A 71,139-nucleotide genomic window follows, 5' to 3' on the forward strand; every position below is an offset into this window, starting at 1 on the left:
TAGAAGACATATTATGATTATTGATTTCCATAAACAAGAGAAGACACTCATTTATAGTAGATTTAATGAAACCGTAGGACGTTAAATTTTACGGCGAAGAAGATGGACGAAAAACTATAAAACCACTTTTGAGTTTTGATTGTACAAAAAAAAAAAAAACAAAATCAAAGTGTGTGCCGCGTCTCGGCCGGTTCGATAGATGCGACGGGGGCAAAGTGAAAGAGTTATACTAGACGCCTGTTACCGTTACCCGGTCGACTGGAGAACGTGTCCGTGTGCACTGTGCTTCAGTAACTCGTCCGAAACCGTAGACGGTTAGACGTGCGTTCGGGTACTTGTTCTTGAAAGTAATAGATATAAATTTTGTTTTGTTTACAAACGTGTTTTGATTCGCCGGTAGAACGTTAAAAAAATTTAATTGTTTCGACTTTTCGGTAGTTTGCGGATAATACTAATATTGTACCTAAGCGGCCAAACACTTGTGCTTACCGATGGTCAAACGTTATCGGGCCGATACAGTCATGGCATTGTTCACGGCTGTTCTACAGTGAAGACTTACCGAAGAAGTAAGGAAATACTATACTATTTATTCACTTATAGACTTTAAAATATCCGCGCTGAGGTCGTCTGGTCAGTATGAAATATAATGGAGATGTCTATTTTCACGTCGGCATTTAAAACATACTTAACACAATAATATTTAACATGATACTGTGTATAAAAAAACTTAAATAATAATAACGGCGTACGACTTTAAAAAAAGTATCCATTAACTCGTCAGTGTTCGAGACGTTGTATTGACCTCTCCGGTCCGTTCATATGGTCACGAATAAAAACCATTAGGTAGTGAAGATATCATTTGTAGGAGTAAAATTTTATGACAGGTTTTTTTTTATCTTCTGACAATAATGCTTCTTCCTGTTCTAAACATTGCGGATACACGCTCCTCATCCTATTATGTATTATCCAACTAATTCGTGTGAATACGTTTTTTACTAAGAACAATAGAAATCTGATTTGAGCGGAAATTAAATCCTATAGTTTTATGTAGCTTCCTTTAATAAAACTACCTTATAGATTTGAGCTTTCTTTGACTATTTCCAGAGGGACATAGGGTGGTAAATTAAAACCCTTCCGAAATTAAAATTATTATTATTATTAATAGGATCCTTTTGTTGTACACTTGTCAGTGCAAAAATAGTTTGTCACTGTAGTGGTATTATGTCTCCCTTCTTCCTGAAGAATATTTATGGTTACGCTACAGTGCCACTATATTATGTATAAATTCCATTATACGTCAAAATATCAAACAATATTATAGGTGCCTGTCGTTTACTTTAACATAAATAAGTCTTAATTGTTTATTAAAATTCACATAACCATTTTATATATGACTATATAAATTAATGATAGACTATGAGTTATTATTGTTGGTTGAACTAACTGCTACAGGGGCGGGATTTATTTCCCCTGGTAGTACTAAGCGTATGTTAAGTGTAAACTACATAAGTGATCAATTTTTAAATTGCATTTTAAAATATTGATAAAAAGTAATAGGGTAGATTATTGTATAAGAAAATAAATAATAATTGACTTAATATATTATAATGGGTACGATTTTGGATACGTATGATTAACATACGTTAACGTACTTTACGTTTACGTACTTAACATTTCATAATTTAGTAATTGTTTTAAAAGAGTGTTAATTGATAATTATTTTGTAATCTTAGAAATTTATATGTATTACTAGTTACTTTTATTGTAAAAGTAAATGAACTAGGTATATATGTTTTTTTTTAATTTGAATGGTATTATAAAATAATAAATATTACAAGAATATGTTCGTAGCTCACATATAAGTATACATATTCTAGTTAGTTTAAGATAAATAAATATAAATCCACGATTTACTAACAATAATGAATTAGGTTTACAATATCTATCATAGACTGTAGACATTAAACGTTAACTAACCACATGCACTTATATTAACACAGTAAAGTGGTAAAGGGGGAGTAGAAAGTTTTTTTTTGTTTTGCACCTCAAATTATTAGGATTTACGGGTTTCTTCAATTAATAATATAGTATAATGCTATAGCTAATAAATGCAGGACTTTAAAAAAAGGTATGAACAAATATTCGTATGAATGTACCTAGTTGGTACATGATTTAGTTAATCATGCCGTACCTAGTTTTATTCTGCGTTCGCCGTGATAAGTTAAAAAGTTATCGTATTATTATTTCGAAACAATAAACATTGACCGTTTAAAATTAGTTTTGTGTGTAAAGTAAACGTTTTTGCTACCTTGATCAATACTTACAGCAACCTTACAAGTTGGGTCAATTGGAGAAACGTATTTCACGCACGCACTACAATAATAAATTATAAACCTCCGTACCTGTATATGTATCTTGCGCGCTAATTCTTGAATTTTTCCCTCTCCGAATGTTTATAATACTTATATAAATGCCGGTAAAACTCAACCCTAATCAGATTTCAGCGATTTCCCGATAGAAAGCGAGTAGGTAGGTACTTCTTACTAATATAGTTTTATTGAATTGGATAAATATGCTACAATCGATCATAAGCGTGAAATCGCAATGTAAATACAAATGGAAATCTAATATTGTATTATGTATACATACAAATCCGTTAATCTGAATGGCAATGGCCAATGGGCAACATAATTTAACGGATTAATAATTATCGCTCTACGGCGCGGCGTTTTGCTGTTTTTTACATGCAAATACATTTTCTCCTGGTACAATTCTAGGTCGAATGCAACTCTCCCTCGCCGTAGCTCTTCCACCTCGGGTTATACAGGTCTGTAAAGTGTTAACCTCGCCATCTGCACCACGTCTAACCTCGATTTTTCGCGCATTATTAATATTTCAATTGTGAAAAAAAGATACAGGACAAAAAAATGAAATCAACACCACATCATCATAAACATGTTAAACCGAGTTGTCACGGTTGTACATCAAGGAAAATGGATAAAGCGCATAATGGTCTTCATTTTTATATATTTTATTATTCAGTAGCACGTACAGCCTACAGATCATCATAATAATATTTTTATAGTTAGAAATAGGTAGCCCACACCGGATAAAGATCAGTGGCAGCGGCCGACCGGCATAGCCGTTTATTTTTTCGTTTTTTAATATTACCAATGTTAAAAGCCGAATATACGTACAATACATCACATTATTACCCTTTTGTTTTTACGTGTAACGATGCAACGACCGCGAAGGTCATGTTCGCGATACAATACTATATAGGTAGCCCACTAGACAGTAGTATATGTTATTATGTGTCAACTCGGTTTTCCTATTGTCTGATTTGTGTTTATACATTATATATATATCTACATACACATTCAAACATTAACGAAATACGTGAAATTGCAGAATTTATAACCGAAATGCATGTGATTGTGTACAATTATTTATTAGCTTGATAGAGGACAACTGTTAACCCGTGTTATAGTTGTGTCGCAATCCTATTCCGAGCTGGGCTGCGAATTGGTGGTTGGAGTACATGGTGTTTGTAAAGTATTTACCATAGGTATGCTATATCTATAAGGTGCAGAAATTGATACTAGAATACGATTTTGTATAAACTTTAATAATATAATAGCTCAAGTAACTTGAGCAACATTTTTAGGACGATTCGAGTGTGTTTCAGATGGTGCTGACAATATAAAATAAAGTTAATTATTATTGTTACTAAAACTATCATTAAAATATTACGCAATCAAGATTAATGTTTACTGTATCTATTTTATTTTATTTTATATCCGGTCCGAGTGATTTATAATTGTTTTTTTTTTTTAATCCTTTCGAAAATCTTTTTTTGCTGGACCTACTTATGTAACGTTTTACGAATTTATCTGATGAAGTAAACTGACGTTAATTGGTGGAAATAGCTTTCTGTGTTAACACCTTGACTTTCGAGCCTAATAGTTCCTATGACCTATAGTTCAACTACAAAAATCTTACTACTGTGTGTGACAAGTAAACTAACACTAAAATGTATTTATAGTACACGCGCTAAGAGATCGAGAATGGTTCATGTTTTTCTAACACTTAACTTACAGTCTTTCCAGCTTAATCAATAAAATGTTAGATATTTTTGGAGATAATAGCTTTGATCAGACCTTACACAATTAGTATTCGATCCATAAGTAACAATAATAAATGCATTTTAACAGATTGGCTCACCATGGTTCGTATAATATTAAAATTATAATAATTAACAATACAAACAACAAAAAAGTATTCGATTGCGAGTTCCTCGGTCATATCTTCTATAGAACATAATAGAATACCACACCTATAAGATTCACAATGACAAAGTTAGCAATAACGAGTTTTTAATAACATGATAATGATGATCAATTTTATTTTATTAACAAATTGTTTTCTTTGTTATAACTTATAGCTTACACTGTGATATACTTAGTCTTTATTAAAGTTATTAGTTGCCTAAATGAGTATTTATAGAAAATCTGAATTAATATTTTCAGTAATTACATACTTAAACCTCAACTCGAGTATCTTTTGTTCTCGTACGAAAAATGTGTTAAATAATGTAATTTAGAATAACATTTGTGCCACGTGTGTTATTAAAATTTTACAATATTTAAATTTAAATAAAATGTATTTTATCTTCTTACAACATCAGATATTGACTGTGACGTAAAATATCCCCCCAAAATCAGAAAACTTGCTCTACTGAAAACGTAGAAATTGGAAAAGGTTCGTTTCGCATTGAAGCCCTCAATTATTGTTCGTAATGTGTGTCTAGAAAAACCTATGTTTCACCACTGCCAATATTATCTAATGTATTACAAATTCGAAAATAATAATTATTTCTCTATAATAATATATAAATATAGTATTATTTATTTACATTTCTACACTATTATTATTCCTTTTTTGATCGTATATACATATGTAATGTAATATGCCAGTCATTAGTGCATTGACCATAGTATCTATATAGTATACACCTACTATATACTATTATGGTATTATATACCGTTCATTAAGAATAATATATATATATATATATATATTTAAGTTTGTTGATAATGATGATAATCATAACGGTGTGAAAATGAAAACCGTGTAGCTCGAAACAGTAACGGCTACACAGATCGTATTGTGAAGAGACCCAGATAACCTGGCCCGTAATTGGTCATTAGAGAGGCCGCGAGAAAGATCGTACCTCCAAAAATTGTAGAATAAAATATTCAAAAGAAAACGTTCTAAAACAACAGCGTCTATATACGACCGGTACGCGTTGATAAGCGTGCGACATTTCGGTGGCAGTCACTTTCTTTTCATTCAACTTGATTGAGGTTTTCGTTGGAATTTTGGTTGTGAATAAACGCCACATCTGCGAATTTAATTGATCATTTATAAATAAGTATATAGGTTAAATGCGATTAGAATCTATCAACTAGTCACTACGGTATCTACGCTTAATTAGACTGGAGAGGTGATCGGGGAAATGCTCTTTGTTAACAACCGAATACCGTCTATGCCAACGGACACACACATCTTACAGCCTCCAAAAGGAAACTACCTGAAAATGCAATTTTTAAAATGTCAAATACGCTCTTTGTTTGTATTTTTTGGCTCTCTTACTCTGGACGTTCCAGAGACAGTATAATATGGTGTATCTATCCGTCGGATGCCTGTATGATGCGATTCAATTTAATGATATTGTTCATTATTCGCCATTAGTTAGCATATTCTAAAAAGATATTATTTTTATTAACGCATTGATCAGTATAATATTGCATTTTCTAACGCACACTTTCGACGAAAATTTAAAATAATAAGTCGAAGAACGTATTATATTATATATAATACATATATATTAAGCATAATAGACATACATTTATGTATTGTTATCGAGCGAAACGAACTCCGGCTTCGAATAACTGTTTAATTATTTTGGAGTTTTTATTTCATAGTTTTGTATTTTCCAACGCTGGTAGCTAACCGAATTAAAGCAAAAATATAATGTTCATCTTGTCCTAGAGCTCGTTGATTACCTACTACTCCAAGGATTTACCTGTAAAATGAATAGGTAACCTTAATTGTACACTACATACGTATCGGACAATGAACAAAAAAAGAACTAGCTATTAAATTGTTCATGTACTACCTCAACAAACCAGCTTTCCGTTATCGTAAGATCTTACTTTCAAAATGGCAAACTGTGTGTATGAAAAAATAATTTGGTGTTTTTTTTTTTGTTTGGGAATAAATATTATAAAATTGACAACTTGCAGTATGCCTTGAACGCCGTTTAATAATTTAAACCTAATGATCTATTTACAATGTTTCCATCGTTAAATTGTACACCATCTGGGTCGCTGTGCACTCAAGATTTGTATACAGACGAATAATTAACGACAATGACAATATTATTACAGTAGCAGGTAATTAACATGTATTTTAAACGACGTGTACAGTGTATTTTAGTTTTTCGGATGTGGCCAACCTTATATTAATTTAGGATAATCATAATTGTATTTGTAATTATGTTCTTATGCAAATTGATACGCCAGTGCATTGTCCTGCCTTTCGTGGTCTGCCAAGAGGCCAATACGCCTCTGGATACGACGGGGTCCACGCCCGTTTATTATAACCAAAACCATACATTTCAGCAAACTCCTACGCCCGCTCCACCTCCTGCGCAGAACCGAACTTGACCTCCGATTAAGCACTTGTTAGTTGTTACCGCACGCATAATAATAACTGCCCAACCATTCATTGACCACGTTGTACAAAACCACACTAAACACTGCTGAGTGCTGATGCTAATGGAAATATGAACCCGAGACCTTGGACAAGAATTCATTAAAAACTTAATCTTTATACTTCGCTTATATCATATTATAATAATGACCTCTGTCATAGCCATAAGTTTTATATACTTTTATTTATTAAAGCAACTCACGTTCAAGACCCGCCGTATCGAAACCCCTAATCGGAGGTCAAAGAGAGAACCATAATTCGCATAATATGTGTTATTCCCACGCAAACAATAACCTTATTTTTAAAAAAAAAGTAATAATAAGAACTTTAATTGTATGTATATTTTTTATGAGTATATCCGTAATTACTAATTGGTCGGACCCGATGCAGAGTCTATCTTCGGCTCGGTTATGTGTTTCATCTAAGCTCTCTCGAACAAGGGTGATCCAATGAATTGCTGTCGGCTTTTTTCGATCAGTTGTCGTTTTAAGGAATAATAACAATCCATTAAATTAAGTAGAGTATAGACATTAAAACAAAAATAAGGTGGAACCCATCTATTGACGGTACGTTTTCGACCCATACACTCATGATATTCAAGTTGTATACACATACTAATATAAGGCCTACATGAACAAGTAGTATAGCGTAACCTAATGCACAATAATAGGTACCTTACATAATATGATATAATTTAAGTTACCGTTTTTTTTTTTTAACAGAGTGCAGATAAAATATACATTGTCATAATTACTCTTAACATTTAAACATTTAGATATTATACGTGAAACTTAGTTTGGCATTGAATATGAAATCGAATGCATTATTTTTTGAAGACTGGTACATCACTTTTCTACTAGAATTGAGTTTTACAATGTTTTGTTAAGATATTACGTTAGGAGTAGCATTCGCCTTTGTTGTGGGAACAAAACTGTTGTACTATGGGCGTATAGTAGTAAAAAGTATTATAATATAGTTAGCTATCTAATCTTGTCCGGTGTCCCACTATTTCGTACACGATTTGCCCTCAAACTGTCATAGCGATTGTTCAACGAGACCCGTAATATGCGGTTCCCTTAACTTTGGCTAATACTGAATACACGCTTGTATTGCACACAGTATATTGTACGTCTATCACATATTTTATTTTTTGTACAATACTAATTATGCCTGTACTTGCACGATGCCGTTCAGACGTTTTAATACTTCAATTATTATTATAAAACGCGCACCGCTTATGCACTGCATTCCGAAGAACGCGCTTAGAATAATAAAATAATATTTAATAATACTGAAAGTCAAATAAAATAGTTACGTAAAATAAATCAGAATTATGCATTTAAAACGAAAGTATGTGATTAAAAATAAAATCATTCCCGTGTGTTTTCTATTCGGAGAGTGTTGTAGCTGCAATTTCACTAAGTCCACCTCGAGCATAATAAATTATGCTTTGATATAAACATTCGTCTAAAAAAAAACCTTATTCAAAACTAACATAACACATTAGATAGAAACGAACATAGCCCGAGATAGAATTATAATAATTTAAAAAATTAAATATAGGAAAACTTTAACAACATTTGTGTGGTAAAGAATTAAAATAATGAAATATTTAAATAAACCTTCAATCACAAAAATAAATAATGTACAATACTTACATACTTTAGCTTCTATGCGATCGCTGAGAAGGTATAAATTCTACAATGCTGCGTTTTTTATTGTGTCTGAAAACACGATAACTTTTTTCCTGTGGGCCTATTTTTTATTCGCAGATTTAGGTACTTACTTTTATTTTCCATTTACCCTACTTGTCTTTTTTGGGTGAAAATCATACATCCGTATGAAAAAAAACTCCAGTTATTAATCGCGGTAAGATGGTAAGATAATTATTCTGATAACACGTGAAAACTAAAATTATTCACACATATCATAATATGATATATTTTATACGATGTGCATCGCGGATGGTAAATTGTCAATATAATACAATAATATTATTTTCTTTAAAACGAATTTTAACGACTGGAGAAAAAGGAACAAATTTTCCGGTGTTTTATGATAATTTATAATAAGTGCAGTGCTTCAAGGACGAATGTTTTCCGTCCACTGCACGAGACGAAAACGATTGTCGGTGCATTTTGGTGAGTTCTTCTTAGTGTCTTTTCACACCCACCGGTAGTCCTGGGGTATTTTATAATATAGGTAAAACAGCAATTTCGAAAATCAATCGCCAGCAAATCGCGTATCTGCGCGGCGGAGACCAAGTGCGTAACAAGTAACAACTGCTGTCGGATGTTCGCGTTTAACTCAAGACGACAATATTAAAAAATGTCTTATGTCTATTATTCAACTTCCCGCAGTGTCGTGTCTCAAACGAAGCTGCCGGACAATTGCCGAAAACTGCCGCATCGAATCGGTTTGCGGTAAAAATGCGCGTGTAGTCCATGTTAATAAAAAAAAAAAATGTTTAGAAAAATCTTAAAGGAGACGAGAAACGAAATATTATTTTGCGTTTCCGGGACATTAACCTGATGAATACGACTATCGCGGTTTTTCATTTTAATTAATATGATATTGTACCCGCAACCCGTAAAGTGCAGGATTTATTGTCGATCACGCGGTTTCAATACATTAAATAATAATATAATTTATATTATCAAACGCGAAACAAGCGGAACGCCGATATTACAACCGATCCGGGCTATAAATTATAAAAAAAAATCTAAACGTTTTTTGTACTGTCAAATTATGTTTTACAACTATATTAATTGCGTCTAATATTATTATTTTAACAACTTTATATTATGTATCTTATAAAGGTGTATTTGTAACTAATCGCCGACGATAATACGACAGCAGCTATTTTATATAAATTCAATTTAAATTTAAATTGTCTCTCCAAAATCTTTAATTCTTTAAAGTTTTCAGCGTGTTATCTATGCTGTCTTCTAAAATTTTCCCAGTAATAAAACGTTAATTAATTTTTTCTGTCAAACTGGATATGTTGTTTAATAGTACTTACTTATTATCACTTACTTATTTATGTAAACGTCGAGAGTCTCAATTTTGTAAAAGACACATATTTAAGTATTAAGTACTTAAGTATTTAAGTACTGGCTCACATTGAAATGAGCCGGTCAAATTGTATTCTGTACCTGAAACTTATGTCTGTGCACGCCTATGGTTGCGACTAATTGTAATTACAATGTTCTAATAAAAAACAATTAATTTTAAGTATCATTTAAATTTCCAAATAAGTGTACTTGTTTAATAAAAATATTTTTTTATTACACCAGATTATATAATAAAATAAGCATTTAGTAAATATCAACTTAAGAGTCTGACGTATTCAATTAAAACGTAGCATTTTCTTTTTGTCACCATAAATTTCCGAATATTTCCAAATTTATAAGTAACATTTATTTTAACAATATATGACAGCAAAGTCCTAATATTGATAGGTATTTGATTATTAGTAGAATTAAAACGAGTAAAACCAATGCTAAAAAACAAGAAAAAATAATTAGTTACACAAGTTATTAGGTATTCAAACTGTTATAAGTTTTGATAACAAAACAATATTTTTTTTTAGTCGATTAAGTTGAAATGTTGCAGCTATATCATTTTTTCATTTAATAATGCTAATTTTCTTAACTATTATGTCTATATAACAAGCCATTGACTATATTTACTAATAAAACTACACTAGTTAATCAAAATATATCCAGTCACTGCCACAGGCGCTCACCCTGACATCGTATACCGTGTATATTTTATTTCTAATCTCTACAAAATGAAGTAGCTTTGTTCTAGTTTCAAACTTTCTTAAAATGTATAGCTATTTGTTTGTTTGTCTTGCACAAACGAACAGCTCTAATTATTATCGGCGAGCCGCGAGAAGGGGGCAGTTTGTCATAATACTTCCCTCCCCCCCCCCAAAAAAAACGGATTTCAACTATAAAACAGCGAAAAAGTAAACGATAAATTCGTGTGCGATATGGAGATTAAACAAATATCACTATTTCAAATAAACATCAAAATAGGTCGTTGACTGGATAGTTACAAAAATAATGTAATTTTCAAACGTGTCTCTATGCTACAGTTTTACTGGCGAACCACGGTCTTGTATTTCCATTCATCGTCATAGCTTGTTACCTTCTATTATATTATTATTGTTGTTGTTGAAATTCATACAGATATAATATATATGTAGGTATGTATGTACAAGTATATTGGTATTTGCTATATATATATATATATATATATATATGTATATGATTTAATATTTATATTCGGTATACTATTTTTGAGAACGTGAGCACATGTTTTCGTGCTATATTTTTCCATTCCATGATCTCTGCAAGCTCTTTGGTGCCTATAGAAAAACCTATAGACGTATATTAAAACGTCTCTTTTTCTCGTAACTGTATCGCCGCTGCCGTGAACTCGTTAGTTGCAATATCTAGCCATTCAAGGTCTTTTTTTTACAGACAGCTATGAAATGAGAAATGAAACCTAAATACCCTGCTTCGACATTCGATCGTGGACTGTGGTCTCGAACCATGTTTTTACAAAAACTGTAGTCGGCGTTCAGCAAAATCATTTTTACATTCTTAGGTCAACTAAAACGGTGTATTGCACGCAATACGTTAGTTGGTCGTTATAACTAAGTAAAATAAAAACAATACGATTGGTTTGTATCGTGTATTTTTTATGATAAAATCTCATATGCTGAACCGATATAACCCATCGAGCAACAGACAATAGACGTGTATTTCATATTTTGTTCATTACTCGGATTGTACTCGTTTTACCTTTATAGCATAAATCATAATGTTAGTATTGTGCGTGTCTTGGATGATGGATCACGGATAGCTGCTATCGTTGTGCATTTGGTCACGGTCGATAATTCTAGTGACCGGATTAACACTTTGTAACTCTGTATATTTATATTTACTTAATAATAATTTATGAATTTAGTTAGCACAAAAATAACGGCTGTAGAAGTGGACCGGATAAATGTAATTATTGCGTAGGTGGGGAAGTCGTGTAGGACTTTCGACCGAAACCGTGGAAGTCGAAGAAACTGCATGCCGACTTGTGAGTAAAGTGGTCTGTTTGGAAAGTTTTTACACCGTAGGGAAAAACAATGATACATTTAAATTTACGCGTAATAATAAATATTAAAATATATGTACATAATATATTACATACATGTATGATTATATAGGTCAAGCGACGTTAGCTGAAACGGATTCACTTTCAATGTAAAACAAAATACTTGGATGGAAAAATATAATTTTGCTTAGAATCCAAAACATTAGTAGTTATAGCAATACTGCTAATTCCTTGTGTATTTCAATTACTACTGTATGTTGTATTAAGTTCAGTTGTATGCTACCTGCTCGTACGGGTAATTAAAAAAAAAAACACTGCCGTGGATCTATTGTTTGTATGGTAGACGGTTTTTTCTTATGTCGACTCGTTTAACCGTGTACTGTGTAGGTTAAGCCGACGACACGATAGCGGTCACCGCCCACTAACAAATCCGTTGGCGGAAGCCATTCTCTTGTGGACCGTTAAGTTAAAGCAATAAGAAGTATATGTTCTATGTATGCTTATATACAAAACAGCGAAACGCTAGCCATTATTGGTATTTTTTACGAACCTCAGACTTTTTTTTTCCAACTGATTTTGTAGGGCGATTGTACTGCAGTTGCTTTTCAACTGCGTAAAACAATGGTTTTTTGTATTTTTAAACGACTAACGGATGAATATATTTTATTGATTTGAAAAAAGACTTTCGCACGCAGTTTACTACTTTCCGCCGTGGCTCGCTCTATTACAATTGGTGTGTTTTAATTATGCACTTCTTTTCAACGGCTTTGGGCTCATTACCTTGGGAAAAACGTTTTGTTTCGTCATGATTATATCTTAAATGGTGTCTGAGAAAAACTCGTCTACGTTATCGCTGTATATGTTTAATTTTAATAAAAAAAATACTTTCAAAACAAAAACAAAAAAAGTATAATTATTGTTCGTAAAAGAAACAACCAATTTAAAACGTGCTTGACTGCTTGCAAACCATACCTTGAATAGTCATGGTTGACGCCAATGCAATACACTAATTAATTTTAAGCCAAGCTATAAACACGTTATAGTAACAAACAGCAAAATATCAAAACTTTTAAGCTCATTCGACATGTCGGTACATTAGTCCTTGCACTAACCCAAATCAGATCTGATTCTCCCGGTTATATCTTCAGGAATGAAAAAATCGTAACCGTAAGTAAGTCAACGGTAATGCTTTTATGAACGTAGCCACAATATTAGTTTAACATGAAATTATTATTATTTGTTATACAACTCGGGTAATACTTTTTTTTTTTTTTATTTATTACAAAAACAATCTATACAAATATGTATGTACAATAAGTTTTTTTTTTATCTAAACTATAACAGGGCATGTATATCTTGAAAAGGAAGCTACCCATTGGTAACACCTCTATAGTAAGTTGGGTTAGGTTATAAGTTGTTTATTTTATGTTAGTAAGTCTCTACTCCAGTTACGCTTTAGTCTGCGTGGAGGGTCGTCAGGGACATTGGCCGTGTGCATGCGTTTTATTAGGGGGTTTGAGTTTGAATTCGGGTAATACTTAAACGGGTAAATTGAAACAGACACGACATTAATGCAAGTACAACCAAAATACATATTATTATAATTTGATATTGGTGAAAAAGTGTCTCGTGCCAATTAAAATTATGCAATTTAAAAACAACTTTCTCATTTTAACGCATATTATTAATACGTAGATATTATAAACTTCGCCGACGTCAAAACCAGGTATCGTATGAACTTGTTTTCCGGAACTTACATTCCAAGCACCAGACATCGTGTATTATTATGTTCAGATCATCGACGCGCGTGTGTGTTCTAATTAGTTGCGTAATTCAAATTTCACTCTATGCACACACAATATTATAATAATGGCTTGTATCAATACAAATTGGTGCTGAGAGGCGATTTCTATACAGGCATTATACTAGGTAAACATTAACCTTATCTAATGCGCAAAGTGATTTTTTTTCTACAGAAAGAAAATCCATAACAAGCAACAGCGTTGCCGTTACTGTTAAAAATTTGTGTATCCAGCCGCTTTTCTTCGGATAACGTCACAACGATGTCGCAATTACTGAAAATCGTAAAATTGAAATTTATATTAATTTTATCAAGTAAAAAATGTAATGATTCGATAACTTTTTGTAAAAAAAAAAAAACACATTGCCGTAACATAGTAATGATATTATTGTGCAAGTACAAGAAATCACATCTAATCATTACTTATAATATAATATTATATTGTACCATCTTGTTGGATATGCGTGTACCCAGGTAAAAGAAACACAATAAATAATAATGTACTAAATATGGTTATTTAAAAATGTTAAAAATACATCTAGAAAACATTTTTTGTCGATTCAAGTAGAAATGACCTACAATTACTATTATGATACTTCACAGTTTCCGTACTCTATTTCGATTTAGAAAATATAACAATTGTAGATTTGGACAGAGCCGAGATGAGGTTTATTTCCGTCATTTTCATACGTTTCCCATTTTTGTTGCAATTATAATCAGACATAATAATGATGTTATTATATTATTACTATTAGGTCCATCAAATTAGTTGTCTATGTACCCCTACGTCACGCAATTTTATCTACCTACTTTCAAACGATATTGTTTCAGATAGTTCATCTATAGGATTCAACTATGCTGCAATATTTAACAATTTTTCTCAAAACTTAATCATATACCTTTTACTTTTCTTAGATAATATTTTGTTAAACTTTTTGTCAAATACTATAACAATTTTATAATAGCAATTCCAGAAAAACAAAACATACGAGTATTTGTCACTAGGTACAACAGTATATTTAATATGCACGTAATTCGATGATATGTTATATTGATCAATTTTCTTTTCTTGAAATTAGTAGGAAAACAGCTTCGCTATGATCGTCCTCGACTTCGGTCGGCAATAGTTTTTTCACTTTGACGATATGCTGAGAAGGTATTTTAATTTTACTTCAGTTGTCAACCTCTATTACTCCACATCCATCGGGAATCACTGAACTATTTCGCTGTAAAGATAAAAAGAATTCTTTGCAAAATACCTAATAAAAGATAGTACACGCAGCTACCGCGTGCGGCCGACGTCAAAGCGACGATTTTATTCTTTTAACGAAATTATACCTACCTATCGGGTTACTCTTAATGAACATCTACGTGAAGCCGTTGACCTGTTTTTTCCCTACATGCAACACCTAATGACCGCCGTTAATGTTTGTAGCCAATTTTTGATTTTCAATGAAATAAAAAAATCGTCACGTGCAATTAGATGCCAGATGTGTGCGTAGGTGAGTATATGAACACGTGCCTGTGTAATAATGTGCATAGTGATCGGGCCTGTGAAAGCGGCGTGTCTCGTACAACAGTGTCACGCGAATCCCAAATAATTGTTACTTACATATTATACTGATACACACTATTATGTCGTTACTGTGCGGCTTAGGCCTCAGAATAATCGATCGGGCGTTACGAATGTGTCTGATCGGTAATCATATTTTACACAGGCAACGGCATAAAGAACTGAGTAAAACTGTAAAAAAAAAAAAAAACCTAACGGGGTTGCCCAATTTAACCTTGTACTACATTGATCAGTTATTTTTTTACCAACGCATCGCAGAGCGACACGTACGTTGTACATATTGAAATACTATGCTTTTGGACAGCTTGTATAAGAGAAAAATTAAAGCGTATGTAGCTGATCGGTTTCGTGAAAAATAGAGATATTCCGAAGAGCAAAATACCAATGGTGGTCGCTAATAAGTTTTAGCGTATAACTTGCCCGTAAAGGTTCCGTAGGTGATATTTTTGCAAAGACAACCGGAACTTTGAGAATCCGGCTTGAACGACATTCGACCATAATATAATGAGAACGCGCTCGTTTATGTACAGACAATACGATTACTATTTGAATAGAGCACGCGCCCGTTACGCACGAGTGTTGCTATAGCTGTCGGTGGTAAGATAGAGGTGACCCCACACTAGAGTCCTTTCTTCGAGGAAACATAATATTATACCTGGGAAACCGCAATCCCGGTGAAAGCGCACCTCCGAGTCGTCGATCTGGCCGATCATGACTGGTAAATTAATACAGAAGTAAGTAGCAATGGTAAGTAGACCCTAATGCGGTGTGCGGAAAAAAATCAAGCTCACACGGTCGGGACGACACCGACAGACAGGACATAACAATATAACTATACAATCCTAGTTCCTACCTACCGAACGTCGGCGAGGACTACAGTAAAGAAAGTGTACCGCGGTTAAGTACTTAAATTTGTGATTTCGTCGTTTGTTTAGTGTAATACTAGTATAATTATTGTTGTCGAATATAACGACGTGTGAACACAACACAACATAATTATACATAATAGTATCATTGTTTATACGTGCCGGGTGTATGTATTACAGACACCCCGAATTATCGCAATAGCCATTATCATTATTCATTATCTAAATTAGATGGTATAGTCCGATCCGTGCGTGACCGCCAAGAAACAAAGCGTGAGACGGATAGGTAAAAAAAAATTAAACAAACCCTCGGTATAATTCGATTAGCGCGATAAATTATCGCCGATAATGATATTATTATAACACAGTGTCGGTGTATAGTAATAATATTTGAAGTAATTTTTATAAAGGAGCTACAAGAAAGTATAGCTGTTATTGAATGTACCGTGTACGTACACTTGCTTATGCGCACAAGACGATTGCAAAACGACGGCTGTGTTAATGGCAGCACCCCGCAAAAAAAATCCTGCCAGACAATAATTGTATTATGATCATAATATTGTTATTATATTTGTGTAATGTGTACATAACGTAAATTATCCAATCGCATTATCGACATTCGACCGAGTAATAATTGTATTATATATTATTATTATTATTATTTATTACACTGCAGTTCGTGAGTTAACATTCAACAGCGTCGCCGTCGTCGGATGTGTGCAAATCCACATGGCGTAACTCTTATTAATTATATTATCATTGTATACTTATAATAATACATTCTGTATGCCCCGGATAACTGTCAATTAATCATAATTGTAGGTACTTAAATTTAATAAGTATCCAGTGAAGCTTGCTCCGCGTCACTCGCGCTGCGTGTGGAAATGGCACCAATAGCATTGGAACGGACAATAGATATTACCCAGTACATTGATGCATTGCCTCCCTTAAAAGTCAATTATAATATATATATTATAAATACCGCATAGGATACATGTATGTTATAATTATACGTTACGTCCTATTCGCATTAATAAGAGAGTGTACCATTTTTTTCCAAGTGGTAACCCGAGCTTAAAATAATTACTGCTTAAAAAAAATTATAATAGAATCGATGACCGTAAACTCTGCTTGGTGTCCTTGTCGGATTGAAACCGGATAATGACGTGACATCTTGTTTATTCATCCGTATTGGTAAATTATACATTTTTACCTTTCCCGATATAATATAAAATTACTATTCTATATCCAGGAAGCTACAATGCTTCAGTGCGGACATTTCATAGACCAGTAGCCAGAAAAAGAATACAAAAAAATATATATATATTGCACTTTTTTACATGTTTTTTGTAGTCTACCCAGCCTAGCCAGGTTTAGACTGTTTGCAAGCTTAGTGCGCTTTTTACTGACTACTATTATCAATATTAATTATCGTACAGTGTTTATTTAAAAAATAAAACCTATATATACTTTATTCAAATTGACAATTATTGAAGTTAAACTACATAATTATGTCTACATTTCATATTACCTAAAAACACAACCAAAAATCGCATTACCATAATTAAAAGTGCTAAATGCTGTAAGCTCAACAACGACAAAAACTATATGTATCATCAGTGGTATATCAGAGAATCTATAATAAGTCAATAGACCCAAAACTCAACAATACGGCGCGTTCAATAGACAACCATGCTAACCGCTACGGTCTGAAGACGCGTATATATAGTGTATACGATAGAAGTATTGTTATTATTTTATTTCGGACGTTGTCCCATCAATGTAATTTCATTTATATTATGGACAGTAACTGTACCGCAGAGTTATGCAAGTATTGTTCATGTTAGCGTGCCATATCGTAAAATTGCACTTACAATAACATACTTTGGGTTTAGATATTCGTGGACCGTTAGAACGTGTATAGATAACAAGTCGACATCGACATTTGCCCATATATACTGGCATTGTATTCGAATTAAAACTTCAATACGTGGTTGAAACGATAAAAAAATGTAAACTTTATTTTATATTTGAATACATAACAATAAAAGAATACGATGTTAGATAGTTGCCGTCTGCCGATTGTAATAATACAAAAAAAAAACACTCTATAGATATAACAAAAAGTTAACCTCTTTTTTTTAAACCTAACCAATACATTATATACTGCGATGCAATAGGTGTACATTTGAGTCTTGAACTCGGTCTCGGCTAGAATAGAGCACATGAGTCTGTTAAAATTTAACGTATGACTAGGTACTCGGTAAAAAACAAAAATGGAAACAAGTACCCATAAGTACTCAATAATCATGATGACCGTGCGAAATCTATACCACCGACGGAGTTAGAAGTACTTGTATAGTTTTTTTTTAATGTCTGACTGGATGTAGAGCGAAGACGTTTATTACTTTTAAAAGTCTGAAGTCACTGTATTATGTACTATTGCACGAAGGACATCGCTTTTGAACAGTAGTTATGGAAAATGTAACTAACTCTTTTAATATGTACTAATACCTACATTTTCTGGAAATAAATCAATGATGATTTACAACGTCCAACAATACAGTAATTAGGGTGGACCTAATAATTGTTTCGAGGGGTTACTCTGGTTTAGGGAAACTACTAATTAGTACCTACCTATATGGAATAGCTATAAAAAACTGCGAATGTGACTTGCGAATGTTTCATTAAAATGTGCACTACAATTAGAGTATTGTAAATTTAGTTCAACATCCACTATCACTAATGACTAATGAGTAACGAGAAGCGTCAAATAAAAAAATGTGACTCAAAATGTTATTTATTTTTGTAAGTTTTTTTTTTTGACAGAGAGTACCTAGGCTTAATGGTCCAATTGGTCGCCTTGGGACTTGAAGGAGAATGGTAAATCAAAATATACATTTACATTGGTTCTTAATTTATATTATAAACATTATAAAAACCACGTTCATATTGTGGTATTGTTTAATCCTTTAATTAGAATTGAATTTTAAACATTTTATAAAAAAAAAAAAAAATGACAAACAATTTATTTGACTACTGTAATAGTTAACTACTGATTTTAATTCTTTGTATTTATACATTTTCAATAAATTAAAAATTATATTACCAAAAAATGAATTATCTGATTTAATTTGGAAAAAATATCAAAAATATTGTTTAAATGTTCCAACGGGCACAATTGAGTTATTATTAAGGCGTAGACATGTCTTCTACGGTGATAAAATGATATCCGATGGAACACGCGGTGTATAAGAGATTACGCGGGTACCTTTATGGATTTTTTTACTGCGTTTAAATAATACATTTTTGTAATCACAAATGACTTTTAGGTGCTTATATTTAATATTACATCAAAACACTGAAATACACGCAACAGAACGATGTAATTTTTTACATTTTTTAATAGATATTATAATGTATTATAGATGCTTTTTTTAGGCCTACACAGATCCATCTAAGGCTGTCATTGGTCGTTACACAATAAAAACATGTTTTTATTATTGTACAAGAATAATATGTCCTACTAAAAAGAAAAAATAGTGCACACGTTATGTATATATACATGTGTGGGTATCACATTCACAATCATATGGTTAGTACGGTTGACAGATGTTAAGTGTCATCGGCACTGTGAACAAAACTAAATAGGCACACATAGGTACATCACGACAACGAACGTTCAGCCCATACAGTTAACAGAAAGCATCCAAAAGCAAAATTCAAACATACTTGTGATGTACAACATTCGTTTCGACATAATATACATAATAAACGGACATCATAAATAACGTTAATTAATTGTATGTATGTTAAGTTCGGGTTTTTTACGTGGGAGCTTTAAGAGAGAGCTAATAAAAAACTTACCATGACCAAATAAAAAATCGCAAAATTCTTCTAGATTAACGATTGTTGAGAAGGGCGAAGCTTTAACTTAGAAGTTAAAAAAATTGTATTTTTTAAACTACAGTTATTCCTATATAAAACATAAAAATATGAGAAAAAGGCACAACAGATCATGTCACGATAGGAAAGGTTTGGTGACATAGCTGTAACGGGCGTCAAAGTACGAATTAAATCTAAAATATATTAAAAATAATATTTTACGTTCAGTCAATGTAAGTAATTAATATTATTGATTTAACAGAAGACATACGAGTTAAGGAATACCTATTGAAATTCAAACGATTTCTTTTTACATAAACATAAAACACCAAAAAGCCTTAAATGTAAAACATTTCATTTTGTAGCGTTAATTTCTCTATAGCCTAAAACCATAACTATTTTCATATGTATCTATTTTCTTAATAAATGGTTAATATTTGTATAACAAAATTTTAAAAAACTATTACACTTAAACGCGATAAAACAATTTTAATAGAGCAGATTTTGAATTTAAACGTTTGTTAAATTAATAATTAGTAAATTAGTTAGCTGTTTTAGTTCGTAGACTGTAGCAGTTGTCTATTTTGTCTTCTCGTATATTTGCTTGCATGGAATATTTTATACAAATTAAATGTCTACGGTTGTACTGAAAAATCTATTCCGAGTAAACGTATCAACCGATTTTTTTTTTGAAACGGAACGGAAACCGACAAAATACGCTCGATTGTTATGTAATGTTATGTAAAGGAACTAAACGGTGTATAATATAATAGTTCAATAATTATTATGATCGATATGAAAAGTTATCAAAATATATATTCTTGGCGTTTTATGACGGAACACGACTGTAATTGCACGGAATTCATTTTTGCATGTACCTTGATTTTTTTACCTGCCAAAAGATATCCGATTATTGTTCGATTAAACCCAACGTCTTAACAGACTTTACACAACGGTATTGTACTCCCGGCGATTAAAACGAAATTTCACATAGGATGAACATTATTGTACGCCTTTAAAAGATATACGAATTACATAGGTAGGCTTCAACTACAGTCATCGGCTAGGTGTATACAATACCGTTTTTTATGCTCAGTCATTTACATTTTATATATTTTGTATCTACATCCTTTTGTACTGAGTGGATCTGTATGAGTTACGGTATGCATAACAAGTTATACGTCGTCGTTTAATAAGAGGATAAAAAGAATCCGGACGATTTGAACGGTTACTTTGATGCTGATTGGTTTTCAAGACGTTTTATAGAAAAACCGTCACATGGATGAGAAAGTGTCGCCGGCCAAGATCATAATATTACTATATATTTACCTACACAAAACACATCATATTTCATAACGCCCAGTAGACACTAGTCCTCTGTCCTGCGAGCAAAGAATATAATATTATGTACAATGTATCTACTTACAATAAGCCAAAGCTATAAGCGACTGCAACGTAAGTGTATGGATACAATGGACAGTTAACAGTTAAATAATAAATACATTTTTTTTAAAACTAAGAGAAATTGCCCGAAAGTAATAATTATGCGTGTAAAAAATACTGGAAACGCACAGGCTAACTTTAGTAAAAGAAAAAAAAACTATTCTCATTATAATAAGATATGTGAACTTGGTCCCGCGTTTCGGGCGCATCATTAATTTGTTGCTCTTTTTTTTTCATGCTTGGCTCGTTGGTTTGAATTTAAACAAAGTGTTATTCAATTATAACGGTTAACATTACATAACTACGTTAGGAGTTGACGCGAAAATTCATATAAATTTAACCAATTTGATTCTTATATTATTATCATCATACACAAAAAATAATTGTATTGTTAATTATAGTAACCTCGCCACAGCAATCGTTGGTAACGCGGCAAAATCTAGATCAAAACTGTTCTTTACAATAATCGCGGAGTCGTTATTCAGTGTAAAAAGAATCGGTGTCATGATGACGCTTTGTCCGTGTAAGCCAGTAAAGTTTTAAAAATTGCACAAAAAATATAATGATAAATTTGCAAATTTCTATACTCAGACGACCCGCAGACAGTCGACATGCCGCCGCGTGATGTCGCACGCAACACGAGATCCAATAATGTTAATTGAGACGTTACAAAATATTAATAATAGTAAAAATTATAAAAAAAAAACAAAATTATCAATCGATTCTTGAATCTAATTATTATACACCGTAATCTGAAAGTTTCCTTTGTAAACAAAAAAAAAAAAACTCAACAGTCGAGTGCTTAATACAAAGGTATACCTATAACCTATTATTTGTTTTTACAGCTGCTGTTTTGATTTGTCATACAACACAGGCACTATATAGTATATTGTGTTGGATATTTATATTGTTTGAGTATATTCTCGTTTTAACGGGATGTCCTTTAATCTGTTTAATCCGGTCGGATCCCCGCGTGGTGTCGTTTTGATTTTATTATTATGTCAATAAAAACTTCTCGGGAGAATATTTTTCTCTCGTCTTCAAATAATAATGATAAAACAAAAACTCCCGTCGTTTGACCGCAATTTCTAAACGTTACTACTACTGTTATTTCACAGATCACCATGCTTCTCGGACCAAAACTGATTGTCGGCTTGATCCTATGGGCGTCCGAGTACAGAGAAACCGACGGTCACGGCCGACTCATCGAACCGCCTTCCAGGTCGTCCATGTGGAGGTAAAGAAAAATAAAATAACATTTAAGTCATTTGTTTCTAATGTTGCTTCATTACTAAAAAAAAAAAAAACTAGGTATGGCTTCAGCACGCCACCGAATTACAATGATCACGAACTGTATTGCGGAGGCTTCACTAAACAGTACCAAGTGAATGGCGGCAAGTGCGGTATATGCGGCGACCCGTGGGACGCCCCTCAAGTAAGACTAAATTCCTAACCTGTACAGGAAAAGATGGGGGATCCTGAGTAGACAACCCGGGTAGAAATTGGCATCGAATTAATTTTTCATTAAAATGCAAAACTATCCCGTGGTTCTCAAAATATATCTGGTAGTAATATAACTGGTACCTGACAAACCTGGTAGTGTGGGCGCCTGGGCGGGCTTCACATTAAAAATTAGTTGTTATTTGTTTTTACAATAACGGAGCAATGGTTTTATACATATTTTAAAGTTATCAGACCCGTTTTTCTCTTATTCTTTATTGTACCGATCTGTTTTCAAAGATTATTCTGATGTTATTTGCAGCCGAGACCGCACGAAGCTGGTGGCAAATACGGCCAAGGAGTTATCGTGCGACGTTACAAAATCGGCCAGCCGTTCATTGTGCGCGTCGAGCTGACCGCCAACCACCGCGGTTACTTCGAGTTCAGATTGTGCCCGAACAACGCGCCCAAACAGGTGGCCAGCCAGGCGTGCCTGGACAAGTACGTGCTACGGCGGGTGAAGACCAAGGATGCGGACGACACGTTCCACGAGACCCGGTTTTATCCGGGCACCGAGAACAAGGTTTACGAAATGCGGTACTCGCTGCCGGAGGGTCTGACGTGCAGCCAATGCGTGTTGCAGTGGAAGTACGTGGCCGGCAACAACTGGGGAGTGTGCGCTAACGGTACCGGGTCCGTAGGGTGTGGGCCACAAGAAGAGTTTAGGGCGTGCGCCGACGTGTCAGTTTCCGACAGGGACGGCACTGTGGACACTTCGCCGTACCCGACGCCGGAGATCGTCACCGTGAAGTCCACCACGACGTCGATGACCACCAGCACGGAAGAGGAATCTGTGGACACCAACGAAATACCAGACGGACCGGAAAAATACAAACCGCAAGCTTCTGGGTTCAACGTGGTCGTATTCGTCATATCCATTATATTGTTATCGTTGGGCTTCATCATGGTGGTGTTCGTATTCGTGTACTGGTACTTCTACCATGCCGGCGATACCATCAAATCGTGGTGGAGGAGAATAGCCGAAACCTCGTCGACATGTTTGCGAACCGGTAAAGACGAAAAGAACGACGAACAGCCTGTGCCTCCGCCAAGGCTCAAAAAAACTACTATCGGTTTCAAAGGTGTGCCGGACAATTTAGTCTAATTATATCTAAATGAAAGGTCATCCATCCTCTACTAGTGTCTAGACATTTCTGTCTGTTTCACATGTTATTATTGTGATTATACACTTAGGACTAAGAGTTAGTTTTGTTCTTACTACAGTGTTAAATTATAAAATTGTAAATATTTAATTATTAAGACAACTTATTGTGTACAATATTATTAGGTATATATTTATATTTTATAATTATTATTTTTATTAAATTAATTACTACAAACCTATTAATTACAAGGTGTTTAGAATTAAATTGTGCTATAAGGGCAACTGATTGAAAATTATATTTAAGTTATTTATCGAAATAGAATAAATAAATTGAAATTTATTATAGCCAAATGAAATTTTATGTCTTACTCTTTTAGTAGAATCATTTTAAGTAATAATTTAATGTAGGGGTTTATTTAAAAGCAAGAATTTTGAAACCTGGGAAAAATTATTTTTATTAATTCATGAGTAAAATGTAAATTTTGGACTCAACGATTTTTTTGGACTCGACCATTTTTAAGTGCAGTTGGACATTTCATGTGTATGTGGAATTCCAATAAATATAATTGTTTATTCATTTTTAATATTTAACATTTTATCATTTTTTTTTTAAGTAAAAAAGTTTATCTTTAAAATTATACAGAATTCATAAGAATTGTCCGACACACGGAGTCGACTGCTGCTCAACAGTACATTTTTGTAATAACCAATAAAAAAATCTGCAGAGATCTATGCAGAGTCCGAAACATCGGCATATAACTAGGGACGTGGATATATCCGTAACTCTTTCAAATGATATATCAATCCACGAAAGCTTTAACACGTTCATATAGAAATATTTTATTTAAACCACCAAAAAGTTAAATAAAAATACTTATTTTGGTAAAAGTTTGTAAGAAGAATTTATAGCAGTATCAAACAAATTTCGTTTCACTAACACTTCTCTCTTAAAAATATTCTGACATATTTGTAGTAGGGTGTGTAGTTTAAAAACGGAATCGATGGAAAGGTAACATTTACGCAATTGGCAAAAAGGCTTGTCAATAAAAACCTTTTTGTTTGTTAATATTTAGTATAAGGGAATAGCAGAGAAAAAATCTATAACATACCTTTCTCTGCAAGCAATTAGAAAATATAATTTAAACACAACGCTTCTTAGATAATTATAACATATTATATTATTATAGGTACTTTACTATTTGAAATATTTTTTTTCTTAAAAAATAGAGGTAAAAAATTCTAATTTTATTTTTTATATTTGTAAAGAGTAATAGAAATCAAGTAATTATAAATATTTATTTACTGCCTAGAAGCATTTTTCTAAAATCATCATTACTTAAGGCTGCTTTTTCAGGACAAGTACTCGATGTTGAAGTAGATGTTATTTGTAATGACTTCTTTTGTAGAACGGCTGGCATTAGAGACAACTTTGTACGGGCATGCTCTCGACTAAAACAAATACAACATGTTATAGAATTGTAGAAAAAAATGTAATTATGTTAAATAATTAGTAACAGTTAACATACGGTCCAAGTGATGAATTTAATGATTGTGACTTGAATCTAGCAACTGGTGGATACAACTTTTTTTCTGTGATTTTACGTTCTGGTGGTTGACTCAAGGCTACTGATATTGTTTTACCGTCAATTACCATATTGTCAGTTTTAAGAAGTGCATTTGCAGCAGAAACCTTCATAAAAAAATTTAAATTTATTATTACTTAACATTTATTTTTAAATACAATTAGTTATTGGGGATATTTTATTTTTGTCACCTCATCTTCAAAATCAACATATGCCAATCCTTTTGAATGTCCATTTCTAAATGTTACAATACGGACATCTTTTAAGGCTCCATATTCTTTAAACATATTTTCTACGTCGGTTTTTGTGCTGCTGTAAGGCAAACCTGAAAACATTATTTCTTTTGTTATTAAATGATTGTATTCGATTATTTAATAGGTAATTTTGAACATTGCCTATAGTGATTCGAAAATAATAATGGATAATCAATTATCCAGCTATCCGATTTTAGATTATTAAAAATAATTATTAAGATATTTGTTTTTATGTAAACAGAATATACATTTTTAAGATTAAATTTTTCTATAACACAACAGCCAGTATAAATATTAAATTACTTCAATTGATGTCAACTTACCTTTAATAAACAACTTATTTTTTTCAAGTTGAGTAGGAAACCGTAGCCCTGTTGCTCTACTTTGCTTATCAGGATGACATTTAGACACAAACATTGGACGATTGTTTACTAGTACACGATCTTGTTCTAATGCTTTTGCTACTATTTCCTATGTTATGAAATTATAGTGTTACTACCAAAATTATTCATCTTTATATAATACACTAACCGGTCTTTCAAACAGCACATAGCCAAATCCTTTGGAACGATTCTTAAAATCTTTTACTAACAACACTTCACAGTGTCCGACTGATGAAAAAGCATCTTTAACATCTAGTTCAGTCACAGCAAAGTCCAAATTGCTTACAAACACTGCACGATCTTCTTTGCCTTCTATCTCGAAATGACGTCCACCTTTTTCCAGGGTGATTTCCGCTAAATTAAAAATTATATTCATGTTTAAACAAATAAAAAAATATAATTAATACTATCCTAATTATGACTACTGAATGTGTTTACCCATTCTTTTTAATATTTTCCTCATGATTGACACAAAATTTAAAGAACTTTATATTTTATGAATGTTTAAAATCAACAGAATAAAGCAAGATAAAAAAAATTGTAACTACAAGTTATTGGAAATCCCATAATAATAATCTATAGTCACCTATGTTATCATGTGAATGGGAGCTTCTATATTTGTAAATAAACCATAAAAGCTTATCAGATAAAAATAGTACTAAACAAACGACAAAATTAAACCAAGAAAGGAAATATAAACATAATATAATATTAACACGGAATGCATATAGCAGCTACACTAGCTCTATAGTTTACCTTTGTGCCTAATTTATAATTCTATGCAAATTTATAAAGTTGAAATTATAATATTTAATACCTGGTTTAGATTTTTTAACAGGTGATGGTCCTAAATCATTTACTTCTTTTTTATTGTAAGGCACTTTAAAGTTTCCATTTGAATTATCTTCATGAGGTTTTTTGGGTTCTTTCTCTTCCCACTTAAAAAATAAAGAATTAAAACAATGTGTTTAATAACACATTTATAAAAAAATAATATTACTTTTCTCTTTTTAGCTTCTTTCTCCTTAGGTCCTCCTTTATTTTCTGTTTGTTCTTTTACTCGAATGTCTTGTACTTGCTTCATTCTATATTAAAAATTGATTCATACATTTTTTAATTTTATTTACTCGCCAGTTTGTTATAATGTAAAATGTTTATTGTCTATCATTTATCATTAACACAGTCGATTATTATGTTTAATTTCTTTTTTTCTATACTAAACATCGCTTATATTGTTATATATTTATAATATAATTTATCAAACTCAACTATAAATATTTTAATTGGTAATTATAACAAAAATGAAGATATTTATTTAAATACCAATATTATTTAAGATCCTTGGTTGCCCCGATTTTGGATATGAATAAAAACCTATCCAAACAAGATAAAGAAATTAAACTGTATAATGACTCCGAATTTGATAGGTCCGTCTACTGCAGTAACGACCATCTAGTAATGTGATTTTCAAAACAGAACATTTCAAAATGGCATAATAATTACTAAAAAAAAAGTTTCTTTCTTTCTCTTATTTAGTTTAGTTTTTATTACATCTAAAATCAGGGCAACCGTTTTGCTGTACCCTGTATAACAACTGTCATGAGAATATAATTATTGTAGTCCCAAGATAAATAAAAACATAGTAACACATTTTTAATAAATTTATATTTTTTGAATAAAGAAAAGATTTAGTATCTTTATTTTAAATTATATAATTTACTTTAAATATATAACAAGTAATGCATTTTTATATTACTTACTTGGATTTAAACTTGTCTTGACAATTTAATAAACTGTCTAAATCTCCGTGTAAAGACTCATACTTGATCCATTCCATACCTATCGTCTCTGGCGAATCTGTGTTTGTCATTAAAGCTCTCGTAAACAGTTTTCTTACGTGTTTTTGATCTCCAAATTGCCTAAAAACCCACATAAAAATTATGTTGGAGAAATATTTTAATTATAATATTAATTAATATACAATATTTATATTACATTTCTAAATTAAGATATTTTATCCAATATGAAGATGAATGGTTATGTCCAGCATTTAAAATGTCATTCCACATATTCCGCACACGTTCCATGTCCCCAGTTATAATTGCTTCGAAATCTGTCCACCATAAAAGCAACTCACAAGATGGATCTCCTTCATATCCATACCCTTCAAAATCAATCAAAATGTTTCAAAAAACGTTTGATATTTTAGAAATTTGGCTTATTCAATATGTAGTACCTTGAATAAGATATTTTTGAGCATGTTCCAACATTAATCTTACATCTTGAATTCGTTTCACTTTAGTTTCAGGATCTGTACAATTAAGACGTCGCCTCAAATAGTATATATATGTTAAATATAAAGACCGGTAATCAGCTGCTGAGCTAAACCATGAACATAATGCCTTTTCCATGATAGCTGTTATATATATATATATAGATGCTATGTTATTATAAAAAATGGTTTAAGTAAATAAAAAAAAACAAGTAACAAATTTACCAGTGATTTCATCATGAGCTAAACTGTTAGCTTCAGCTTGAATTAAATATGTACACCAAAGGATTACAGACCACGGACAATTGGCTACTGATCTCTTACAAATATTTAATATAGTATCTGCTTCTTTAATTGTAAAAGCTACATAATCTACATAGTCAGTCCAAAGAGATTGTTCTAATGGGAGATCTGCCACTGCACGTTCAAACAAACAAATTATTCTATTTGGTTTGTTACCTCCTTCTTTAGGATTTTTTTCCCAACTTATATACTCCAAATAAGGATTTAAACGATCTTTAGCTTCTTTTGATAACTGTAAATTATTAGATGTTATTATTAAAACTAAATTTTTAAATAATAAGTAATTGATTCCTAAAGATTGTTACTCACCAAATTATCTTCAAAAACTTGAATTTTTTGTAATTTGCTTAGTGCTCGTTTATAACCATCCTCCACGGCTTTGTCTTCTTCTATATTTTCTTCAACTAACCACTGTTTGTATTCAGCATAGGTATGTTCCATGTCAAACAGAGGAACAGATAATTGCCGACGATACAAATTGTTAACACAACGTTTTTGTTCATTTATAGACTTTTCATCAGTACTTTCCTAAAATAAAAACAAAAAGAAATATTATGAAAATAGAAAAAAATGTCACCATGTTATTTTTCTTTTTAACATTGCCTAACTTTAATCCAAAGTACTTGTGTAAATGTATATTATACCTTTAAAGATGCCAAAATTAGTTTTTCAAATACAATATAAACTTCCCAAAGAACATTGCCGTTTGGCACGTGAAGACCTCCAGCTGCTAATGCTTTTTCCATCAATTGTCTTATAGTATCTGTTCCAGCATTATCAGTCATGCATCCAATACTAAATTGTACATATTCTAACCACAAATCTATACCTGCAGGTAACAATCAAAATAAATTTTGAATAGTATAATTATTTAAAGACTTAAACTATTAAAACTTATTCAACATTTTTTGATGCAGTGGGAAAAACTTTTTGGAATCTAACTTGTATACAAATATAAATTTATAATTTTATGATTATGGTTTTACTAGAATGTAAATGCAGTATTAAAAAAAAAATGCATAACTAAGAAAGTCCAATAATTTAATAAACTTTTTGTGTGATGGAATTAACTAACTTTGTTTCGCAGTTGGTAGGAATCAAAGCAGATATACTTTCAATTGAAAAAGTTAACTCATTCAATTTTTATAATAGGTTTTTACCCAGTAAAACACATGATATTTAGTAAAGATTTTACACTTTAAAATAGCGGTATAATGTCCTCTTAATTAATCAATCAAATAAAAATATATAACATATTACAAAAATAATAATAATTCTACAAATAAAATGTTTTACTTAGATAATCTTTCACTCCTTTTTCACACAAATCAGTTACATGCCTTTTTTCTTCATCAGTAGTCGCAATAGAAATTTCATCTTTTATCCAATCTAACCACAAATCTAAAAAAAAACATACATAAGTACAACAATAATTACTCACTACATAAAGTAAGTAAAATACACACTTGAGCTTAAAGGATACTTTTCATGTAAACGTATTCTAGCCTTACGTATTTCTTCCAAATCCTTAGCCTCTCGAAGAACTGCTATTAGTTCAATATGTGCATCATAATCTGAAGGATTACTTAGAATCTAAAAAAAAGTACCCCGTGATCATGTTTATTTAATGCAAACAAAAAATATTCTAAGTTTAAAAGTCCCAAATCTGGTTATAACTTTAAAAGTAAGTATGATATTGAATTTCTTTCTTAACCACAATGTTAAGTATACAGATATGCACACTAAACTAATTAAATATGATTTTTTTTATTTTTAATTAAGTTTTCATAAAATATTACATTTTTTTAAAAATTTTAAAAGTTAATTTTTTTTTAAACTGAAAATTAGAGTAACTGAAGAAATCTGACTTCACCATCGTATTTGGTATTCAAAAACAAATAAAAAGTACATTCTCAGCTCTACATCGAAGCTTCAAATTTAAAAATCTTAATGGGATGGTAATATATATTTGTTCCCAACATTTTTTGTCTAACACGTTTTTCAGTCCTTGATGGATTTCAAACAGACAATAAAAACAGCAAAATTCAACGATATGTAGACAATGACATAATTTAAAAAAACTTGAAATTATCAAAAACATTTAGCATACAAAAACATTTTGTAAAATAGTCATTATTTTTTTAATAACATTATTTTCAAAAGTAGGTATGTTATGTCTGTATAATGTCATGCTACTAGGGTTTTATAATTGATTTTTTTCTTCTTTAACCATCATGTAATGAGTAAAACAGATTATGCATACTCAAAAGTATTACAGTGTTCAAAGAGTTTTAGATTTTCAGTATTACCAATACTATGGTGCCATTTAAGAGGTAAGAGGAGAGGATTAAACTAATGCATTTGAAATATTAAGTACGAAGGAAATTAGGAATGTTTAGCTTTATTAAAATTGTAAACCATGCTGTTTTAGTGTTCTATAATGTTCAGCTCCTATACTATTACATTACTGGTTAAATTTTATAAGTAGCTGTTTTTTACATTTAGTGGTAATTTTGTGCAACAGCATAACATTACCAAATCAGTTTTTAAGAAATGTTAAGTATTTCTTTAATGGAACTAACTTTATTTTCCAAAATATCTACTTTCTTCTTCAGTTCGTCTTGTTTAAATTTTTCATACTCTTCGTCGTTAGAACCTCCAGAAGAAGATGAGTCTGAATCAGAGTCTACGTCCATTTTTAACTTAAAAAACTACCGAGATAAAAAAATAATGTCTATATAACTCAAAATAATAATACAAATGGAAAATTAACGAAATTATTTTTATAGGTATTAGGTCTATAATTTTAAAAACAACTACGATTTTAAAACTACGTTACCATTCGTTTTTACTTATTAGTATCTATATAATGTTTAGTGTTTACTGTAAGTGATAAGAAAGCGTGTTGTATAATTCCAAGAGCTAAGTTCTTCCAAATAATGATAATATGTGATAAGAAATACAGACTTGTAATAAGTTATAACGCCTAAAAAAAGTCATAAATCATATTGTACTATATGGTAGATGGTAGAAAAAATAAATCAAAACACATAATGTACATTAGATAAAACAATAGAATATAAATCTTTAACTCGTATGCACTACTTAGAACATACACTTACAATTAACTCAACCTTCAAATCCTACTACAGTTATCGTTTTTTTTCTTGAAGAGTCGTTCCTAGATAGATTATTAAAATTCATAAATTACATTATTAACCCTCTTGGTATAAATGCTATTTATTTCCGGTTTCCCGAAACTCTTATTTCACGCCTCATTTTATATTTTATGGATGTAATAATTAAAATATTCTGTGCATAAAAAAGATTTTAGAACATTCTATCGGTAAGATAGGTTAAAATAATTTAGAGGCCAGACGAATTTAAAAGAAGACATTCAAGCAGAAAATATGTGGAGTTAAGAGTACTTAGATAAATACAATAATGTTGAGAAAAAGGTGGCGACAATGTGACCCTACATAAATAGATTAGGTCGAAGAAGATAATATGTTTAATATTTACAACATATGTGCCACACATACATGTACATAATAATACCTATATTATATATTATAATGCTTAATGCATCAAATGCATTTGTAAGTTTTGATATCCGCCAAAAAACATATAAATACCATCGTTTGTATCTGTATAATATAATCATAAATTACGTTAATAAAGTTTAGTTTTATAAAACCAGTCTGTGTAGATAAAAACAGATTATAAATTATATAGATGAATTAGATATTAGGTTTTATGATAATTCAAGTTCTCCATATGTTTACAAATGTTTATTAGGAAAAATAACACAATAGCTTTCCACCTTTATTCTTTGACTAGGTTTTTAAGAAACGAGCGGAGGACATATAGAAATGTTTAGTATTATTTCTTATTCTTATACATTAACATACTACTATCATCATAATCATTATAATAATTTTAATTATATAATTTTTAAAAATGATTATTTTTAAAAAAATACAAGCAATAAATTAAAAAATGGACTAATTTAAATTTTTGTAGAGAAATTATATTTTTTTATTGGATGCATCAATATTATCTTTTCCATGAAAAATGTCATTCGGGCCAAGTGATAAGAACCCTAATTTTCCATCGAACACATTTTGTCGCCGAAACGACTATTAATTGTTATTGTAGATCACGATTTATCTTAAATATTTTTGTAGATCGAATGTCGTTTCAGAAAAAAAACTTATTGAATACCATTTTTTAAAATATTTTAGCAAACATTCAAATTAGCGATATTAATTAAATACTTTTGTTTTCCAAATAATTCCGATTATTTTAATTCAAATCATACAAATTAGTTAGTTAATCTGTTAAAAAAGTAGATAATTTATACAATTATTGAAATATCAGTATGCTTTCTAAACTCAGACTAATAAAGCCACCGGTTCCGGCAAGTTAGTATATTAACATTAAAATTATTTCAAAATTATTATTTATTGGAATCCAATTTTCATAGGTTACAGGCTTATTACTGCCTGGGAAAGTAGTATAAGGAAGTACAGTGACCAAAAAAACGGAGGTGGTAAAAGTAATAAATCTAAACCTTCACCTTTAATACAGGTATGTCTTGAGTCTTGTTATAGAAATAATTAAAAAACATCAACTTCATATTATTGTATTTGTAACTCATTAAATATGGTAACTAACTTAACTTGAGTTCTTTGACTAACCTGTTAAATGTTAATTAAAACTTAATAGTTTCATTGGCGCAACTAGGAGGGTGCAAAGGGGACTTTAGCATCCCCAAACTCAAAATTATCATTCCCCAAAATTCAAGCCCCAATCCTTGATTATATGCATAAAATTTTAATAATGTTCTCATTTTTGTTTTCAAATGTTTTATATTATATCTAATAGTTTGAAAATTGAAGGTTAGAATTTTGATTAGTCAGGTATACATAGTTTTGGTATCCCCTAAAATGTAGGTCTAGTTGTGCCTATGAATAGTTTTCAAAATTGCTTTAGATACTAATATTACAAGCTATTACTAATATTATCTTGCTGAATAGAAACAATACATATATTAATTAAAATTAAACATTAATGTATTTTAGTATTTTATTGTTACCTAATTGTATTTTGAAGTACTTAGTATCTACAATTAATTTATATTATTTATGTTACACAGTAATATTTTATTTATTTATTAAATTGTTAATATTTTTAATGTATCATAAAACAGAATTTTAAAAATTAAAATTTGATTTTTAGAAACTAATTAAATTTGTATTTATTTACAATTTGTATATTTATAAATTATAAATAAATATAAAAAATTTGACATATTTATATAATATTGAATCCTTTTAGGTTGTTAAACCTATTAAAAAAAAATTATCAAAAAAAGTGAAAAATAATTGTCTGCCTGCTGCATTACCTATAAAAGAAATTATAAATACTGAATGTAAAGAAAAACCGCTGAAAGCTTGTGTGACAACTAATAATGTAATGTTACTAACAAATATATGCATAAACAATTGTATTTTTTTATAAATTTGTAATATTCTTGGTATATTATTTAGACTCAAGGATATAGTACTAATAATAAGTATCGTAACTTATTGCTGCTCGGAGGAACACTTGTCCTTGCAGGTGGTTTATATAGTGTAAGTATCATTGTAGGTATTCTATTTAATAACTTTTACTAAATTATTTTGTTTATTTTTATTTACTAATTTCTTAAACATTTTTCAAATTTACAAAACCAGGTGTGGAGTTCTGATTCAAAGAGATCCAATTTAGATGATAAAGATTTAAAAAAGACCATTGCTAAAAAAGGTAATACATAAAATAAATTTAAAAAATTATGTTTTTAATCTGTTAAGTTTTTGGCTTTTTCATTTTTTAAAATGGTTTAAATTAAGTACAATACTTGATCAGACTAGTTAAAAATAATTTAGTTTGTTATCGATTATATGGATATTAGTTTTTTTAATAATACTATGCTCTGTTTGTATTGGGTCGTTGCAATAACGTCTGCTTTGGAAGAGGCATAAGTAGAGGAAATCGAGGTCTGGTTTCGTCGCAGCTACCAGTTGCGATGTGCTAATGATGGGTATTCTTTTTTGAAACAGAGTATAGTGTTAAATTATTTTCAAATATTAAATATAGTAGATATTTTAACAATTGACACTTAAAATATACAGTATTAAAATCCAAAAAAAAATCTTTTCTGACTAAATTTCTGGTTATAGTACTGACTATAACTATAGTCATTAAACTTATTACTTATTATGTAATCAAAGCATATTTTTTCAATTTATGTATTAGATATTTTTTCTGTTAAAAACCATTTACTAAGAAAATGTATTTGGTTTAGAAAAAAAATCGCGCAAAACAATTCAAATACCTCCATCTTCAAAATCGATTCCTGACGATGTACAATACTTACTTATTGGAGGCGGTACAGCTTCATTTTCAGCATTTAGAGCAATCAAATCTGCCGATCCTACTGCTAGAGTAAATTCATTTTTATATTTTTTATAAAAAAAATTAATAATACTCATAAATGTACTGTTTGTAGGTTTTAGTAGTATCTGCTGAAGGTTACCTTCCTTATATGAGACCACCCTTATCAAAAGAGTTGTGGTATAATGATGATCCAGAAACAGCCAAATCACTAAATTTCCATCAGTGGAATGGTACTACTAGAAGTCTATTTTATGAACCTGAACCGTTTTATACACCAGTGGAAGAATTAAACACTGCTAAAAATGGTGGTATATCTTTGGCTCGTGGCTGGGAAGTTAAATCAATTGACGCATCGAATAAAATGGTTACACTTCAAGATGGAAAACAAATAAAATATCAGAAATGTTTAATTGCTACTGGTTCTGTTCCTAAAACACTTAAAATATATGATGACGCTCCACAAGAGGTTAAAAACAAATTCTCAGTGTTCAGATCTATAGTTGATTATGAAGATTTATGGGATGATTTGACCCACGCAAAATCTGTTGCCATCATTGGTGGCGGGTTCTTAGGCAGTGAACTTGCAGCATCGTTGGCCACGAAAGGGAAAAAAAATGGAGTTAAGGTATATCAAATATTTAAGGAAAATGGAAATATGGCTAAAGTATTACCAAAATATCTTAGCCAATGGACAACTGAGAAAGTGATGTTTGAGGGAGTGGAAGTTGTGTCTAATACAGAAGTAGAGGCCTGCAATTTAGAATCTGATGGAAAACAAGTGAATTTAATTCTAAATAATGGTAAAAAAGTAAGTGAAATTAAAATGTAGTCATCAATTTTATCCTTGTCTAAAAAATTATAATTTTATAGATAACAGTTGATCATGTAATAATGGCTGTGGGCGCTAAACCAAATACTGAATTAGCAGTTAATGCTGGTTTAGAAATTGATCCTCATCTGGGTGGTTACCTAGTAAATTCAGAACTGAAAGCTAGAACAGATTTATACATTGTATGTGCATAAATATATATATATATATACAATATACAATAATACAGTGAAACTTATCTTAGCCGAACTATGAATAAACTGAAAAACTTACAAGACAGAGTTTGTGTGTGGTCTCCCCAAACAGCTTTGCTTACATATTTTTCTAAATAAGATAAAAAAGTGCATATTACATAATATTTTTTTATTACTGTGTGATTCGTTTTAGATAAGTTTCACTATAATAAACAATGCAATATTAAAGAAAAGTGTTATTTTAGGCAGGTGATTGTGCTTCTTTCTATGACAAACAGCTAGGAAGAAGACGCGTTGAACACCACGATCATGCTGTTATCTCTGGTAGATTGGCTGGAGAAAATATGGCTGGTGCTTGTAAGTTTGAATTATGCATTCTATAAACGATAGTATAGTATTTTAAATCTACTATACATTAAAAAGGAATGATAGTTATAAGCTTAAGTAATAATTTATACTTTTTAAATTTGTTTAGAAATGATGAAATTTAATAATCACTTTAATTTAAAAATTTCAGCCAAGATTTATTCTCATCAACCTATGTTTTGGTCTGATATTGGACCTTCAGTAGGCTATGAAGCAATTGGAATTATCAATTCTTCATTGCCCACTGTAGGTGTATTTGCAACACCCAAAGATGTCGCATCTCCTACTAGTGAAGTAGAACAGAATGTCTCATCTCCTAAAAAAGAATCGGAACATCAAAACACAGTATTCAATCCAACTGATTATAGCAAAGGAGTTGTATTTTATCTTCAAAATGATGTTGTCGTTGGCATTGTTCTATGGAATTTGTTCAATAGGATGTCAACAGCACGACAGGTACTCGCATCGGATAGATGTTACCGTGATCTCAATGAAGTTGCTAAACTATTCAATATCCATGGGGAGGCATCATCATCATCATGACCTTATTGATGTTTTTGCAACATAATTATTCTGTTAAACCTGTTAGTACTAAAACAGGACTCATGAGTATGATTAACTTTCATGTATAGAAACAATTCATAATATATTTTTGTACGGACTGATAACTTTTTCCATTATTTTGTCATTAAACTTCTTTATTTGTAAATACATCACTAGTTAGTATGTTGTTAGAAAGTATATTGTTAATGAAATATTGAATGCAATAGTAATATTTTGGTTATTTAGTAACACATGTTTTAGTGTTATTAGTTATTATCAACTATAGTTTTATGAGTATTATATACATATTGGTTTTTTAATTTTTTTAAATAAATATGTAAATTCATTTCAAAAAACGGTTTAAAATTGAAAACTGTTATAGGCACAATTATCAGTTTTAAATTTAAAAAATAAAAGTGAGATTTTATGAATAAATTAAATGAAAAAATTAATTATGTCTATCGATTGCCTATTGCAAGTTATATTACAAATTACAATATCATGATCCAATAATAATATGTGTATAATTATCTGTTGTGGAAGTATATATGTATACATTTTTACAAAGTTACTAAATACTAAATGGCTTTCTATTATATTTAATAATAAATCTTAAATATCCACCAAGTTTTTTTAAAAAATAATTCTTGATACCACCTCTACAATAATTGTGTATACATAATATATCAAATGTATTATTTTTTTCAAATAAATAAATCTTTAAATAAGATATTGTTAGTTTACTATTGAAATAGTATTAAGGTCATGTTTTCTGTAACTCTTTCTGTGACTATTATTAAATCCTAACTATAAATATTTTTATGAAACAAAAATATTACTTAATATAATAATTACTCAATAAAATTGAGTATTTCGTTTTAATAAACAAAATATTATTTTATTAATTTTAACATATTAATAAAATATTACTTAATATCATTATTTTATTATACAAGGTATAAATTAAAATGATAGTAACAGTTAGTAGACAGTGGTAGTCTTTTTTTCTATAGCTCAAGATTTTATATAATTGTAAATGGTCGCTAGCAAATATGTAATTACTAACAATAGTTTTAATTTTCAATTATGTTAGGTTTTTTTTCATTATCTGTCTACTTTACATTTTTAATGGATTCAACACAGTTATGATATTCTAATACATAATATCTAACATGCTAATTACTTAGGACCTTTAATAAAAAAGATATAGGGTGTAATAATTTTAGGTTTTAATGTATTTTGTTTCTATAATGCTTTTATTATAATTTATAACAGTAGTCTTCCTTAATTTTACCATTTGCATTCTTCTTTTCTCAAATAAAATCTTAGTTCTTAAAAAAAAAAATATTTATATTTAGTTTTTAGTATAGTTTCATTTAGTACTTTATTCTATCAAATGAATCTATTCTGTTATAGTATCTTTACCTAGTATCTATAGGTTCATATGACAAAAGGGTAGTTTGAATTTTTTTTTTTCACAAATATTTCACAAAATTAAAATAAATTTATATGTTCATAAATCAACGCTGAAAACTAAGTTAACTAGTTTGAACAGTTGATGATTAGAATTTTAAAAATTTATCTTTAAATTTTATTTTGTTATTTGCTCGGTTTTTACTTTTGAGCGTGGTAGATACACCTAATTAGCACGATTTAATAATATCGTGTTAATATAATAAGACACGTAACTTAAGTCTTTATTTTTAATTTTAATCTAAAAATTCAAACTTAATTGTTAGAAAAAACTCAAATTTTGTATAAGTACTAAATTAAAAAATAGGACACTAAAATAAGACGTTTCTTTTACTTGGTACTCTAGTCCCTACCAGTAGGTTATAATTTGAGAGTTGCACACCATTATATAGATAATATGTATAGACGATGTACATAATACAGTATGGCGTATGCTGTAAGGCCCTATCAAGTAGATATGTAGCACCGTTCGCGAATTTCTTGTGAAAACTAGCACCGTTGGCGCCAGCCATTAAGTCACGAACGGTGCTAGCCTTCGTAAGAACTTGAACAGTACTACTTTTCGTAAGATTCTGTGAACGGTGCTACTTTTCGTAAGACGCGTCGATACATCAATATTCTATACCTGTACACATTTTAAAATAAAAAATATTTCATTAATATGTTGTATGAACTACTTTATCGTTATTGATTATTAAAAAAATATATGCCTATGACTGTATATCGAGTGTATTACTTATTAGGTGTGTAAGTACTTATTGTTTAAAACTCATTTTTTGCAATTTAAAAAAAAAATTGCTTTTATTAACATTTTTAAGCGACGTCTTCGCTCGAGCAAAAAAGTTATATAGAGAGCCTATAGTTTAGGCAGCGCTGGAAATTGAAGTCGGCGCACGTGCCTTCCACCTTAAATTGTAAACACAAGTATTAGTTGTTGGGGATTAAAATAAGAGCATACAACTCGGTAATGTATAGTAGAGAGAGATCTATCTACGAAACATCTTTAATAAGTCGATTAACACCCGAAGATAATCTTTAATAATGCGAATTCGATAACAACTATATCATAGTAATTTTGAAATTGTACTGGTTACAATGCTTATGAAAGTGTTTAGTTTGAATTATAATATATTTTTAAATAAATAAACTATGATATTATTTAATAAATTTAATTCAGACATAGAGTCAAAATTGCGATCAACATATTTTGTTAACTGTTGTTGTTCATTTGGCGCGTTTATCGTTCAAGTACAAGTTTTGCCGTTTTTGGACACACTGTTACCTATTAAGAAACTATTAAGTGGTCTCACTGTGTAGAACGTAGGTGTTTCTCTTGGCATTTTCAATTTTGTTTTACCAAGAAAAGCTGAACATATCGTAGTTTTAACATTCATTTTAAAATACGCCTCATTAAATATTATTATAACTTATATAGACGTAAGTATATAACCATTACTTATATAAAAGTACTGTACTGATAGTACTTATATACTTACTTATTATACTGAAAAGTGAGTTCAGGATTCATAAGTGAAAGTGTTTTTCAACCATTACCTATTGGCAGTTGGATATTATGAATTATAATTAGTAACTATATAATAACAATACAACTATATTGTACCTTGATTCATTGAACATTAGTAATTTAGTACTACGCTAATGTTATTAATTATCAACCCACGTGTATTTATAGACAGCACCAATATAATTTTTCAAATTTCAGGAAGGGGGAAGGTTTAGACCAATTTAATTTTCTTGGAGTAAGAGTAGTCTTGTCGTTGTCACCTAAATTCAAAAACAAAAATTCGATAAAAAAATCCAATTTTTATTTTAGATATTTTTTTATTTATCAACATTTCTAGGATGAGGACTGGAGCCCCCCCCCCGGTTCTTATAACTCTTATGATTCTAATTTATAACATGAATCGTTTTATAATTTTAATTAAAATACTTCCTAACCCGATTTTTTTCAGCTGTATAATATTTTAAATTCTAAACGCTAAAAAACGAAACTAAGATGTATTCGTTAAAGGTGTACCTTACTGTAAATAAACGAGGCAAATGTATTATATTTTTAATATAAAAAAAACAAAATTTACACATAATTTTAAGTTGTTCCTGAGTTATTTCGATTATAACTTGTTTCCATATAATAGAAACGTTTTTAATCACTTCGCACAATTTTAGTAAACAGAAAGCTATAACTAATAGTGGACACTATTAAGATATTGGTACATAATAATTAATATATCATAGTGTTCATGATTTTTTAATTAAAATGCGGACGGTATAGTAGCACAATTTTTTATTCATACCACCAGTTTTCTGTATTTATAACATATTCAAAAAATTCTAGTTTTTAATGCTTATCTTCACCTGTGAACCAATATACTGTATACAGCCATACAGGTTATAGTTAACCTGAATAGTGTATTTATAATTTAACTGAATACAAAAAACGAAAAATTTCCGTCTTGGAAGAAATTATAATATAACTGTTAGTCGTGTTTACTTTTAGGTACTGGTTAGGTAAATATTACACATAGTAAAAGTATTTTAGCTTCGATTTTACAAAAATGTGTTTTTGCTTTTTTGTATCAAATATATTAAAGCATTTGGTTGGATGTTTTTTATCTATTTTTAGACTCCCTTCCCAGCATAAAAATGCTGAATATAGTATATTAGTATGTGGGTGTGATGACAAATCAAATAGCTCACAAGCCACAAGAGCTTGAAAATTCTTAGAATGGTAACTCATTACACTTGATTACATATTATGTATAGTTAACATATGTATGTCTTTCGATAGAATAAACATAATAGGTTACACTGGTATTAATTGGAAATTCAGTAGATTTCATTCGATGTATAATGCGAAAATTATAGTTCTGTAACTGTGGTCTGCGTGATTAATGTAAATCTCCCTCCCCTCCTAATTGTTCACCAACACCATGCCATATACTACCACAAAATGTGTGACTTGTGTCGTAAAAATAACAGGGAGATACTTGTTATATTCTATTTCGATAAATGTTTGATATTAAATATATACCTATTATTAGTAGACATGCACATTAAATACACACATTTGGTATACACACTATAATATTTGTGTTGGCGTCAGTGCGCTAATTAGTAAGCTTAAAGTATTAAAAATATCCGAAAGCATTGGGATTTCAATTATTTTTATAAGTATAAACGGTTTTTATGGTAAAATAGAACTCATCTGTCGTCAATCTACTTTCATTGTTGAAGCGAAAGTAGAAATACATGAATTAAAAGTGTTATAAAATATAGTCTATAGCGTACAAACTACAAACATAAAATGAACTTCCACTATAAAACAGCCAATATTTTGAAGCACTTAAAACTTTATTTTCTCATTGATATTAATTATGATAAACGATACAATTTTTTTTTTTTAAAACAATTTGAACAACTGAGTATTGATCAACTCTAACTGACAAAACAGTAGCAACTAACTGAAATTAATTATTGTAGATTGTAGATGTTTTTAAATGTTAGTTTAATAGATCACGGTAGATTGAAAAGGTATTAAGGTGTACCTTTTATATATTTATAGATTTATTTTAATAACTTACCTAGGCTGTGAGTATATTATAAATTATAATTAACGTGCCAACCTATCGGAGGCCATTGTTTGCTGATTTTGTAAACAGTGTTTAAGGTGAAGCATAAATATAAATGACTATTGAATAATAAATATAATATTAATATAGACGGTTGTCGGTCAAAACTATATTATTAAACAATAAACACCGTTACACGTTTGAAATTACTAATTGACTACAGTAGTGACCCAGCTAACAGCTGTGAGCAGCACAACTGTAACCGTCAAATACAGTATTCATGTTCATTTTCGCCTTGTTCTCCGTCATCTGACTTAGTATTTCTGTCTCGCCCTTTACATTATGCCTTGAAACAATAATGTTGGTGTTTTCTACTGCCACATTCGTAAGAATAAACATAATTAATAGGAAGGTTCCCAAAACTGAATTTACAATCGTTGTTTGTTGTGAAAAATATGTATGAATGAATAATTGCTTTTCCATTACAGTCGAATCCACTCGTTATCTGCCATATAAGACCTAGATAGAAATGAAAATTTGTTCGTCAAGAAGAAGAAAGTCGCTGCGGTGCATTATTTGTGTGGTGGCGGTGACCCAATTTTTTTTGGACGACATTTTAATGTAGGTACGAGTCGCTCCACCCGTTCGTCCTTATTCCGCGAATTATATTTCCCTCTTGAGCCATTTAGCCCGCCCCTTCTTCGCTGCTGCACTGCTCACTGCATCCGTTACTTCTCGCGCACCACAACAGTTATCGTCGATATTATTACACATTCATGCAGCAGCAGCTACTACAGTACTACTAATAATATTGATAACAGACTTCAAAGAGCTGTTTATGTGTGTATGTGTACGTTTCGCCATATTTGTTGTTGTGTTCGAACTCCGACGTCCGTTGTGATTAAATCGTCGACTCTACCTTCGTTATCTGTTTCGTGCGGAAAGACGGATTGTTGTTTTTGTTTTCCCTCGTTTGTTTTTGTTATTGTCGTCCAACGTTAGCTTTACCTTTAGAGTTTATATTAAAAGTAATTTTTGTTCCTACAACCCATTAATGTTCGCTCACGTATGAATGTTTTGTTCGTCGCTCTGCCGTCACTGTGAATTTCGCGAATCGCATCTCAGGACTTACCAGAAGCAACACACGTAAGCGCAATTCTTCTGGTTCGGACGATATGACTATGTTAGACGTCGGTTTGCCCACGTACGCCAGACGACGACAGCAGAGGTGGCAGAAACAGTGGCCGACCTATGTTTGAATGTCAATAACAAAACATTGTCTGCATTGGTGAGTATAAACTAAATGATTTAAAGGCTTTTGACACCGCAGTAGTCTTGAGGTCAGCCTTAGCTATTCTGATTCTCTCATGTAGATAGCTATGATGGACGAAAAACCCAAGTCTGAAGATAGCAACTGTCAACAAGAGCAGGATGCGCCCACAGTTGTGTCCGAAAAGGGTGTCCTGCTCAGGACAAGCGCCAGAGTGTCAAAGAAGCTGCGTATGACTCCGGCTTCAACTTCTCCAGGACCTAGCTGTTCAAAATTAGGTGATTATTATCAACAATTTATAATTTAGTGATATCTAATAATTTTTTGGTGTATTCTCTAATAGATTCCAGTGACGCCCCAGTTTTTAAGTCATCGAAAATACGCCGTGAACTTTGGTCACTTGAGGATACTAATGCGTTTTTTGAAGGTCTTAATGAATTTGGTAAAGACTTTGAGTCCATTCAATGGTTTATGGTAAATAGAGCCAAGCGTAAAGGTTCTTGTGAACAGGCCGTAAAGAGTAAAGAACAGCTGAGACACTTTTATTATCGCACTTGGCATAAAATTTGCAAATATATTGAATTTCCTAAAGGTATTTTATTAATAACTTATATTGTCAAAACACAACACTATTAAAATATTTATTAACATTTTTATAGAAATCCCAAAAGTAGTTCAAGAACTCTACGGATTAATTAACTATGGTGAACTTAAACGTAGAGTAGGATTTTGTAACGACAAAAACTGGTCTAAGCTGTATGAAATGATATACCACGGTACAACTAAAGTAAGAAGTAAAGGAAAGATGTGGAAGGTAAAAACCCCACATTGTCGGGCTCTTAGAAAACTGAATTGTCTTGAAGGTATTTTTTAGTTTTTGGCTTTGCAAATATTTTTGTTCAATAATAATGTTAGTAATATATAATATTTTTCAGATACAATTGGAGATCTAAAGCTTCCGGGCAAAGTGAGCATTGAATTAAGACCTCGTGATATGGATACTTGGTCCTTAGTACAGTCACTTGCTATGAATCCTCGTATTAGAGCAACGGTAGAATTACAAAAACCATTGTCTATGCTCTTAGCCTTTTTAGAAAATAGATGGCAGTCCGAAAATTGGAAACTAGTATCCTTTTATACATTCAAACTTGATGTATTTAATGTTTTTATTTATCTTTAGTTCACCACTTCTGGTACAGTTTTGTATGATTAAAATTCTTTTTTATTATAAACTATTAGTGAAATAACTTCCTTAATCGTAATTTTATCAGCGCGAACAAATACATAGAGTTCAGACACTAGGGCCCGACCAAGAATCAAAACGAGTAATAAGGGTTGCCCCTGCAACTGGAGTGAATATTACTCCAATCAGTGTGAATTTCAGTGATATTGAAAATAGTTCAAATGTTAGTCTTTTGGCACATAGAAATACTCATAAAATTTCTAAGGAATCTGTTGAATCAATTCTCCAGAAAGTAAATATGTTTAACTGCTTTTTTTTTGCTTATTACTAATGTATAAAATACTATTGATTCTAGTTTCCCTCAACCAAAGTACAGAAACCATATGTTAAACGGGTGCGAACTGAAACGCCTAGTTTATCATCTGGATCCTCACTATCTCAGGATAATACTATACCTACGTGTCCACCAGTTTTATGTTCCTCAAATGATCAGACTTATGAAGGAGAAAAAAGTATGGATGTACTTATGGCCAGTCCACCTAAAAGCGATACAGCTATTTCTCCTCAAGATCATGAAAAAGAGAAAAAGGAAGAATTTATAGTTAGAGTTAAGCAAGGATGGACATTAGCTAATGTAGAATCCATCAAGATTGGAGAACTTTATCTTATTGTAATAAAGATTGTATATTTAAATGATTCATTAAAGAGCTTAACTATTTTTTAACTAATTATTTTAGTGTGGAAGTGAATCCAGAATACAATTGGAGTATTGGTTCGAAGACAATGCTAAAGCAACTAATAAAAATAGATTGTCTCAATCATTAAATAAACTAATTTCAATTGCTCAGTACAACTCAAATTCACCAAAAGTAAGACAAGTTGTGTTGTATATCTTTAAAAGGTTTTGAAAACACTTTTTAAAAATCTAATTCAATTTTTATATTCTAGACCTGTACATGTGGATTTGTAAATAATAAAGCCCACAGTTTACCAAGACAAGCTGAGGTAAACTTGAAAACTTTGTTTAAATATTGTTTACTGTATAAGATAATAACTTATTATTCATCACTCTTATTAGATTAAAGCTGATGTAGATCAAATGCAACGAGGTGCATATTCACTGGTTAACGGTTGTAAAGTAATGGTGCATTCATCATCTGTATTCAGGCGTCCTCTACAACCCAAGCCTTTACATTCGACTGGTTCTTTTGAAGCTCAAGTTGGTGTAAGTATAGTATAATAATTTTGAAAATTATAATATCTGGAATGTATGGTTATTTTTTATTTATAAAATATATTATCGAATAAAGGCTATTGATAAAAAAAAAAATGTATAAATTCTTTTTTTTGCAGAAACTTCAAGGCATGCCACGTTATTGCCAGCGAGCTGGTCGACCCGGTAATAAACATGTTGGAATTGTGCAAAAACTACTTCCTTTGCAACCAAAAACTAGTTTGACAGTTGTTCAGACATCCAACTTTAGGCCAATTGTACCAGCTGTTAGCAATGAACGAACAGTTGATATTGAACCAACTGATACTGATCAATTAGATCTAGCCGAACATTCAGTCCATCGAGCCCCAACCTTGCCAACAAGTCAGTATACACTACACATATATAACTAACTACTAAACCTTTCACAGTTTAATCACTGACTTATTAAATGTTTTATAGTCAAACTAACTTGTTGACAATAAAATAATATAGGATATCAACAAATTATGTTATAATAATATTTTATAGTTGGGTTAAATATAAATAATTGGTTTTAAAATATTAAATATATGCTACATTTTCAGATATTAATTAAATATGTTTACATTTTTCTATGTCGAAACTATCATTTTAATATTCTATTTATTCACATTGGAGGTTTGTTTAAAATAAATAATTACTTTTTATAGAAACATGGGGACCTGCAGAGCAAGAAGATATACCTGATGATGTCAGTATTACATCTTCAACTATCAACCGATTGATAGACACCATACCTGATCTCTCATCATCGCCAAGTTTCTCTGGTCTGTTGCCACAGTGTAGTTCATCATCTTCAAGTCTGATCACCCCTTCCACTAGTCCATCTAGACTTTTAAAGGATGATGGAAATCATTGGCTGAATCCAGAGGTTAACATATTTCTATTAATTTATAACTGTAATATTTTGAACATATAATAAACGATTGATTATTTTATTATGTTCCAGATGGATTTTTCTTTAAGCAGTTTTTTGGGTCACCTTGATAAAGAACAAACATCTGATTTGACCCAAATTGATGGTGGAAAAATAATTTCAAATGATGTGAGTATTAATATAAATTCAATTGTTGTGTAAGAATAAATATTATGTTGGTTACAGTATTACATTATCTGCTATTTTCAGTACAAAAATGACAGTATGACTTGTATGCTTATTTTATTTATAATTTCATGATTGAAACCTGTAATATGTAAAACATATATTAAAAAACTACACAATTTTAATTTTTGCCCAGTACAATATAGTAAAACTAAACTAATAGTTTTAAATATGAAAATAAGCATTTAAGTTTAAAATCATCAAAAATATGAGATTTATTATTTCCCTTTATCATGATAAAAGTTAACCATGCTATAGGTTTTAACATTTGAAATATCCAGTTGAATATTCTCTTAAAAACGGTGTATTTCCTATCAGGTTCATAAATTATATATTAATATATTAATTGCAGTTATTTAAATTATGCCTCGGTATATAATTATTGTAAACTAATTTTCAGGTTGAAGCCCAATTTCAATGTCTCATGAGTGAGAACAGTACAGATTACACTGCCAAGTTTGCGGACTTAGCAGCTCAGGTGGCTGCTAGCAATAACAACTGTCAATAATTTTTTTTATTCATATTTATTTAGTTATTATAATTTCAATTTGTTATTCGTAAAAAAAAAATTACAATTTTTTTAGGTGTTACTATATTTATAACAAAATGATAAGTGTTTTATATATTATACAATTATACAGTGCCCGTATTATTATTATTATTTGTTGACGTAACAAAGAAGATTCTTTGTGTAATATAATAAGTTGAGATAGTAAATTATTGTTTTTTTCTTGGATTTAATTGCCAATAGCAGATAAAAGTTGATTATACATAAATATTAAATGCTTTAATTATTAACATATAAATAATAATTAAATAACAATTTTTAGTAATAATGTAGTTATTTTCTTAACAAACATAGCTAAGTTTTCTAATCGATAGTAATGAAAAAATATATTTTACTTAAAAAATATTAAGCTTTGAGGGTTAAATACTTAATACAACGATGAACTAATAAAATATTGACTTAATTTAATTGTATTTTAAGAAATCAGAAGTTTTCATATAATTCAGAAAAATATTGCATGTTTATGTTAAATTGTCAAGTCAACAATATCGTTGATTATATTACAATCTATTGTAATATTAAACAGCACCGAGTTATTATATTGATAAAATATTATAATTTATGAGATGAACAAATTGCAGAAAAATTATGCATAACAAACAGTACAAATATTATTACATAGAACAACCAATAGATAGTATAATAGTTATGGCAATATTGTAAAGGATAATTTACATCTTCATAAGCTAATGCTTTGATTATGAACAGTAACATTATATTCTTAATTATTCATTATATATTGTTTACTAACGGAATATTGCTGAAACACAATTTTAATAATATATTTAATTGTTTCTTTCACAGATTCAATTCTGCTATTTTATAGTCACAAAATTTCAAAGTGAACAGTGATACTCGATAGTACAATAAATAATAAATCTTATGAGATCGATTCTTTTAACATATTAAAATATTTTTTAAATTTGAATAAAAAACAAGCATGCCATAACTTCAAATTTTAAATTAACCAAAGCTCATTGCTCAATATGGTAAAAGTGTAGGAATTCTGACAAAATATAGCCAGTAAAATATTGTCAAGTAATATTATTGGTTGAATATTGTTGACAACATAACAAAAAATGTAAGCGACATATTTTTTGTTCAATTACTTGAGAGGAGCAATCAATTATCAATTATGTTATTGACATCAAAATAAAGGAAAACACATTTTACAGAAAAATGTCACATATCACCTTTTTTTACAAGCATAAAATAATTTATAATAATAATATAAATAATGATATAAAATAACTAACTTGCCACACTAAAATATTTAAGGTTCGTTATTACTTAATTATATTATTGTTTTTTTCAGATTTTTCAAAATAAATTCAAATAAAGGGCTGAAAATATTTTAGCAAAAAAATATTTACGCTGAAAATAAAACCAAAATAAAAAACAACAAATTTTTACGAAAAAAAACTTTGAAGAAAACTTATTTAATAAAAAATGATCGGGGTAAAACATACAAGTAAAAGATCTTGGCGTGATTTTTTAAATTGATTATTTAATTTACTCTGCTCATAAATTATAATAACACTAATTTGATGGAATAAAACAATTAACTAATAAACTAGATATTTTACTAGTAATATATTGTTAGAAATGATTCATAAGTGATTAATGTTTCATATAATTATTTAACATAGGTATTTTAATTAACTTTTATAAATTTTTTATTGAATAAATAAATACACCTAAAACTATATTATCTAATTGGTAAACTAAATAATTACTGTAATAAAAGTTAGCATAATTAAAGAGTGAACTTCTTAAATGTATGCAACATTGTCTAAAACAAACTAAATAACAGATAAAAAATTATATTATATTATTAATCTTAAATGAAGACTTTGTATAAAAATATATGCCACATTATATCACGGTGAAATAACAATTTGGTACTTTGAAAACATATTGGATTGTTTTCATTCCACGTACAACTTAAATAATTAATAAAACTATATTTTATGATTTCACATTTGGAATGTTTGGCAAATTCACTCTTCAATTAGGTATAAATGTTTTAAAAGTCAACTATTTAAAAATCACTGATATAAAAAAAAACCCAACAATATGTTCCATAATATTATTTATCTTACATATAATTTTAGATTAATAATTAAAAAAATAAACCAGTTAATGTTAATATATATAAATAGAAGAAAACCAATACTCTAAGTATAGTTCTGGTGGTATAAGAGTAATAAAATTGATAACACAAACTATGAAAATAAACTGTTATATAAAAATTAATTTAAAGCTATTAATGTAAATTAATTAGCCTGACTTAGCAACTTATTAATGTATACTTTTAAGAGATGAAACTGTGAATTAATCAGACATTTTTTGATAATATTTTTAAATGGTAATATTGAATGGCACACATACAATAAAACTTTTGAAAAGTCTAATCTTAATATCCGATACTAAATAATAGTATAAATAAAATTATTCAACCATTTGGAGTAACGAGTTAACGGTTAGATCTTTGTTACCGTTATTGGCTTCAAAAACAGTTTTCACAGTTTCTTTATCCATATTTGGGAACATATCTTGAACCTATAATTTGAATTTATTAAAGAACAGTGTCTAGTATAATATTTAATTACATGTGATATACTTGTTTTAAGTCTTCGGGATTTAATGGTAATGGTTGAGGTGCTGAGGGTTGCACATAAATTGGAGTAAGACCAGCACTCGGATCACCATATTTAGATATAGGGGGCATCATCATAACTGGAGGAACTAGTCCTAAAGACGGTGGCACCTTAGAGATCAAGTAAAATATATTTTTAAGTTTTAGTAAAAATGTATTTTTATCGCAACAAATTAAACACTTACCCCATAGCTCATAATTATAGCTATAGTACCCTCTTGATTAGGTCCTTGTTTACCAGTAAGATTGTACCACTGTTCAATTGTAACACCTTTAAATATTTGTAAAGGAATTGGTACTGTTGTCCAAGCGATTAACTCATCCATTTTAAATGAGCACTCGTCAAATATCTCTACATGAATCTGATTAACACCATCTGGAAGAAGACTGTTACAAGCAATTTAAACATGAAACATATATAAAATGTATGTAAAAATATTAATAAAATTACGTTTGAACAGTTTTATTCCATTTAGGAGTTTTGCCACCATTTGTGTCTGTTTGTGTTTCATATACACAGTGTCCTACTCTTAGACGTACATATGGATCCATTCGGGTTAAACCATAGTTTTTGGCAAGTCTAGCTTGAACAACAGTGATGTTTAGTCGATTACGATCACGGTCTCCTGGTACTGAAGTTAATGCCTGTTGAAGAGCCAAAGCTGCTTGCTGATCAGCAGCTTCTTGTTGCTGTTTAGCTGAAGTCTCATTTAAAGCAATTACATCGAGACGTAAGAAATCTTTAGGAAGATCGCCAACATATACCTAAACAAATTAGGGAAGTATTAAACTATAGCTAGCAGCTAAGAAAATGTCTATAAATATAATTATTCAGTGCCCACTCCATATAATATAATTGATTAAATTGTCATTAATATTCCTGCTGTGGTATAATCTTAAAATTTAACTTTGTAACAAAACTAGTTATTCTGTTTACATAAGTAACCAAGAATTACTAAGTGTACTAACATAAAACTATAGACATATGATTAAAACATTTTAATTATATGATAATTTTAAATTACTTTTATGGAATGTGGAGTATTAGATTATTGACATGTTAAAAAAGTTAAGAAAATTAATTATTTCATGGTATTACTAGAGATTAATTTTATAACCCATTTAAAGATAACTTACTGTAATAAAAATAATTAGTTAAAGCCCACTCAATATACTTTCTGCTATTCTACGCATAGAATAACAAAGCTGTGTAGGGACTTTGTTATTCTATATGTAGTGTACTTAAATTCATTATATAAAAAATATAACTTGCACATATTAAATAAAAGAACTAATAGGGGGAAATAATTAATTTTCATATTTTAACTGACAATACTATGAATTATAAAAAATAAATTTCATATGTCAATCACATTTTGACTTTGAAAAATTGTTAGAAATAAAAAAAAAAATGTTAGTAGTTATTTAATTATAAGAAGTATAAAATTTAGTCTAATTGAAATTTATAGAATATTTGTCTGTAATATACTTTATTAGATAATTTCTGATTGATATGTGTTTTATGCTGACATGATTAGAAAGAATAAAAGAATAATGGTTTTAATTAACAACAGACATCAAAGAAATAACAATACACCCATTTAAAATGAGTGATAATTCCACAATATTATTGTATATTTATATGATATATTCATTAAATAAAAAAGATATAATTGAAAAATATTATGTTAATAGCTAGTTTGTAAGAAAATAATTTACTCTTTTTCGTCTTTCTTCATTAGTTCTAGAAGTTGTTGATGCCATGATTTTCAATGGTTTAGAAAATAATTACAGACACGTACCTATTAAATTATTTATTACTCGAAAATACTATAAAAAATGTATTCCAATATAAAAAACGAGCAAATATTGACATTTCGCTACAGACAACTTTTTTTATGTCCCAAAGTTTACAGATGGTTAGAAAACATCAAGCTCGTGAATTTATAAGTAATGATAATAAAATATTACACATATTATTGTTATTTCACTACGATAACAAAATTGTAGGTGCGATAACAACTCCGCTTTTATTATTGTAAAAACATTTTTTTATTATTTATTTTATAAAATCTCTATTATTCTTATCTTAAGCGTACAGTGTGAGAACTAGCGCGATAATTGTACGGTCGATCAGTAGGTTGCCGCCACTGTTAGCCGACACACACGGGATGCAAACAAACTTAACCTCAACCACATAAGCCTCTACTTTCCTTCAACCGAAAACGTGTTCATTTTGATATTCCGTTCAAGGAATTTTGCGCGAAGTTTGGCTAAAACCGATTGGTTTTTCGTAATTCTTGTTATCGGTACAACATCTGAACACACAGTTTCAAAATGTCCGACGTCGAAGATACTGTGGAAGCCGGTGAGAACGGAGATATGTTCAACCTTTTGAAAGAAGTATTGAAAAACGCTCAAGTGAACGGCAGCCTTTTACACGGAATTCACGAGGGTGCTAAAGCTCTGGAAAAGAAATTGGGTAAATATGAAATAGTATGCTGTCAATCGATATTATTCAATTATTTTTGGTATCCCATAAACTCCCGTTTGTTAACCCTCCATAGGTGTGTTGTGTGTGTTGGCCAACAACTGTGAAGAAGCTATGTACAAAAAGTTGGTAACTGGATTATGCGCAGAAAGCAGTATTCCCCTGATTGAAGTTGACAGTAACAAAACTCTCGGTGAATGGAGCGGCTTGTGTAAGTACGACAATAACGGCCAAGCAAGGAAAGTCGTAGGCTGTTCTTGTGTCGTTGTCAAACACTTTGGTGATGACACACAAGAATTGGATACTTTGTTAGAGATTTTGAAAAAGAAAAATTTTGCGTAGACCTTAATAAACACCAAATCTTTTTGATTTAAATGCCTAACTTGTGTTTTTTTTTTAAACATCATTCATAAACATTGTCCTGCCATAGCATTCAACTGTATAGGTAATAATCAAGATTTTGATTTTAAATCTAGTAAAGTTTATTTAAGCTAGTCAAGTTGTAAAATGTATTAAGGATTTCATAGAACATTTTTCTAATCTCGCATATGGTCATACTTTTACTCTTGAAATATGTGTGAAAAGCTTATGTATGTCAATTCACTAAAAAGCTGGAAAAACAGTGTAGGGAAAAAGTGAACTAAATTTACGTTAAAATAAAGTTAATATTTGTAATGCAGAAAGCAAAAAGAGACATATTGTCAGCAAAGTTGATTTTTTAGCAACTATGATGTTTGAGGTTTCAAATTTTTAACACAGTCAATCAAGATTCAGACAATTTTGGAAAATACAAAAAGATGTCCCTTTTTGCTTTTTATCACACAATTAAAAATATTATGATAATAAATATAATCTCAGTAATACACATTTACCTTCGAGAATTAAAGATAATTCTCTTTTAGTCAGCTTCTATGTATTATTTTATTAAATAGTTCTACTTTATATAAACTGAGCAAACCAAAGTTCTTGGAACTTACTTTTTATTAAGGAGCAAAGTAAATGCAATATTTGACAAAAAAAACTTCTTTTATACAATTTGATAAGGGTACATTTTAAATTAATTTGTGATAGCCTTTGGGTATAATTTTTAATTATTTAACATTTATTGTTAAAACCATTTGATTAGTAAAAAATGACTGTGGTAAAGAGATGACACCTTAGAATATCCTATCTGTTTGAACTGTGGCGACTTAGTTGACGACCTACGAATTCATGAATTTGGTTCACATTTTGTGCATAGCTTAATCTGTATAGTATAAAATTAACATTTAAAGTAAACACTCATTAAATTAAATAACACTAACACTTTAACGATAACTTTACAAATAATCAGTACGGACACGCTTGCTCTATATGTAATAGACTGTGGTTTCAAAAAGATTTAAAGAAACAAACTATGTAACACAATATGAGACAACGCGCATGAGCAACTAAAAACTCTCGCAACTGCTGACCGTCAGCCGATAATAAAGTTTTATTTTTTGTACTCTCTATAAAGAAGTTTCACTTCAATAACTAAACATTAGTAAAAACGGTTATCATTTTTAATTATTAAGGACTGTAAATATTTAGTCAAAACTAAATTTTTAAAGAGGTTCTTCGAAATAAAGTGGCTTCTGATGCTATTCTTTAAAAATAATATATTTTATAGTAGTCATAGAAAATGTGTATGTTCATCAAAATAATTAAAACAAATTATAGCTGCTTACAGTTTTACAATGTTAAATTTATCTGTTAGGGTATTAAAAGACTAAAGTAATGCTAACTGTGCAAGGAACATTTTATCATATACTATGTATCTGTGTAATTGTTAAAGCACATCAACGTGATGCGATTTAAGTTAATCCTGGATAACAAATGTTTTAAGAAAGTTGCACATAAACCTATTTTATAGGAATTATAGCTTAATGTATGTCATTATACTTTTAAATTAGTAATGCTAGTTAAATTAAATTTTTCTTCGTTATGAAAATCCTAAATGATGATTAATGAAATTTCAAAGAGATAATACTTGGTTCGTTTATTTTGTACTTGTTATTTAACACTTTCAATGTCACTGACACATTTACGCACTAACTGGATGTATTCTTATAGAAAAACTGAACCTTCGAGAAGCTATTAAAATATGAAACTGTGTTGAAAGTGTTGTTAGTTGACAATCAAAAATACTTTAATATCACAATTTGAATGTGTTGTCAATGCAGATTGATGATAAAACATTTAATACAATTAAATACTAAAATGTTATTTTCAAAGGAATCGTCCTGGCGATCAAAAAATGTATGTGGTTATATTTGAAAAATTAAATAAGTTAATTATTATTATTTTTATGACTTCTCATTTATACTTAAAGAGAAGAAGAAACAACTTTTATTTGATCAACTGTTCCTACAGAACAGCTAAACATTTTCAATGTGGCGCCGCAATTATTAGTTGTTTTATTTTTTTATTATATAATATTAAACTTACAAAAAAGTAATAAAAATAACTAGTATAATATAATGACCTAGTAGGTATGATAATAATTTTTTATTAAAAGTAGGTTTGTACTTGTCAATGTAAAAGAGAAATAAGACTTGTAGGACGGGAGTACTAAATAAAGGTAATCCTTTAAAACTTTTAAAAATAAGATGTGTACAGTGTACTGATATGTATTATGTTACTTAACATTCACTTAGTAAATGGGTAAGTAACTCTTTATTATTTATATGTACTTATGTTTAAATTTATGAATATATTAATGTGAAATGTGAAATAATTAAATTTATGCAGAATTGAATTTTGCCTAATGTAGGTTAGTGTCGTTAGTAAAATTCACTCGAATTTTTGTCTTTAAGCTAGGTACTACTATTTAATTACACAAATTCAAACACGTTTAAATCGTTTTGATGGTGTTCAAAAATATTTACATATTTCAAATTAATGTGTGCGAACTAAAAAAAAAAAACATTTGTAGGCTAATGGTAATCGTTGATCTCTTTGAGGTTCCCATTTGTTATGATAACATTAAGTATCGGGTTCGCACCTGTAAAATAAATTCTTTTACCAAACCAATCATACATGAAATTATAGGTTTGATATTACCCGCAGCTGCTGTAGTCGAATGTAAACCCCGTTGAGCATTCCTGTTCTTCGCGACATTGACAAGTGCAAGCGTCCGAGTTCCACATTTTTACATCTGCCTCTTCATCGCATTTGGTTTGATCTTCATGGTTTGTACACTCGCATCTGCATTCGTTAGGGCGATAAGTTTGTGACGAACTGCAGTCCTGCAAGTTAGAAATAGTAAATACACGTTAATTATTATATTTGTGGCGATGTAGTGATGTTAGATTAGAGAATAGGGTGGTCTTTATATTACAAGCTATAAAATTTGACTCAAGGAACCATAAAACTTGTTCAATGTACTAAAAAAAAAGGGTTCGCCAAAATAAGGTATCAGTAATTTAATTGAGAGGTTGTTGATGTAGGAGCTGCCTATCCCGTTCACTCTAAATTATAGTTATGAATTATAAAAAAAAAAAATTGAGTATGCTTCTTAAATGTAAATGTTTAAAATGTGTTTACGCTGAATGCGTTTTACTCATTGTAATTTAACTGATTTTACTCATTGATTAAGAGAAATCCACCTATTGTAAAATAGCAAGAAGATATTTTGGAGGGGTTGTCATATACTTATTTTAAATATGCTTTGGAAAACAAGTTTTCACTGTTTTATAAAGATAAGAAATTCCTTTTTTAATTATTAATATATAAACTAATAACATATTAAAAAAACAGTTATGGCAATCCCTCCAAAATGTGATCATTTCATAATAGGCTTTTTTTCTCGAAATCCACCATCGACCGAGTAAAATGAAACAAAAGAGTCTTGATATTTACACATTATAGTTAAAATTAAATTAAGCTTTTCGAATATAGCCTATACCAAACTCCTTAATAAATAGTGGGTATAATGTAATTTTTAAATGTTATTTCAAAGGTGTATTATACAGTTGCTAAACTTTCTTTTTCTTTAACAATACAGTCACATTTGCACTTGTTGTGTTGTTCCACGGTCACAGTTTTTTTCTCTTTAACCTGAAATGCACCGTCCGAATTGTACTGCATAACCGTTACCTATAGAGTAAAAAAAAAAACAACGGATCAAGTAACGTTGTAAGTGACGACTCAAAGTGAAGCGTGATGACGCGACGTACTTGAAAGTCTATCATTTCCACTTCGGTCGGTTGACATGCCAATAGTTCATGAGAACAGCAGCCTCCGCAACGGTTTACACGAGTGCAGGGTGGTGAATAGTAAAGGCTCGGGTCGTCCGAATCTTTCAGACTAACAGTTTTGTTTTCGATGGAACACCCTGCAGCTTTAGGCACCAATGCGGCATCTGTAACGTAAAATGATAAGTAAGTAGTATTTAGTAACGTATTCGGCGTTGTATAGTGTACGGATAAGTACTTTGAATTGTGTTTGCAGCGTCGTTTCCCAACAATTTCTCCACGTTAACGTTTGGCATAAACTTATGGAACAGACCCGATACGTTACTGGTAAACTCATTTAGTTCCATAATAATATTTAAAGGTATCTATAACAATAAGTACCAGTAGGAATGTAATGAAATACAAACGTCCAAATTAGAGTACACCAACTACTCTTAAGGAATTCTGATTAGGCACTTTGTCACATAAATAAAAATAAATTGAAATCTACAACTTTAGATTACATAATATATTAGCATATTTATTGTTATACCAATGAGAATTTAACTGTTATGTTAATTTTTTTTTATCAAAGTGGTCATTTTAAATATTTTTTTATGTATCTCCGTTTTTGGAATAAACCGTTTGTATTTATCACGCACATTTAAAAATACACGTTTAAAAAATTACACTGTTCACTACTTATAACAACTTATACTTCAAGTACAATACTTCACGTTATTCTATCTTCGTAATTTTGAATCGAATAAAATAGGTACATTTTCTTGACCACATGAAACGATTATTGACAATGAATGGATTTAAAAAAAAAGTAAAAGATATATGTCGACGTTTTATTTTTAGTTTGCTTCAAATTTTAAGCATAACATCGTTTGTACCTATCATATTAAAAGCAAAATATGTATTTATTTATTTCATAGTGATCAAAGACACATTAAATTAGTAATTTTATTAGTTAGTTGTGTATATTATTAAACTAATTGTCACCTATTTTAACTGGTCCTGGGTTAGTTTTGTCGTAAATATGCCTATTCATATTGTACATACCCATATGGGAATTTTATAAATCTCTACACGCTACACCTGCAGTTGACTCCATATGGAGTTAACATTTATTTAAACTTCTCTAGATAGATGTTTAGTGAAATTATTCGACGCTTGAGTGTTTTTTTATGAACGCCTAAAGTCGTGGTTGTATAAAATGTAAGCATTAAAAAAATGTTAGTGCCTCTTCTATTGAAATAAACATAACACTATGAACTATTTTCTTGTTGGTTAATTACCTATTTTTATTGTATCAAATTTATTAATATTATAATTATTTAGCTTTATAAATCAGTGGACATGGAGAACAGTAACATAATTGTTTTTCAAAGGTACATTTTACAGTTATTTAGTTCAAAATAATATGATTAGTTATAAGTTATAATTAAACGGAAAACATAACTAATTCGGGTACCTATTCTCAAACAAACCCAATAATCTGTGAAATATGTATACTATAATACCTAACTAGCTTGGCAAACAATAGTAATATTTACTTCTGTTTTTGAGTAATTTTCGGTCATCGAATTTGGTTCGTTACGGCAATGTTGACTAGTTTCGAGACGATGGTCATTGCAGTTCAACTTAGGCTTTTCAACCAGATCCGGCTGCGCGTCCATACTGTCGGCCACAGCAGCGAAGATGATAGAAAACATATAACATATTTTAAACAACGTATACGGTGACATAGCAAAACGTGTACAGTCGCATTCGTCACAATATGCAGTTTGTCGAGCATCTTAGTTCTATACTGTCGAGTGAGTATTAGCTGAGATAAGAGTAGTGACGATTTTTGCTGAAGTGTTATTGTGTTCAAAAAGAAACCACGTGTTTTCTTGATTAATCGTTATTCCTTCCATAATTTTTTTGTCGAACAATTAGAAACATTAATTTCTAGCAAAACTTGATAGGGTATCTAGGATAGTCACGAGGTAAACTGGACTACACGTAACCGGTAACTACAAACAAAATTGTGCTTCCGTTTAAATTATTAATCAATACAAAATATCATAGTTCATAATACTTTTCAATGAAACGAATTGGATTTATTTAGAACGATTTTAACTTCTCTACCTGCGTTAATCCGCTTAATCGCCGACTTTGGGTTGTCCAAGTCTGTTGACTATACCTCCAAAATATTTGTGCGTAAAATTTGTACTCATTTATGTAATGCCAATCTCAAAATCAGTAAAATCCCTAAATTGAAAAATTTAATTTTGTATTTGGGCTGTTGTAATATTTGCATAAGCCCTACGTAAAAAATTTGATGTCGACAATAATTATAATAATTCATAGTGAATTATCGAATGTAGGGACTAGGAGGATGGAGCTAGACACAAAAATAAAAGTTTTGCGTCTTTTAATTGGTATAGATACAGTTATTACACCAAGATGCTATAGAATTGCATAACCAGAGGGCCGTCTTATTAAATAATATCAGTTATATTTTGTATAGGTTTAAATGTTTTTTTCTTTTATTACACGACCAATCCGAGTGCTGGTTAGTTAGTATAAAAAATACAACCATCATACAGCTAATACATCAAGAAGTTAACAAACCGGGACCAAAGCAATGTTCAATTTGAGTGTGGATAAATCATACACGAACGCTTCGATACCAATTTCAAGATAGTGTAAGAAACTTTTTTGCTACTTATAATTTCCAATTTCTACACGACCCTGGAGTATAAGCTTTACTCGACAATATTTTTCGTTCGCTATACTTGTATGGCAGGTAAATAGCATTGCCATCGAAAAACATATGTTAACTTCGAGTTCCTACTTCCTATTATGTAGTTTGCAAAACAATTTTCGGTTGTACACATATTAATTTTCAACATAACAGCACACAAATTCGTTTCAAGTTTATTTAACTGAACGAAAACTAATAAGTTAACATATTTCCGAATGAGTATTTACAATGTAATGTACAATAAATGAACAGTAGCGTTTTATAAATTTAATAAATAATAATAATACAATAATTCAATTGGTGGTAAACGGCTAGTTTCTGTGTTTATCTTACGGCCATTCCTACCCCTTGGTAGTTCGATACTGTTCTACGTCTCTCCGATAGTATATCTGTTCCGGTTAAAAGAGTCGTATGTGGGATTTCTTATTCTGGTCCTAGTGCTGGCTTCACATCTGAACAGAAAACATTTCACGAGATATTATTATACCATGTAGCATAAACCGACGGATTGAACTCGACCGTTGTTGTAAGTACGCCAGTATTGATTTGAATTGTTTTTTTTTTATCATTTGGTAAAATGTAGTTTATTTTATCTACTAGCACTGGATATTTATCTGGGAAACTCACCTGCATGTAGTGTAGTCAAATATGAACCCTGAAGTGCATTCTTGTACGTCCCGGCATTGGCACGTGCACGTTGCCGGGTTCCACAGTTTGATGTCGTGCTCCTCATTGCATTTTTCCTGGTCTTCCTCGTTGCTGCACACGCACCGGCATTCGTTTGGATGGTACTTTTGCAGATGGTTGCAGTCCTAATGCAAAACAAAAAAACCATGAGAAAAAAACCAATAAATGCGACATAAAGGTGACGTCGTATACGAGATTAATTCAAAAAAATGCATTTGTGTGATTATGAAACCTGCTAACCTGTTCCTTGACAATGCAATCGCATTTACATTTCAAATGTTGTTCGACGGTTATGGCTTTGCGTCCTTTGTATTCCAATTTACCCTCTTCGTTGTACTGCGAGACCATTACCTATAACATTTTTTAACAAACGAATATTGTATGGATACGAATAATAGGTACTTATTACATACTAGGAGCTTAACAAGTTTATACTGTTGGGTATTGTTTCAAAAAATTCGCAGAAATTCAGACTACACTGTAGTTCGTATAATTTTATAGATAACAATTTGAATAAAGCGCCTATAAAATATACTGTATAGACACAGGCATTGAATTAGAAATATTATCTCGCCTGTATTTATGGGTTTCATAATAGTAAGTATTAGTAACTCGTGAAACTATTAAAAAATCAAATAAAGGAGCGTCATATCAGTATAATGACATTATAGTAGATTCTCTATTCAGCTATCTATAGTATGCTATTTTACATGTATAATATAAAATATTTAATATAACAAAAACGATTATTCGTACGCACCTCGAAGTTTAACATCTCAGCTTTGGTTGGTTGACAGGCTAACAGGTCATGAGCACAACAGCCTCCACATCGATTCACTCGGGTACACGGTGGATAATAGTATAAGCTCGGGTCGTCGTTATCTTTTAAGTTGACCGACCTGTACTCGGGAGTGCAGCCAGAAGCTTTGGGCATGAGAGCAGATTCTAAAAAAACAACAAATTCATATTATATTGAACGCACTAGATGAACTTGACTGAATGCAGTCGGATTAACAATTACAATTTCTGAATGTTTTTCAAATATATTTTATCCTTTGGTGTTTAAGTGCCTTGATCACAGTACGGCTTAATTCCGTTCTATTTATGTCCGTAATTAAATGCATAATTACTATTAATAATTATCACTAATCATCGGTTACATTATTGTGTTACTCAAGGGCAGTGTACAGTAAGTGTTTCTGAATGTGCGACAAACCAAAAGTTTCAGTTACAAGAATTATACTCCTATATATTATATTATCATGTTAATGTATACCCCACGCGGTGGCCTCAATGTCGATGTTAAATGTCCCCTTCACTTATCTTTAAATGATGGTAGGTAGGTAAGCGACTTTATTAGTATAACAATATGAGCTTAATCTAATTTTACTCACTTCTCTCGATGTTCATTATAGTACGAGCTGAAAAAATAATAATTGTTTGTTTAATCTTTAAATTCCATAAGGGTGTATTTTTTAGCAATATATTATCTGATCGACATTCGACTCACTTTGAAGACCAGAAGTGGCAACGAGTTGTTGGGCTTCGTACACATCAACGTCCGGCAAGAACTTTCTGAACAGGTCTGAAACATTCGACACCTTATTCAGCTCCCTTATGACATTTAGAGGAATCTAGAACACAATTTAATACACAAAATGTATTAGTCAAAGATCCATGACATATTTTGTTAAGCGCATTATATTTCAGGCGCGTGGTTTGTAATTTCTAACTGCCGAGAAAAAAAATATTGTCCTGGGGATAATATACAGTATCTCATCATTATGTGTCTAGTTAGTTCGAGTTAAACGACAATTTTCTGCTGTTAAAAAGTAAACTGTAAATAGTATAACAATTATTATTACGGTCAAACACCCGAAGAGCGTTTTAAGCGATTTACATGAAACGACGAAGGTCACGCGGATTATGTGTATATAATCGGTTGTTCTCAATTATTGCAATGTGGTACGTGTGTAAGTATATTATGTAGTTATTGTGTGCATGCGATGACTCACGAGATCTGCTACTCGTGAAAGTCAATCGAACCGATACGTGGTGGGAATATTTTATACAACCCAACATTTATTTTCGGATATCCTCCGGTGGACGATGACGCTTAAGTGTGAAAGCTCGTTAAATCGAATCATTGTTTTTATTATTTTTAAATACATGTACAAAACGGCGTAGTTCTCGTGTGAACAATGAGGAGAGGACGTGTAACAACAATTTACACGTGACCCTCAAAAATCTCTTCCTATAGCCAGCGCGCGCACACACGTTGCAAGGGCAACGTTTATATAATTGGCAATTATTGTTGTAAATTAAATCTCATGCGAAACATGAACACAAATCCCCCTCAGACTTCTTTACCATAATTTTAGAGGCATGTCGGGCGCTGCAAAATATTATTACAATAAATAATATTATTTCAACATATTATATATTTCTACGATCATAATAATAAAAAAAAAATCCATTCAAATTTAAAACATCATAGGTAATATTATGATGTGATTAAATGTGATTATTAATTAATGACTATAATATTATATAAGCTAGGCGAATCAACGAGAATCTGCCTTTTGTATAAGATTACAAATTACAATACATACAAATAATTTCGGTAAAATAAATAATAAGCTCGAGAAAAAGTTTAAATACTTTTATTTGTAACTTTTATATGCTTGTTTTTTTAATAAGTAGGCAATATTAGATGTGATTTTTAATTAAAAAAAAAAATTGAATTATTTAGTTTTACCTGTATACTTTCATAATTACTGATTATGATAATTAATTACACTACTAAATAATAATAAGAGAAATATCCCAAAAGTACAAGTCAAAATGATATACAAATTTACTGGGAGAGAAAAAAATCATTTTTTGTCAACATTTTAGTTGTTCGATTTTATACTGGCTGAATACATCAAAGTATTGCACTGTTGGCCTAGATTAGCTTTATAGGTGTTAACAATGTGCACGAAACTACTAATCAATGTAAGTACAATGTTTTCACTTGAAACCGTTTGTACGATATGAAATTAAAACAGTAAAGTTAGAATCAAAAGGGTTTCATATCGCACATGTATGATAGTATTTGTTTGACACTTGAAACGGTGGTGACTTTGACGTCAATCTTCATTTATTTTGTAATTTTTGACTGTTAGCTTCTATTTACATTCAGATGTGTGGAGTTATAATCAGTTCGAGTATATGTGTTCTACAGAAAATATTTTTGTAAGTTTGGAGTTTCATAGGGAGACGGATATAGGCGTTAAGCGTACCTTAAAATTGTATCCCAAAAACGAGTTCAGAGCTGTTGTTGTTGAGCTGTGCGTTTACCGGTAAAAACCATGCAACATTTTAGGCGAGGTTAGGATATTTAAATAACACCTAAATATTATGATTGGTGAAGTGAGTTTTATTCACTAAAAAAACCTGTGCTACCGGTAACTAAGTTAAATTAACTACATGCGAGCACACTACATTCTCAGATCCTCTTAGAGTGTAATAATACAATTGTTTTAAGCAATTAGATGGCGGCAGAGTAATCCGTCGGCATATCATTATGGTATGTTTATAATGTTAATAAAATACTTATAATTTATAAATACTCCACGAGTCTCATGAATAGGTATCAAAGTGAGTCATGCAATAAAAATGTTGGTAAACATACTTATGATAAAGGAGAACATACCTAACCGTTATTTAATAATGGATCGTTAGTCATTCGACCGGGGCAACTCTCTGGATAATTCTGTGAAATACCAAAAACATGGACGATGAACCTTTGGATCGCTATAGTCTAAAGAGTACACGGAATCTCTCGTTTGTAACGTCGAAAACTATTGGTTGGATGTCATTAGGCGTTGTGAAGAGAAGAAACAAAAAGACATTAACCGATAATACACGCTAATGAATTTGACAAAACAATACACTGTACGACTACCAAGTTGCGGTCTATACATGCGGCTGTCACAGCTGATAAACCTATGATTCACCGGCATTTGTCATTGTGGTTTTGCTTAATCACAGCACGAAAAATGTAATCGATTTACCTAAGGTAATTATTAATTATTATCCTTATAATTTTATACAATAGCAGCCGGTCTTTCGATTTCGAAGTACTGTGACCACAATTTGAAATGATTGGAGAATAAAACAAATCTCAATGTTATTGTTACAGTAGTAAGCCACGAATAATAGTCGAGTCGATGAATATAAATATCGGTACGTGACAGCAATACGTTTTAAAAGGTTAACTAAAACTCTCGAATGATGCTTTGAATAATAATTAAAAAATAGCATATCACAAACTAGTAACATGCAATGATTTGTTTGCTAAAATATTTAGATGTCCGTTAGCTGTCTTGTGAATGATCTAGTTGCATAATGCTAATGCGCAATGATTATTAATCAACGCTCATACCTACTCATTTTTAAAACAAATCTTACAGACTGTAAAATTGAAACTCGCCAATATTACATAAAGGTTAATATTACAACCATCGACTACTAGGAATGTCTGAATATCCTTAAACTTCATTGCATGTCATAGGCTAGTTATTGAGGTATTATGTTGCTTAAATAATGTAATATTTAAAAAAAACCATTATTGTTGTGTAAGTATATAATTTTTATCCGGTTGAGGTTCACAGAAATTGTACAAACACAGGTAAGAATCGCCCCGACCGATAAGTAACGTAATCCGTTTTTAATTACCTCTTTGGTAGAGGAAATAAACTGTGTTATTTAACCTACAAAAATAGAGGGGGCGGTCGGTTGAGTATAATAAATTCTGTTGTCAGGATGTGTAATTCACGTTTTAAAACAACAACTTTCCACGCGAACGATGCCAATAATAGTTTGAAATAGATTATGCATTAAATATATAAAATATTGATGACGAAACAAATTTTCCCTCAAGGTAGCCGTATAATTATGTGGAATTAAACGTTTTTTTCCTATAAATATAATCATGCCTATTAAATGTAATTTGACCATTCACCATAGATTTAGGTATAAGATGACATTTTATAAAGTAACTTGTCGTTTATTTTGTTAATTAAGTAATTGGTTCGTCAAGTTAAGGTAAGTTATATGGATACGTAAGTAATAAATTTAATCACAGGCTAATGGCCAAGTCGTCGAAGCCTTATAAATAAAGTGAAGAAATCGAATATAAATCGGATGTCCAAGTAGAGAAAGTGCTATTAAAAATACACATACATATAACATAGAGGTTCATGTATGAATGTGCTGTTACAGTAATTATTGCCATGTCAAAATTAGCATAAGCCTAGTCTATATCGACAATTAATATGATAATTAATATATTGAAACAATGTAGGATAATAATATGTATTACCAGACAGACATAACGTGATGAGGGCACTGTCGAATTTTTGTGTCATCATTTAAATACCTAAATAGTATAGGGGGACTGCGGATTACGTTAGGTCTTGTTATTATTAATTTCGTTTCAACCGGTCAACCGACAAAACAGCATTATGGTTGTGAAAATAACCATGTTTTGGCATACGAATTAGTCGTTACATGAGTTTGAGTATCGACGGAAGTTATCGTCAGGTATAGTATTTTAAACACGCATTCAAAAGTGTGTACGTGCCTAAATATTGATAATAATACTATTAATTGCGCGTTGTTTTTTGCAACATGTATGCAAATTCTCATAGCTAGTATTCAAAAGTAGACATTTAAACGATCGTTACAATGTGTTGCTTCACATACCGATGGAATGGTATACCAATTTAAAAAAATAATATCTGAAAATACCAATTTTTAAAACGGTACAGATAAAATAAAAAACATATTCGAGTTACAAAAGAAAATAATTACAACGCATTTGTGTGCAAACAAAATACACTAAAAAGTAATAGGTACGTTATAATTATAAGTTGTACCTATATAATTATTAAGTACAACCCGCAAGTTGAGTATCTAAAGTTGCGTCATACATTTATTTTTTATTAAATGCACTTATAGTAATTATTATATCATAAGTTATGATTAATAATAATTATTGAGCTACCTTTCTGCGTCTGGGCTCTTGCCGATTAGACAAATTAAGTATCACTAGTTGCCAACGTTGCTCTCATTAAGTGATAATAAACGGTTATATTATAATAAATTAACATTCAATCCTAATTAATGTCAGCCCATATATTTCTTAAAATTATGTCCAAAAAAGTAAACAAATTAATACATTGTGTTAGATTCAGTCTAAATTTCCGAATATAAATACTATAGTATTTAGTATTTTCTATACTATAGTGTTTATAATAAATAGTATTGTATAATAATTATTATTTTTTTTAGTAATTTTCTATTTTTTTAATAGCACACTAATAGAATTAACCAAAAATTCGTGTAAGACAATTTCTTAAGCCAATGGCCATCTCTGAATTTCGGTTGGTCACACCAAATAACGTAAAAAAAATCTTCACATTTTGTCCTTTAAGAGTTTAAACAGATTTTCGAGAAAAGGTTAAAAAAATTGAATATCATTTCTTAGTAATAATAAAAAAACGATAATAAACAAGTCAAGTGAGGGCTCATGTATGAAGAAATCGACGCCCTCATGCCGTATGTGACTAATGAACAACTTTTTTTTAATTGAGTACCGTCATTAATAGAACATGAAAAAAGTGAGCTTATATACGAATAATATAACATTTTGTAATTAAAATTGTCAAGGAATTAATAACATGTTATAACTAATATATACAACATCTATTCAAACTGTTACATATATAACTTGCTTGCAACTTACAGTTAGAACTACGGTACTGCAACTGCTATTGTTATATCGATATAATTTATATAAGATAAATCGAATACCACATTATAACTAAAATCATTAAAATACATCATTCAAATAACAAGTATTATTAATTTAATTTTTATGGGTAGGTGTACATTTTCCAAGATCAAATTTTATAAAATAACTATTATATGACCATGAATAAATAATTACACGCCTTAAAAAACTTTAGTCGAAAATTTTAGTATTTATAATTTTTTCAGTAAGTTTATTTATTCCAGTATGTCTGTACTAGAATCATCTGCCCTGATTAGGTTAAACATAGAAGGCGATGATTCTATTCATTTAGATGTATATAACTTTTAAAATTTCGAGCAACTATATTAAAAAAAAAACCGTAAGGTTAACCCAAAATATATTGTACAGCTGATTGTTTTCCTTCAATATTCAAAATAGAAAACAATTACATATAATCTAAATTTGTTTTGTATCATGACATACTAAAAGTTCATGTTTAAATTTTAGCGATCAAAATTAAGTGAACATTTTAAGATATATTTAAAAAATTCTCATTAATTTAGATTATTAAAAATTTGATATACAAATTTTTTAAAAGGTGCTGAAGAAGTAATTGCTAATTGATGGAGTAGTGCCAACTAGCAAATAAAAAAATCCCCATTGCCTACTTAAGGACTGTTTCTACACGTGCCTTAAATTGTCGTAAATGTAATATACGCCTATTTATAAAAAAATTTAAACCTATACATAGAACATTTTTAACTATATTAATTTATTTGAATTATAGAATTTTTGAATAAACTAGACATTTTTAATTAAGAATATTCCTTGTTATAATAAATTGAGAGATAAGACAATAAATGTTTGTAATTAAGTAGAGAAAATGTTTAAGTAAGATTTTTGATAAGAATGTAAGACATTGACACCTAGCACATCAGCCTTATGGTATAGGTACACTTAAGTCGTACAATAGCTAAACTGAAAACTGAATCATAGTTACATTATCGCAATTTTTATTATTTATTAAAAACCAACAATGTTTGTATTTTATTTTTGTAATGGTTTTACATCTAATGATTAAAAATGTTCAACTCAAATTTAAAATTGTTAAGTTAAGTGTAAAATTGCATTTATATTTGCCCCTTTTGTTTTCTAATACTCTCAACCCGTTTGACCCTAGATAATAAACATTGTATTGTTTTATGATAAATGATAATTTATTGAAGTAGTATCGCTAATCGGGATTAGGGGTAAACAGTTAGCCAATGATTTAGGAAGAAAGGATTTAGGGTCGCATTGACAGTTTTAAGGGTAAGTCAGCTATGGTTACCTAGTAGTTAACTACTACTAGCTCTACTAACTAGGTTGTCTTCACTATTCCAGAACCATATTCAATTCTACACATGTGAAGTATCAGCCTAGTATGATGTTCAAATATGAACAAAGGGATAAGTAAAACTGACTGACTGTTTTTTTTTTTAATTTAAGACTTAGGACATCAAGTTTGTTTTTATTAAATGTCTGATATTTATTTAGTGATTATTCTTTTTTAGTTTTTTGTATTTACCATTTAATTGAAATAAGGAAATTGTTAAAATCTAGTTGATACACATTTTTAAAAACTTATTCATTAGTCAATTTAAATATTCAAGTACAATTAGTCACAATATTATTATGTACTGATGGTAATAAAAATAATACGAATGTAACGATTCTTTTCTTGGTTTAGAAATGAAACACGTTAAGTCAGATTCTTTTTTTTCCGTCAATTACCTATTTATAAGTTATAATTAATTTATATCTTTTACGTCATCGGAAATCGACAACATTTTTTTTTTAAACAGCAAATACGTTATAATATATTTTCTATAACTAAGGTAAGGTGTTTAAATTTTAAGTTGAAAACAAGATGATTTTTATACATTAACTGTGTTTTCAAAATGTAGTTTCAACTTTTGATGAATAGTAGGGAAACTAAGTTTAAATAATATTACGATAAATTCGATTTTTAACAAAAGTCTCATTAAAGGGTTGCAAATAAAATGACAATTTGAATGTGTTGATAAAAAATATATATTTACCTAAAAAATAAGTTTCTATTAGACCTCCCCGGAATTGAGATGACAGGTATATTAAATCTCAACTTGACAGTGGCAAATTTAAAATATTAACAAAAAATCACGCGAAATAGGTTGATGTTATGATTTAAAAGATACAATACCAAGCTAAAAATGAAAAATTACTTAATAAAAAAAACACTTGACATTGGGAAAATAATGATATAATTTTGAAATGTCTATAATAAATATTAACATTAAGAGACTACCAAAGAAATGAACAACAATTATCGATCACACCGATTTGTTGTAATGAAAAAAATTGTTCTATCATTGTTATTGTAGAAGATATCGCAATGGACCATTTATTAATGCGATTTAACTTTTAACTGCGTCGTCTATACAAAAATATCATAATATCTGAAAAAAATATAAACAAACAATTATTCAAAATACCTCTCGTGCCCCTCGGCTGACGTCACGGTTGCCCATAGCGGCTGATCCGCCGCAGCAAGGTCGGTCCATTTGCTCGGCGTCCGTCGGGAAATCCTGGAATTTTATGGCGGTACTCTGTCGGGCAGCCAAAGCGTCGGTGGCCGCGACCAGCCACGTGCATACTAGCAATAATGATGCGGCGATTAAGCGGGCGAGGTTCGCGTACGGCGGCATGTCGTCGGGCGGCGATACGTGCGGCCTGTCTGGCGTCTGCGGTGTCACTATAGCGGCCGCACAACGCGCGCGCTATATAATAATAATATTATGGTACACCACCGCTCGGTCGGTCGAGGACGCAGTCCGCGGTATCGCCGCGTGCCCACCACCGCGATAACGATAACCGGATAACCCGACGTATGCCTACGCTCTTCGAACCTGTCGGCGACATCATTTCATTTTTAGTTTCTGCGTCACGGCGCGCGTCGACGTTCGACATGCGCGTAGATCCAGTGGCTTGTTGTAGCGGGCTTACGAGAGGCCGAGGGCCGTGGCCTTTTAGATTCCACGGTCTCCGTCTCCACCGTTAAAGTCTGTAAATACCAGTGGGATTTGTATTCATTTATAGCGGTCAGGGACTTCTATGGGAAAACGGGGGAAAAACCTGGGGAAAAATCGTTTTCTACCAAGTATAGCAATGGATGATGAAAATTATAACTGAAACTAGCCTCGTAAGCAACGAGAGTTCAACGCGTCACTGCGTGGTTCTTAAATAGAGCTTTACACCAACGGCATGGTTATGACTTATAAATGTGATTGGTAAAAAAAGTCACGACTATTTGGCATGTCAGATCTGCCTACGGTGAAAATTATTATTAAATGATAATTAAAAATGATAATTAATTTTATTATAGCTTTATAATTAAATTATTATTAAACGATTTAACATTAATTGTTTATTATTAAAATTATCTATCCCAGAATCTATAATTCGAGTACTACATCATTTTATCTTCTAACATCGATATTAGAATATACAGATAAGCGGTACTATGCACATATCGGCGACCGATTTTATGCGGGATTCCCGCCGTCAACAGAGGTACCCAGCGATAGTTCACCATCTATCTGTTCGTGAACTACGACGAGGGTACCTCTGTTGATGGCGGAAATTCCGCAAAAAATCGGTCGCCGTTTTTGTGTACAGCACGGCTTATTTGCATACTTTGAAATCAATGGTTCGTAAATGGCTATCGTCTAGCGATTACCTAACGCGTTAGGTTAGGTTGTTCTAGAGCCAATAATTCAATTCGTATTAAATTTTTTTTTTCATAATGTTATTATGCAATGTGATCTTAATTTTTCAATTATTTTTTTGTT

General features: G+C 30.5%; 8 protein-coding genes across 13 annotated transcripts; 4 read left to right on the forward strand and 4 right to left on the reverse strand.

Annotated features, from left to right (window-relative positions):
- Positions 1–256: 256 nt before the first annotated feature.
- Positions 257–24,348, forward strand: LOC126841953 (uncharacterized). 2 transcript variants are annotated; one of them, XM_050578776.1, is made up of 4 exons: positions 257–566; positions 22,582–22,700; positions 22,775–22,898; positions 23,226–24,346. In XM_050578776.1, exons 2-4 carry the CDS (start codon positions 22,588–22,590, stop codon positions 24,066–24,068), a joined length of 1,080 nt encoding a protein of 359 aa, XP_050434733.1. In that variant the 5' UTR covers positions 257–566; positions 22,582–22,587; the 3' UTR covers positions 24,069–24,346. The 2 variants fall into 2 exon arrangements, with proteins under 2 accessions (XP_050434733.1, XP_050434732.1); XM_050578775.1 differs by lacking the exon at positions 257–566 and adding an exon at positions 19,000–19,018 and having other exon boundaries at positions 23,226–24,348.
- Positions 24,349–25,237: 889 nt separating this feature from the next.
- On the reverse strand, positions 25,238–31,715 carry LOC126841791 (squamous cell carcinoma antigen recognized by T-cells 3). The gene is made up of 16 exons (XM_050578446.1): positions 31,446–31,715; positions 30,330–30,456; positions 30,160–30,264; positions 29,508–29,692; positions 29,173–29,391; positions 28,786–29,095; positions 28,525–28,704; positions 28,284–28,452; positions 28,049–28,207; positions 27,289–27,373; positions 27,106–27,226; positions 26,437–26,642; positions 26,229–26,376; positions 25,843–25,976; positions 25,595–25,758; positions 25,238–25,517 (listed from the first exon to the last, which is right to left on the reverse strand). Exons 1-16 carry the CDS (start codon positions 31,557–31,559, stop codon positions 25,364–25,366), a joined length of 2,580 nt encoding a protein of 859 aa, XP_050434403.1. The 5' UTR covers positions 31,560–31,715; the 3' UTR covers positions 25,238–25,363.
- A 1,280-nt stretch (positions 31,716–32,995) lies between these two features.
- Positions 32,996–37,361, forward strand: LOC126841944 (apoptosis-inducing factor 1, mitochondrial). Of its 3 annotated transcripts, none has more exons than XM_050578763.1 (10): positions 32,996–33,287; positions 33,350–33,453; positions 34,204–34,338; positions 34,416–34,499; positions 34,602–34,671; positions 35,195–35,352; positions 35,417–36,112; positions 36,175–36,315; positions 36,573–36,684; positions 36,845–37,361. In XM_050578763.1, the coding sequence occupies exons 1-10, from the start codon at positions 33,245–33,247 to the stop codon at positions 37,234–37,236; spliced, it is 1,935 nt and encodes a 644-aa protein (XP_050434720.1). In that variant the 5' UTR covers positions 32,996–33,244; the 3' UTR covers positions 37,237–37,361. The 3 variants fall into 3 exon arrangements, with proteins under 3 accessions (XP_050434720.1, XP_050434721.1, XP_050434722.1); XM_050578764.1 differs by having other exon boundaries at positions 32,998–33,287; positions 35,213–35,352; XM_050578765.1 differs by lacking the exon at positions 34,204–34,338 and having other exon boundaries at positions 32,999–33,287.
- Positions 37,362–42,614: 5,253 nt separating this feature from the next.
- On the forward strand, positions 42,615–47,826 carry LOC126841726 (uncharacterized). Of its 2 annotated transcripts, none has more exons than XM_050578339.1 (14): positions 42,615–43,587; positions 43,677–43,847; positions 43,913–44,161; positions 44,229–44,432; positions 44,505–44,695; positions 44,841–45,044; positions 45,108–45,422; positions 45,490–45,621; positions 45,701–45,757; positions 45,831–45,977; positions 46,106–46,349; positions 46,658–46,878; positions 46,957–47,052; positions 47,510–47,826. In XM_050578339.1, the coding sequence occupies exons 2-14, from the start codon at positions 43,679–43,681 to the stop codon at positions 47,615–47,617; spliced, it is 2,337 nt and encodes a 778-aa protein (XP_050434296.1). In that variant the 5' UTR covers positions 42,615–43,587; positions 43,677–43,678; the 3' UTR covers positions 47,618–47,826. The 2 variants fall into 2 exon arrangements, with proteins under 2 accessions (XP_050434296.1, XP_050434295.1); XM_050578338.1 differs by having other exon boundaries at positions 42,617–43,587; positions 43,673–43,847.
- A 1,525-nt stretch (positions 47,827–49,351) lies between these two features.
- Positions 49,352–52,294, reverse strand: LOC126841728 (toll-interacting protein-like). Its single transcript, XM_050578340.1, has 5 exons — positions 52,056–52,294; positions 50,788–51,101; positions 50,522–50,723; positions 50,301–50,447; positions 49,352–50,239 (listed from the first exon to the last, which is right to left on the reverse strand). Exons 1-5 carry the CDS (start codon positions 52,098–52,100, stop codon positions 50,129–50,131), a joined length of 819 nt encoding a protein of 272 aa, XP_050434297.1. The 5' UTR covers positions 52,101–52,294; the 3' UTR covers positions 49,352–50,128.
- Positions 52,295–52,519: 225 nt separating this feature from the next.
- Positions 52,520–53,202, forward strand: LOC126841729 (40S ribosomal protein S12). Its single transcript, XM_050578341.1, has 2 exons — positions 52,520–52,818; positions 52,904–53,202. The coding sequence occupies exons 1-2, from the start codon at positions 52,674–52,676 to the stop codon at positions 53,167–53,169; spliced, it is 411 nt and encodes a 136-aa protein (XP_050434298.1). The 5' UTR covers positions 52,520–52,673; the 3' UTR covers positions 53,170–53,202.
- A 2,260-nt stretch (positions 53,203–55,462) lies between these two features.
- On the reverse strand, positions 55,463–59,039 carry LOC126841837 (vascular endothelial growth factor A-A-like). 2 transcript variants are annotated; one of them, XM_050578514.1, is made up of 6 exons: positions 58,586–59,039; positions 57,283–57,409; positions 57,027–57,211; positions 56,821–56,946; positions 55,912–56,096; positions 55,463–55,852 (listed from the first exon to the last, which is right to left on the reverse strand). In XM_050578514.1, exons 1-6 carry the CDS (start codon positions 58,775–58,777, stop codon positions 55,834–55,836), a joined length of 834 nt encoding a protein of 277 aa, XP_050434471.1. In that variant the 5' UTR covers positions 58,778–59,039; the 3' UTR covers positions 55,463–55,833. The 2 variants fall into 2 exon arrangements, with proteins under 2 accessions (XP_050434471.1, XP_050434472.1); XM_050578515.1 differs by having other exon boundaries at positions 55,912–56,094; positions 56,834–56,946; positions 58,586–59,035.
- Positions 59,040–59,940: 901 nt separating this feature from the next.
- LOC126841831 (vascular endothelial growth factor C-like) lies at positions 59,941–70,051 on the reverse strand. The gene is made up of 7 exons (XM_050578506.1): positions 69,784–70,051; positions 61,979–62,102; positions 61,863–61,889; positions 61,229–61,413; positions 60,709–60,819; positions 60,409–60,593; positions 59,941–60,233 (listed from the first exon to the last, which is right to left on the reverse strand). The coding sequence occupies exons 1-7, from the start codon at positions 69,994–69,996 to the stop codon at positions 60,149–60,151; spliced, it is 930 nt and encodes a 309-aa protein (XP_050434463.1). The 5' UTR covers positions 69,997–70,051; the 3' UTR covers positions 59,941–60,148.
- Between the last annotated feature and the right edge of the window lie 1,088 nt (positions 70,052–71,139).

The sequence above is a fragment of the Adelges cooleyi genome, unplaced genomic scaffold (assembly GCF_023614345.1).
Source record: "Adelges cooleyi isolate 19-005CV unplaced genomic scaffold, UGA_ACOO_1.1 ACOO_flye_CR_arks_rails_tigmint_CR_PRNA_41, whole genome shotgun sequence".
NCBI lineage: Eukaryota > Metazoa > Arthropoda > Insecta > Hemiptera > Adelgidae > Adelges > Adelges cooleyi.

What these genes read in the sequence shown, in the direction of transcription:
- LOC126841837 (XM_050578514.1), bottom strand. Translation starts at nt 58,777, where the DNA reads ATGTCACCGTATACGTTGTTTAAAATATGTTATATGTTTTCTATCATC. An exon ending in CGCTGCAAACACAATTCAAA is followed by an intron (nt 57,212 to 57,282) that starts GTACTTATCCGT and finishes TTTACGTTACAG; the next exon opens with ATGCCGCATTGGTGCCTAAA. An exon ending in AAAAAGAAAGTTTAGCAACT is followed by an intron (nt 56,097 to 56,820) that starts GTATAATACACC and finishes TCTAACTTGCAG; the next exon opens with GACTGCAGTTCGTCACAAAC.
- LOC126841728 (XM_050578340.1), bottom strand. Translation starts at nt 52,100, where the DNA reads ATGGCATCAACAACTTCTAGAACTAATGAAGAAAGACGAAAAAGA. An exon ending in ATGAAGAAAGACGAAAAAGA is followed by an intron (nt 51,102 to 52,055) that starts GTAAATTATTTT and finishes TAATTTGTTTAG; the next exon opens with GTATATGTTGGCGATCTTCC. An exon ending in TGGAATAAAACTGTTCAAAC is followed by an intron (nt 50,724 to 50,787) that starts GTAATTTTATTA and finishes TGCTTGTAACAG; the next exon opens with TCTTCTTCCAGATGGTGTTA.
- LOC126841953 (XM_050578775.1), top strand. An exon ending in TCCAGGTCGTCCATGTGGAG is followed by an intron (nt 22,701 to 22,774) that starts GTAAAGAAAAAT and finishes AAAAAAAACTAG; the next exon opens with GTATGGCTTCAGCACGCCAC. An exon ending in ACCCGTGGGACGCCCCTCAA is followed by an intron (nt 22,899 to 23,225) that starts GTAAGACTAAAT and finishes TGTTATTTGCAG; the next exon opens with CCGAGACCGCACGAAGCTGG.
- LOC126841944 (XM_050578763.1), top strand. Translation starts at nt 33,245, where the DNA reads ATGCTTTCTAAACTCAGACTAATAAAGCCACCGGTTCCGGCAA. An exon ending in CTTGTGTGACAACTAATAAT is followed by an intron (nt 34,339 to 34,415) that starts GTAATGTTACTA and finishes TATATTATTTAG; the next exon opens with ACTCAAGGATATAGTACTAA. An exon ending in TTCTAAATAATGGTAAAAAA is followed by an intron (nt 36,113 to 36,174) that starts GTAAGTGAAATT and finishes ATAATTTTATAG; the next exon opens with ATAACAGTTGATCATGTAAT.
- LOC126841729 (XM_050578341.1), top strand. Translation starts at nt 52,674, where the DNA reads ATGTCCGACGTCGAAGATACTGTGGAAGCCGGTGAGAACGGAGATATG. An exon ending in AGCTCTGGAAAAGAAATTGG is followed by an intron (nt 52,819 to 52,903) that starts GTAAATATGAAA and finishes AACCCTCCATAG; the next exon opens with GTGTGTTGTGTGTGTTGGCC.
- LOC126841726 (XM_050578339.1), top strand. Translation starts at nt 43,679, where the DNA reads ATGATGGACGAAAAACCCAAGTCTGAAGATAGCAACTGTCAACAAGAG. An exon ending in ACAACTCAAATTCACCAAAA is followed by an intron (nt 45,622 to 45,700) that starts GTAAGACAAGTT and finishes TTTATATTCTAG; the next exon opens with ACCTGTACATGTGGATTTGT. An exon ending in GAAAAATAATTTCAAATGAT is followed by an intron (nt 47,053 to 47,509) that starts GTGAGTATTAAT and finishes ACTAATTTTCAG; the next exon opens with GTTGAAGCCCAATTTCAATG.
- LOC126841831 (XM_050578506.1), bottom strand. Translation starts at nt 69,996, where the DNA reads ATGCCGCCGTACGCGAACCTCGCCCGCTTAATCGCCGCATCATTATTG. An exon ending in TATAATGAACATCGAGAGAA is followed by an intron (nt 61,414 to 61,862) that starts GTGAGTAAAATT and finishes TTGTTTTTTTAG; the next exon opens with AATCTGCTCTCATGCCCAAA. An exon ending in TTTGACTACACTACATGCAG is followed by an intron (nt 60,234 to 60,408) that starts GTGAGTTTCCCA and finishes TTTTCTGTTCAG; the next exon opens with ATGTGAAGCCAGCACTAGGA.
- LOC126841791 (XM_050578446.1), bottom strand. Translation starts at nt 31,559, where the DNA reads ATGGACGTAGACTCTGATTCAGACTCATCTTCTTCTGGAGGTTCTAAC. An exon ending in AGGAGTGAAAGATTATCTAA is followed by an intron (nt 29,693 to 30,159) that starts GTAAAACATTTT and finishes TGTTACCTGCAG; the next exon opens with GTATAGATTTGTGGTTAGAA. An exon ending in AAGAAGCTAAAAAGAGAAAA is followed by an intron (nt 27,227 to 27,288) that starts GTAATATTATTT and finishes TTATTTTTTAAG; the next exon opens with TGGGAAGAGAAAGAACCCAA.